Below are 61,441 nucleotides of genomic sequence, written 5' to 3'. Positions count from 1 at the left end.
AGTTCAACTGAACGGTTTAAGTTATAAATAATGCTCTTATTTACAGCGCCATCCCTTGAAATAGAATTAATTAGTGCTACCTCCCTGCTTCAATTAAAACCCGATTGAAAGCGCCCTCGATCCGCGGGGTGTGCGGATCCGCTTTTGACCCTTGAGGTTTGGGAGTCCCACCTAGTTATTACGGTCTAGGAACCGATCAATGACTCTAAACGGATAAAACTAATCTAAAACAAAAAAAACTGAATTCGGGGATCATGTTACGGGATTGGAAGGTGTTAGGCACCAATCCCGCCCGGCCAAAGCCGCTCTACTAAATTCCCAAGTAAATTACATTGCCTAAAACCTAGATAAAAATAGAAAATAATAAAAAAAAATACCTTTCCGATGCAGGACTTTATTCCCTCAGATCTGACAAAAGAGCTCCTTGTACCGTGCTCCCTTGCTTCGTTCTGCTTCCGGATTTGACTTCGGATCTCCGAGGCAAGGTATCTCCTTTTTTTTGAATTTGAACTCTTCAAGTTCGTTGCAGATTTGGAGATGTTTTTAGAAGGCTTTTGGGTGTTTTCTAGACTAAAATTGAAGGAGGGATGTTAGCTAAGGAGTTGGGGCCTCCAAAACTAGGGTTTATGGGGGGCTAGGGGAGCTTCTAGACCTACTTCTCTTAGGGTTTATGATTGATACGAAAATAGGGGTGTGAGCACCTCTATTTATAGATATTTTTTAAGGTTGATTTGGATAGAGTTAGTGTTTAATTAGAGATCTTTTAATTAGAATTGTGTTTTTAGTTAAAATTGTTTTAGGTAGAATTGTGTTTTAATTAGAATTGTTTTAGGTAGAATTGTTTTTTAATTAGAATTGTTTTAGGTAGAATTATTTTTAAGTTAGAACTCTACTAGATAGAGTTATTATTTAATTAGAATTCTATTATGACTTTAGGTCTTATTTGATTGACTTTTAATGTTTTGACTTTGGTCTTAATTGATTGACTTTTAATATCTTGACTTCAGTCTTGCTTAATTGACTTTATTTTGACTTCAGTCTCACTTGATTGACTTTAATACCTTGACTTTAGTCTTGCTTGATTTACTTTTAATTTTTGGAGAACCCCCTTCCATTATTTCTTTAATTCTTTGGACCCCCAAATGGAGGGGTCCTTAAAGAATATCCCACGAACCCTCAACAATTTTGCCTAAGAGTCCGATTAATCGATTTTTTAGGTTCAAAATTTTAAATTAATTTCATTAATATTTAAATTTAATTATTTAATATTTTATTATTAATTTCGAAATTTTTATCATGAAAATTGTGAAATTACCGTTTTAACCCCCCGGAGATGACTTTTCACGTTTTAAGTCGGTTTTTTATGTTCCAGGATGTTTTAGAATCGGTTTTTTCATAAGGAATTCAATGAAAATGTTGGTTTGTGTCATTTATGAAATTTTTATGTGAAATGATTTATTTGGTTCCGATTGTTATTTTATGTGTTCGAGAGAGTTTTCCTAAGCGTAACGTAGGCTCTAGGGTTGTTTTGATGTCAGGGGTATTTTGGTAATTTGATCAATTTTTAGTGATTTTTATCGTGAAGCTTCTTTTTGGTCTGCAAGATGATGATTTCTATGTTTCTGGGGTTGTGTTTTCCTAGCGTAGCGTGGTTTCTAAGGTTTTGTCAGTTCGAGATACCTCATCCGGATTTCTGAAACATATCTGGTAACAAAATAAAGTAACGGAATACACATCCATCATTGGGAATCATTGCGATCGGGTTGACGAGTTGATTAATCAGGCGAGTGCAAAAATGGGGTGTCTACACCGATCAATAGGTCCATCTTCTTCCTCATCTTAATCAATTCATTCGAAATTGAAATCCCAACCAGTCCAGCTGCAAATCCAAACATGTGATTTTTAACACAAGTAGAGAAGATCGAAGGGAGTTTTGGGGATGAAATTGAAATTGAGGAGGTAGGAGCCAAGAGATACATAAGGACGAAATTCAAAATTGCTCCAACAACAAGAGTAGAGAAGACGAAATCGAGCTCGTCGAGTCCGAAATTAGGGCGAGATGCCATGTCAACAAGAACACAAGCACTAAGTCCAATAACTTCCTCCATTAAAACCTTGAAAGGAAACCATGGATTTGCAGAAACCCTAGATCTCCAACCACTCAAGAAAATTCTAATAATTTCAAAACTTGATTGATCTTCAAAATCTCCATCACAGCTGCTATTATGAACTGAACTCCAACCACCACCGTTGTCATATCCTCCGGTACCACAGCCAGATATTCCGTTGTCATATCCTCCGTTTCCTTCATCGATGGAGTTGCAACGAGAGCGAGTATATAGCAGCCGTTCGTGCTCGAGGGTTTCAACAAGAGAGAGAGTGAGGTTCGAGGGTTTCAACAGAGCGAGAGAGAGAGAGAGAGAGAGAGAGAGAGGGTTTCAAAGAGGTGGCGCTCGAGCAAGAGAGAAGGAGAGAGTGAAGGAGAACTCTATGTTTTTTACTTGTGCCAGGGAGGTGGCACTAAATACCGTAAAAACGAGGGATGGCGTTGTAAAAAACCCATAAATCTATAACTTAAACACATATTTTTTAATTGTGCCAGGGAGGTGGTACTAAATACTGTAAAACCGAGGGATGGCATTGTAAAAAGCCCATAAATGTATAACTTAAACGTAGATGCAATTGTGACCATCCAATCGCTATATATCTAACGGTCGAGCTTCTTTTATTAAAACGATTGATAAAAGAGAGGGCGTTGAACGCCGCCCTATACATATATATAATATATATATATATATAATATATATATATATAATATATATATATATATATATATATATATATATATATATATCAAGGGAGGGTTGGGAGAAGATGTAATTCCTTTTTCTCTAGATGATGGTGAGATGGGTCTTCCTATAGAATCTATGGGACGTTGTCAATGGATTCGATGATGTAGTGTTCTTTATTTTTTATGATTTTATAATTGATTGATGGAGAAATCTAAAAAATACCTCAACAATCTTGTTTCTTCATCTATATAATAGATAGAAGAAGAGAAGTAAATCTAAAATTCATTCTTATGTTCAACTCTTATAATCAGGTAATATAATACTCTCTTCAAATTGACATAGAATGAGTGCCAAGTGTCGCACAAAGGTGATTGGGTGTCGGACGGTCCTTAACCTCGAAATAGATGGGACGACCAAAACGAAATTAAACCACTCCTCTGATGTGTTACCACGCATGGCCACCAACCCACACGCGTACGTAAAGGCTCTTCTATGGTGTTGGCTCCATATACAAGGTGGTATGAACCTCAAGAGAAGTCGACCAATCTCTCTAACTGCATTGGAGAAACACCATCTTTCCATCCAAACCTCACCAACACGTACACACCACTTAATCCCACGTGTCATCGTCTCCTGTAATCCCACGTGTCATCATCTCTTGTCGCCATGATTCCTCATGTTGGATTCCTACTGGCATACTTCAAAGCTTAAAGATCAACCCAACCTCCAAACACAACCCCCTCCACTCTTTTTCTCTCTCAACATTGCATGCAGTAGAGCCTGGTGCGTTTCCTCCATTAGAGACGAAGAAAAGGGGAAAAAAAAACAAACAAACAAACTAACCATGATCAACCCCAACACTGTGAACATGTTCTCATCCAAAACTGATCAAATCATGTCGAAGTACAGACCCATTGCACCCAAGCCACAGCTCCCCTTAAACCCTTCACTTCAAACCCAACAATCTCCAATCTTCAAAAACCTCTCAACCCGCATACAAGCAAGGCCTTCAAAAGCTAAAAAGAGGGGCAGATCAGGTACTTCACCTTCTACTTACAAGAAAGCAAAGACCAATCTCTCAGGATTCCTTGGTCTTGCCCAACTCACTCTTCCCCTGCCAAGTTGGGCTAAACTCATGATCTCTGAGTCTAATGGGAGCTTAGAAAATCCTCTAAATTTGTTCCCATTTACTCTTCTTCCATACCCTTCAAAGAACCCATATGCACCGTTCTTTGGTACCCTGAATTCAGATTTGGGCTGCATGAAAGAAAAAATTATAACACCTCAGCCTATAAGACCAATAGGATCAAGCATCAGTGTTAAATGTATAAGTGAGGCTGATCCATGTTCAAATTCCACAACTGCATGTATTTCCAAGAAACCTGAGGAGGTTGAGGCAGAAGTCGAATCCGATGACTTGCCTGCTGTTGTTTCAGATTCAAATAACAAAGTCAGGCTAGCAAATTCCGCTTACAAGGAGATGGTGGGGCAGCCAGAGTGTTTGTGGCTGGATTTGATGACAAACCATGATGGGCAATTGAGGGGTAGTGCATGCAAGAGGATTAGTGGGAAGGTGATGCTAGAACTTTCGGATTCGCCGATGACGGTTTCTTCCAATGGGTTTTCATGCAAAGCAAGGATAGATTGGGCAAAAAATGGGCAGAAGAGTTCAATTAATGCTCCATGTGATGTGATGAGACTCTCATGTGAATCCAAGGATTACCTCTTCACATGGAGGTTTCATACTAGAGAGGCTTATCAGTCTAATAATCTCATAGCTTAAATGTTCTTCTTGCATACATAATATATATGATGCAATACAAATGTACTTATTATATTATAAATGATAGAAAAGAAAAAGAACTTTATCACTTCCATTTTATTAAAGAATTTATGAGAGATGATGTTCCAAAAGAAATTGTCTTGCAATTATTTGTAGATTTATAAGGAGCTTAAGCCTTAAATTGCAATTATATATTATAAAATGAAAAAATGACAAACTTTATCAGTTCCACTTATTAAAGAATTTATGAAAGATGATTTTTCAAAAGAAAATTTTATTGCAAAAGATGGAGATACGGAAACACTAAAATCTTGTTACATCACCTCTGAAACACTAAAATCCCAAAGATTTGAGAAAAATATTCATACTCGCAAGAGATGCTGTCTCAAAATAAATTTTATTTAAATGTATTTGCAGAAGAAGAGATGCACAATAAGAGAGGTCAATCAAGCCTTGTTATAATTGCATCTGAATTGATAGATCTTCTAAAGCACCAACAACCCAAAGATTTGAAATCAATCTTCTTCAGTCTTGGGAGGGCCCTTCCACTTGAAGTTATCTGCATATGCCCTGACCTGCACTCAAAAGAAAATTATATAGAATTACTTATACGTTATGAAAGAATTCACAGAAGCACCTAATTCTTAGACTTATGTGCTACAGTGAAAATACCACATGACATAAGTTCATCATCTGATTTCATCCGATTTGGACAAAATTTGCATCCCAATTCAATTTTGATATAAGTTACCGGATTGGATCCAAAACTGAACCTAAACAGGTCCATTGACAGTCTCATAGGGGAGGAAGGGTCTTCTATTCAGAGTCTCAGAAGGGGAATAAAGCAGGGTGGTGATGGTGGATTGGATCCCAAACCCAATCCATTGACAATCCCGATGAATGCAATTTATATTCAATCCACTGGTGAAGATGCCAGCCTCCACTAATTATTCTCACATCAAAAACAAAATAAAAAATAAAAAATATCCAATCCAGTGGTGGATCAGATCCAAACCTGATGTATTGGCAATCAAAGAGAAAGGATGGTAGTGGGAGTCACTTACCAAAGAAAAGGTCGATTCGATCTGGGTGGTGATCCAAACCTGATGTATTATTCTTTTAAAACATCTCAAAATTTATCTCCAGAGTGAAAAGGGGAGAGCAAGAAGAAGGTATAGGTGGCGATGGTAGTGTGTGTGTGAGAGAGAGAGTGAAAGGGAGAAGGAAAACGAAGGTTGGTGTGGATGACAATGATGGTGGGAATGAAAGAAAATCAGAAAAATAAATAATTTTACTTGTTTACTAACAATGCTTCAAGAAACGGTTATGTCAAAATAGTTTTTGGTAATAATCAATTTGAAAGAAACGACAGTCAAAGCGGACCTTAACTGTAATTATGTTACAAAAAACTGTACAGCGGTCGAAAGTGGAGTGCAAAAGCTAAGTGCATTCAAGATGGAGCAAACAGTTGACACCCAAATGAAAAACAAAAGATTAAAAAAAACATGAACCAAACCCCCCAATGGTTTGATTTGTTGGTATTTTTGCTTGAGAAAAATTCAGAATCGATGGGCTGATGTGGGAAGACCTTTTCTCATTTTTTAGGACACCTTACAGATTTGTTAGTTCAAGAATCAGACAACACATCCATATACCACATGGCACATTGCTATTGGCCACTGACTTCAAAGTTTATAATTTACTGCTATTGGATCTCAGCGTTCTTCAAATAAACAAATTGCAGTAGAGCAGTCTTTATAATAGCTAGTAATGGAACCATGGCATCAGAGAAGACTCCATCTGGAAGCAAGGAAATCTGTTTCTTTGCACATAAGCTTCTAAAGAGTCCAAGAACATAAAAGAAAGTAGCATAGTAGTTAAGATAGGAGTGACATTTTCCTTAATGATTATTGTTTATTTTGCAACAGGGAATGATGCAGAACCACTTAGCTAAGGTGTAGCCATGCACGGCTCCTTCTGTAAAGTAACGCTTTCCTTCAAGAAGATTTTGGGGAGCCAAGTGGAGGAGACAAAAGAATAAGCCAGTCAATTATGCTGCTTATGAGCAGTTGAAGCCGTAGTGCACCAAAATCTATGTTTTTTTGTTTTTTTTATATCTTATAGATGAGATAGATTCAGAGGGAATAAAATAGAGTCACCTCTCATTGATGCCTACTTTTCTTTTTTGATCGGTCTCGCTATATTTAGGATTAACTTCAACAGTTGATAAAGTAAGAAAATGTCCCTTGAGATGGTTTTGATAGAGTGAGAGGAAGCCTGAAAAACATGTGGATTGAAGTAGCGAGAGAATATATGAAAACAATCGAGAGCATATGAATTAGCAGAAGACATATCTTTAGACATAATTGACTGGAGCAATCAAATTGGTAGACCAAATTTTTTTGAGACAAAGCTTTGTTTATGATGACGAGTGATTGGTCTACCAATGCCTTCATGTAAACCATCAAGATGAGACAAGGACCCACTTGATCAGTTCTATATCTAACCATAAGTGGGAAATGTTCCAAGGGATGAGAGTATGATTAAATTTGAGTTTTGATCTTTGTCGGTCAGCTTTCAATACTCATTTAAGAGGTTTTAGGCTGCCATCCTTTACAAAATGAATGAGGGCAATTTTGATTCCCAAACAACTTTCAAGCAGAACCTTTGCCAGGAATTTGACGGCACATATTATGGACACCTTCAATCCTTAATAGGCATATTGATCGACAGATCTCATTGAGCCAATTTTCTTTCTTAGAAGTATTCCATTCGCTCTTTCCAGATATCAGTATCATTAAGGCAAGGCTGAATGACACTCTTATGGCAGCCACTTATGGTACAATTGGTTGTCCAATCAAATCGCCGATCTCCTAATTAAAGCATTGTCCAAGTCCACACCTTCCGCAAGTGTGTTCCAGGCTCTGCATATTTGATAAACATGCTCCCAACTTGATGGGAAAAGTGATATAGTCGGGGCCACAAATAGGTATTTCTACTTTCCAGGATTGGGATGTACAGTATGTTATGGAAATTATTAAATCCTCCAACTTGACAGGAAGTGTAATAAAATTAGGGAAACAGTAGGTAATTCTATTTTCCAGGATTGGGACGTACAATATATGATGCGAAATTCTTATATTTCTTGTTCTTTTAGCCCATTTGCAGCATTTATGTTAATCTCATACTCATAATAATGCCGGGGTTAGAGAAATTATTGTTCCTTATATCTCCCTTTTCTCTTGGTTCTTTTTCTTTGTCTTTCTCTTTGTATATAAGGGGAACAAATGGAAAAAACAAGGGTATTTAACCTTGATTCTACAGAAAGTGTAGTTTGTTAAAGAATTAACCATGCTTCTCCAACCAAAAAGAGTTAAAATACAGTGTTCCCAATCCATTGGAAATACAAAGTGGTGTCGTACAATTATTAAATTTCCATTTCAGTGTCTATTTCGGTCAGCCAAGAAATGAAACTATCTTATAGAAATATTTTCATCAATATCCAAATAATAGAATTTTTGGAAATGATACAAATGGTGAGGAAATTTTCATTGAAACTGTGGGAACTAATAAAATAAGCATTAAAGCAAACTCACTAAGTCATCATGATACAGTAAATAAACATATAAAGTGTGGAAATGAAGATAAAAAAGTTATGCTACACATATGCGCAAGTCTTTAGAGTCTAACAATGAAAACTAATAATACTCTGCATAGAAATGAGAATAACAATGTTACATTAACTACACATTTTAATATACAAAGCGCTTGCTTAAATGGAGAAATTCTTGGGTATTGAATTCACTTGTTATCGTATTTTTAATTTTCGGATATGTATAAATAAATTATTGATGTATCCTATTAATTAAAACATGGATGCTTGCTTGCATAATTACACGAACATACTAATATGCATAGAATACATCAAAATAAGATGATACAAAAACCTAATAAATCATAATTCATTTATATTTATAACTTTTATCAATATTTTTTTTAAATAATATTTTGGTCGAAATTTACTATTCATCGAAACATATTGCATTTTTATACCTAAAATTTGATTATTTTGGTCGAAATTCATTATTCACCAAAATATTTTGCTAAATGAATAGTGATTTCCATTGAAATATATACAAAAAGGTGTAGACTAAATTTATGGTGGATCTTGTTGAGATGGAAATATTTCAGTATATTTCGTGGAAATATAATGAAATTAATACTACAGTGTCTTATTATAGTGATTTCATGTCCTACCCAGTTCTACCTCATCATGATTACATTATCTATGCTAAAATAAATAATAGCATATATGTTGAAAAAAGTACAGTAGGAACATGTTACGATAATAATTATACAAGCAAATAAAGCACAAAATATTTCAGATTACAAGAAATAAGATATTATAAGGATGAAAGGATGAAATGGCATATCTTAAGAGGTAATGTCACCAAAGAATAAATGACATTTGTTATACGGACCAGTTTGTATTGCTGTCTCAATTATATATTAACAATGACATCAATTTGAGTCCAAAATCACAGATCTCATAGAGAGAAGGCAATTCTAATATGATAATAAATTTCTATGGAGAAGAATTAATTGTATCAGTAAGTTGGTGAGAGAAGAATCCGAACCTTCAAAAGAGGTGTATGGTGCTTCTTTACCTGCACAACAGCTCAATCAATCAGGTGAAAGATGTCTAACATGGGAATCAACACTGGAGTATAAATGAAAGATAAAACCACCACAAAATATTCATGTGGCATCAGCACAAGCAAAGTTTGTGCTGCTAATGATAATTATGACTACCAAAAAAATGATAATTAGGGAAAAGGAATTTATGTTTCCAACTTCTTAAGAAAACCCAGTTTTCCAAATTAACCCAACGGGTACATATAATTCAGAAGAATGTGTGAGTAATTCATACACAGCATCTCTTTCTTTTATCAAGGGTTCCACTAATTGATATGTTTCCACAAATAATTGAAATTCAATTTCTTGATCTGTATCTTCAATATTTGGAAACTTGTAATGATAAAATTCAGTGTTGAGGATCATATAGTGTTAACATTTTAGCCAAGACATCTTATAATAAGCTTGATTCCACACTGCTGGAAGTCTTGAACAAAGATGAGGAATTTAATTGGAATTTAGAGGCAATCACATCTAGGATTTAAAAAACAAGTCAAAAATCTTGGTTCTACAAACATAAAATATAACTTTAATACAAAAATTCCAGTAGTTTGACCACAAATTCAGGTACATCACAACAAATATCATAAGCCTTGGGTCTTCAAGATATTTCACCAAAATGTCATATGAGCTTTGTTTAAAAGTAAATTTTGATCAATGTGTTCTCATGCTATGTATTTTTATTGGGAGTTTAAATCCCCCATTTCCAAATACTATCAACAAAACTAGATTTTCCAACCCTTAATGGTCACAATAAGCAGTACTCCGAGTTTGTTGAGTGTATACTTTCCTCTTCGTTAAGCCCTGTGACCCTTTTACGTTCATAGTTCTCTCCTTCTCCAACAGATCGGTCTTTTGGAGTAATTGGTTGGTTAACATGGTATCAGAGCCCTAGGGTCGTATAGATCACATCAATAATCCAATATTAATCAACTCCATGCCCTGGCTAACCGCACGGACATGTTTTGTTGTGGTGGATCGGTACCTTTCTCTTATCTCTTGTTTCCCTACAATCTGTCACGAGCCCTCCAAGCTCAAGAACCATGATATTTATTGTGTGACATGATCGAAACACTTCCCCTTAATGAATGGAGGACATCATCTCCATGACTGAATCTGAAGGCTATGTGTCTACTTCCATACCACCACCATCACCTCCCCTGTCATCATCATCATTTTTACCAGCATTGTCTGCCTTCTCATCAAATATTGAACTTTTCATCTAATTCAATGCCCTCATCTATGACGATGACTCCTTCCTACTCTTTATCGGTTGCACATACTATAATTTTTCTACAATCCACAAATGGACGTCAACCCCTCTCTCTTTGAGGCCAAGTATAAGGCCGTGGAGGACCACCTGACTTAACATCTTTGACGAATCGTACCCAAGAATTATCAAGTCTTCATCTTGTAAATGTGATCAAATCAAACAGATATCAATATTCCCACTTACTATCATCTCATCCAAAATACCTCGCTTTCAATATTAAGTTGTAGTGCACATACACCATTTGTTTTGGCTTCTTTGTTGAGACATGATTTCGAGGTGCTGTGTGGATCAGAGTGAACATACTCCAGTTACACTTACATCCACTTGAGTTCGTTTGTGATAAGTACCTTGACAACGATTTTCATCCAGTTTGGTGCATCCACACCGTATGCTCATTGGTCGATGGGCCTATTAACCAATCATATGTGTGCAAAAGCTATCGAACTCCCTACACTACAGAATTAAAATATATAATGACCAAAGATAGTAAGCAGCTTACCTTTCTCTGTTGGCTTTATTGGTCCATGGAAGCAAGGAATGGAGCCTCTTAGAAGTTTCATTAGTGTTTTTTTCGCATCTTCCTTGGTGGTTAAATAAAAGTTTCTTTGAACAAAGCTGAGATTTGAAAGGCAGTGTTATTGTCCTTCAAATCTCCGCTTTTTGCTGAGATTTGAATCTTGGTGCTTCCTTTTTTCAATGTATCTCACTTTGGATCCTTTGTTCTTGGAGTGTCTATTTCTAATTCTCAAGAATCAAGAAAATAATAATAATAATAATTTTTCAAGAATCTCCTTGGAATTTACATTTACATTCCTCGGAAATATTCATTCCAATTATCGAAATTTCCTGGATGAACCATTCTTTGATGAAACGAAAATTTTGAACCTTAAATAGGTTTATGTGGTTATGATCTCCTCAGGTTATATAAATACTTAGAAGTGTAATTCCAGTTAATTTAAACAATTAACTACTTGTGCCTACATTTACTGAACGTATTGATGGTACTTCCTTACTCCAAATAGTTTTTATTGTAGTTTGATAAGTTATGTTATCTTTTCATGCCCTTTTTCCCCTTCCTAGATGGGTAAAGGTTAGTGTGGTTAGCAAGGTGAAGGAGAGGGGGTTTGAACCTAGGACGTGGGAACAACATGTAAAATAATAGAAAGTGATTTTTTTCACTTGGATGAATTACAATGAGCCCTAATATGGTTTATATAGAAATACTAGAAGCAAATTCTAACAAGAGATAAACTCTTTCTCTTATAATCTAATCGAACCATATTTATCTTAATCCTCATAGGGAATGATTTGGTGCATCGCAGTACACCTTATTACAATACATCATCCAAATACTCTTAACACCCTCCCTCAAAATTATGGTGATCGATGATCAACGCGAGTTTGCCGAAATCAATAGCCTCCAAAAGCACTATCATTGATGAAAAAGCATTCAATCGCCAAAGGAATGTTGCTGAAGAAGACACCCTAATGATAATATGGTTGAGGAGAATAGTGATACCCCAAATCAACTCAAATCAGATAAACAACCCTAAAAATAAGACATGATCAAATAGCCAAAATCTGGCTATGAAAAGAATCAATGTAGGTGCCATCGTGGGCTCAGTCATTAGCCACTGTCTCTTTTGGGTCTTAGATGGTCTCAATGCAGCTCCATCGGGGGTTCAATCATTGATCTAGTTTGGGCATTCATTAACACACAAACCTTTTGTTTTGGGGGCTGTACCAAAGAAATTTGAGATAATTGATTTGGGCATCTATTTTTGGGCTGAATTTGGATCATGTGAGGTTGGGTTCAATGGGTTAGTCTAATGGGCCGAGATGGGTTTGTTTTAGACTTTGGATGGACTGAGGGATCAAACGTGAACCCAATATTTGCAAACAAACACAGACCCAACATAAGGAGGTTTCCTTCTTCAAGAGAAGGTGATACTTGAAAAATGATGTCGTGGTTTCAAAAACCCCTAACTATGATATTTCATTCACTTAAATAAGATGAAATCAATCACGATAACAAACAACCACAAGCAGCAGCAATCCAACTCTCCTTCGACGTGCAAATTTGCAGATCCGGGGAAGAAACTTTCCTCTCTCTCTTGAACTAGACAACAACTTTGAGGGCTTGCACATAATAATGGGCATTGTTTGAATCACAACACAACATTTTTCTGCAACTGTTTTTGCAATGATCCATACAGATCAGGTGAAAATGATGGTAGATCATGGAGGACAATCCATTAGCAAGGGCATGTGATGATGGTGTAGGATAGACGATTGCAGCAGTAACTCTTGATTTTCCCTTCTTTCTTCTTAGTGGTTGCTGGTTCTTGGCACATGAACTGTTTAATAAAGTGTTTAATAGATGGATCAGACTGGAAGGTAGAGGAAGATGTTGGGGCATATGGGATCAATTGATAATAGAAAAATAGATGTTGGTGCATATGGGATTTCAACAAAATTGAATGAGAGAAATGATAAATGGATGTTGAAACCCCATGAATAGGGAGAACCAAAGCAATGGAAAAGGTGGTAATGTTGAACTCATTGATGGTGGATGGTTTGGTGGAACAGAACACTGAAATGAAAGACTGGACGGGCAGTGGCGGTGCCACCCATCGGAGGACACCTAGATCTTAGATATTGATCAGAAGATCAATGGATTGCTCTAATACTATGTAAAATAAGAGAAAGTGATATATTTCTCTTGGACGAATTCAATGAGCCCAAATAGGATTTATACAGAAATACTAGAAACAAATTCTAAAAAGAGATAACTTCTATCTCTTATAATCTAATTGGATCCATATTATCCTAATCCTCATAGGGAACGATTTGGTGTATTGCAGTACACCTTATTACAATACATCATCCTAAAATCTAGCACAACACTCCACATATCTCACCAACTTAGCTAAGTTGGCACTTCATGCCTACTATATTATTCCTTTATTTTAGGTAACACGTAATAAGTAACAATCATTTCCTAAAATTTCAATACATATTTAGACAATATTGTCATTATTTTTCCAATATACCTAAATTAGACAAATAATTCAAAGAATTTTTTTTTTTCATTTCCAGCCTAACTGAAGTTAACTCCAAAATTGAAATATAAAACCTTGATTACAACTTAATGAAACCAGTTTGACCTTATTATTGTCACTAGTTCTTAAATAGCCAAGAAGTTCATTGGTAATTGTTTGGACATGTTGAATGTGTATGTGTGAGTGAAGCAAATTAAAAAGTAATGCTTTGGCACAAAGAAGCACATATTAGAAACATTCAAACGTGACACGACTAATTGTCTTGAACAACAAACTTCCATACAAAATTTTAAATATTAAGAGACACATACCACATAGTCCCACCCATGTTTCTTAGCAAAAGCCTTAGCAGCTTCTTCACTGTCAAAATCAAATCCTGCATCACCAACATTAGCATATGGGTCCCCAGTTGATGTCCAACCCATCAATGGATTTTCCCACCTGCAAATGTGCAAGTCAATGATTCAAAACACTTTTATCACAAGTAATTAATATTCAACAATTGTAGTACAAACCGATCAAACAACAACAAAAGAAAAGCAAAGCTTATAGTTGCTATAAGAAAATAATACTTCTTCGATCAATAGATTGAGATTAATTTACAATTAATGCCATGCATTGAGGCAAATCAAGTGTGACATCCAATCATGCTAAATTATCCCCAAGCCACTAGAACAATGACCCTCTAATAATTTGTAAATATTTTCAAATTCTCAGAAGTTCTCTAAGATTTTCAGAAACAGGTCGAAATCCTGTTTGTTTTTATGAAATTAGTTATCTCACAATTAATTATTTTATCTCCTTTGTAAAGTGAAAACAATGTGAGAGTTCTAAAAGATCTAAAATTTATTTATGACAAACTTTAAGTTTCTAAACTTTTAAATTCATATTTTTCGTTTTAAAATTCCCTAGAAAAACTTAAAAAGCAAAAAAAATAAAAAAATCCAAAACTTTTGAAAATGAGGTTCACAACTCTTTGATGGCATAGTGCGGTTATCTGAATGCGGGATTTCTTAATATTTTTCAACTTAGGTGCTGTTTGTTAAACTGAAAAAAATAAGTGCTGAATAGCATTAAGCGCTAAAACTTATAAGCACTAAATTTAAGTGCTGAAAAAGTTGTTTGTTTAGATGCTGAATCATGTTTGTTGCACATTGTTGAAGCTGGTTTATATGGTCTAAAAATCATCCTCACCAAAAATCAATCCATTTTGAAATTTCTAACTCGTCAAAAATAATTTTCAAAAAAAAAAAAAAAGGGACGATTTATGAATCTTGAACTTGTTTTGATAGGGTTAGAAGTTTCAGGATGTGCTGATTTTTTGTGAGGATGATCTCCTTATTGTAGAGATTATCCTCATCAAAAATCAACTTATTCCAAAACTTTTAACCCATATAAGACAAAATAATGTAGCCATGATGTGGGTTTATTAATTTGTGGGGTGCTTATATACTAATGAGGAGATCATTCTCACCAAAAATCAACTCATTCCAAAACTTTTAACCCATATAAAATAAAATAATTTAGCCATGGTGTAGGTTTATTAATTTGTGGGGTGCTTATATACCTATCCATGGGATATAAGAGGTAATATCCTTTTAAGAATAAGGGCATACTTGTCCATACTCAAAAAAATGAAGGGCATACTTGTCCGTGTCAAAAAAGGCGAAGTGCTTACCGCTTCAGCACTTTTTTTCAGCATCAAAATAGTGCTGAATTTTTTTCACTTATTTTCAGCAATAAGCGCTGAAAATATAGAGTAAACAAACGCGCTATTTTGACAAAAAGTGATGAATTTAATTTTTTTCAGCAATAAGCGCTGAAAATTAGCGCAAACAAACACTGCCTTAGGTTTGATATTTAACCCTTGACTATGATATAAAATAACAGATGCTAATAATATCATAACTCATAAATGGTAGAGATAAAAGTATAACTGTGCTTTTGGAGTGGATATGGCCTTTATGTGAAGGCATGGAGAGTATAAAGGTGAGAAGGATCTGACACCCTGCCTATACTAATAAGATGATCGTAAGGGGGGTAGTATAAGTCAAATGGGACAAAACGAAGGACAATGAGAGATTCCATTGGATAGAGGGAGAGAAAGGATGAGTGAACAAGAGTAGAGGATCCCATGCGAGGGATAAGGTAAGGAATACTAGCCCCCTTCCTTTATTGCCTTAATAACTTATTTATAGGCAAATCAGTATGAAATGTCTAGAATGCCCCTCTCATCCAAAGACGCATAATGCGATGAATTTCTTAGATAAAAGATGCCGAATGTGCAATCACACGGATCACAACAATCTCTTGGCCTCCAACCCAGCCCCCCCAAGCATTGAGTATGTTTTGCCACCTCACTCATGTTCAATCCATGTGGCATACACATGGACCGATTAATTTTGCATCATCTCTAAACAATAAGACAAATAGTATATAATTGTTGTACAAATCAATTAATCTGGTTGCAAATGTGTTAGACGGAGTCAAGTTATGCAGTAATCAATGAATAAAAAACATGTTTAAGATAATAGATACTTTTTCCTAGAAGTATTAATTCATAAACAAAGCTATAAAGGAGCATTGCCGACAAGAGAGAAACCTGTATATCCATCACAAATTCACAATAAGTTCCCATGACACTCAACACCTATATGGAAAATTTGATGGTAATACAAAACCAGAGTTCATGGACTGAGAGGCTCACCCTCTACAACTAATCGAAATAGAAAACAACAAAAGACAGATAACGTAACATACTTCTGGGTTGACATAAAATTGATTTTCCACCTTCCAAGTTTTCCTGAACCTTGTTGGGTTGCAGTTCGGGCAGGTGAGTAAATTACAACCTGACAAATAGGAGAAAATATGGTAAAGAGGGGTTTGTTCACCGGATAATCCAAACACAGTCAAATAATCAAGTGAAGGGGAAAGAGGGAAAAGTAAGTCACTGCAAAGACTTAGTGATAACAGCAAATATAGACTGGGTATAAAATAACTTAGTGTGATTCTAGTGGAAAATAATATCTGAATGACCATAAAAGTTGAAAAAAATATCTGGAATTCTAACATAAAATCAAATGAACTAAGAATGCGTATGTACAGCATAATTTCAAAGATACATGTTAATGAACAATTAAAATGTTTTGGTGCACAAAGGGCAATGACGGTGTCTTGGAAAGCATTGAAGGCTTATGCTTTACAGTCTTCTCACAAGGAGATGCTTTCTCTAAATGCCCGACTGATAATTAAAGGAAAAAAAAAAGTGAAAATGCTTGTGAGCATACACCTCATCCACTAGAGCTTTAGAAAAGGCACCTCAAGCCCTTTATGACTAAGGCCTGGTGTTGAGGACACGTCCCATGAGTGCATCTGCTGCTGGTAGTCATTAAAAACATCCATTTATTTCCTTCTTTTGTTTTTTCTCCAGCATAACTCATAGTTGAACAATAATAATAAAAAATGTTAGTTTAATAACAGCAACAAGAAATATCACTTCGAGACCTCCAGTACCCCCCTCCCCCCAAATATAAAATATATCTGTATTTAAAAAATTACAATATTTTCTTAAATTTCCTATATATCCATTTTATATTCTAGTATAGAGTTCTCTTAGGAAGGTGTAGTCGTGAGACTTACGCCTCATGCTTGAGACCATTGAAGTGTTTCAACCCATGCTTTAATATTTCAAAACATGAAACCATAGTTTATCAAATATGATAGGTAGACAAGTCTTGCACTAATCAATATTCTCGTTTTTCATATTCCAACATAATATTTTCTTATGACATCCATATCATTTTTGGTCTTCCTATTGCTCTTTTCAAAGCCCTCAACTTGTACCAAATCCCTCCTTTTCATTTGGAATGTTACTGGTATTCTTTGGACATGATAAACCACCTCAAAGGGCTTTCTCTAATGCTATCTACTATTGAAACTATTCCTATTTTTCCTTCAATACACTCACTTTTAATTTCTTCTTTCCAAATCTTACCACCCTTGCATAGTTGCATCACAACATCCTCATTTGCAATGTTATTAGTCTTCTTTAAACATGACCAAACCATCTCAAACAGCTTTCTCTTAATTTATCTACTAATTGAACTATTGTTAGTTTTCTGTCCAATATACTCATTTCTAATTGTGTATTTCTAGTATACCATCCTTCCAGATCAACATCCTCATCACTGCTACGCTCATATATGAACACAATTTTTCACAACGCAGCATTCAGCTCCACCAAAACATGCTAGCCCATATTGTTGTGTTCTAAGTTTTCCCTTTAGTTTTATCAGTACATGCCGACGACATAACACTCCACATGAAATCCAGCACTTTATCCACCCAGCATAAATTCTATGTCACACTCTAATAAACATAATCACGGATACTTTTGCTCGTATGATTCCCAACCTTGAAACTTTTCTCATGATATTTTTCGTAAATGCATTGCCTATAAAACTCCTTATCACCAAATTTTGTTTCATTAGAATAGTTTCCTTATTACAAACATTTCCACATGCCTCTCACTCCTATGGCCCTTCCCTCGATGTCATAACCGAATCAAAGGCTCACTAAGTGTATTATCAACCATTATAGGTCTTAGCAACTTGTTCAAGTTAACAACCCGGAGTCCATAAGCCTTCCATCCATAACAGTCAAAGTACACTTCAAAATTTTGGGAACTCCATCTTGCCTTATGTATGGCCACTTGAGTCTAGTTTGAAAAGTGAAATAGAGATATTTTTAAAGTCTAACACAAGTCAAACATTCTCACATTTTTCAATCAAAAGCTTTGGACATTACATGCCTTATATGCCAACTTTAACCACTTTTGCTACTTGGGTTATAATGGTTTTAGCTATTGGAAATAATTTAGTTTATTGATATAGTTATTTTCTAGTCTTTTATTTTATTCTTATTTATAAAGACCTTTCTGTAATTTGACCTTTGTAATTAATATAAATTCCTGCCAAGCTCTCACAAAGAGACTTCACACAATTATTCTCAAATTCTTCTTGGTATCAGAGCCAAGGAATTTTCTCCTTCCTCTCTTTCTTCTCTTTACTCGCTAAACCTTAACCTAGAGTCAATCTCATCCGACCTTCTCCCTTTCGGGGGTTTTTTATTTTTTTATTTTATCACATGCTGCAATAGCCACCATTATCGAATCCTGTGACAACCTGGAACAAGACGAGAAGTTACTATTTCGTTTTTTGGGTCCTGATAACACTACGTCAGCCCTAACACCTTCGTTTCAATTCAGCGACAATTGTAAATACTTCGTTTTGATTCTACGACAGCTCTACAGATCTCATAACTTCGTTGTGGTTCTGCGATAGTAGCAAATGCATCGTTTTTTGGTTCTACGATAGCCATCACTGCTTCGGATTAACTCTGTGACAACCCTAAGAGCTTCTGTTTGGCCCTACGACAACCCTACCACCTTCGGTTTGGCCCTGCGACAGTCACAGCTGCTCTATCTTGGTCCTACGACAGCCCTACAGCCCTCACAACTCTATTTTGGTTCAGTGATACAGATCTGTTGGACCTTGTGGTTCAACAACAGTCATAGCTGAGTCGTTTTTTGGTCCTGCAACAGCCTAGCATCATCGTTTTAGTTCAGCAACAGGTGTAGTTGCTTCGTTTTGGTCATACGAAAGCCCTAGCACCTCCGTTTTGGTCCTACGATAAATCTGTTGTATCTTGTGGAGAAGTACAACAGTAGTTACACACTAGTTGAGCCTCACGTTACATAACTGGTTGTACTAGAGCTCGACAATAGTGTGTAATAGTGTTTGACAGCAGTTTGAACACTTCTCTGCTATTTGAGTTGCTTCGATTTATTGTGTGGGTTGCCAACGTGTAACAGCCATGTACTCTGACACCTAGAGTTTAGGTGTAGCTCGCCCCGGAGTCACCCGGGAGCACCCATGTAATACTATGTAAGGCTCGTTATGAAGCCATGTCAGCCCCCGTACCAGGGCATATCTGTTAGCTTAGGGTACATGTCAGCCCCGTGCCAGGGCATCCTTGTTAGCTTAGTGACATTTTCGTAATAAGGGAGTATGACCGGCCTCCACTTTTGATGTTTCCTTCTGGAAACCTGGGAAAGACTTAGCATACACTTTGTAGGAAGGGTGTCAGTGCTATCCCAATCCCCGGCCTACACCCACGTTGTTTGAAGCCCTTGAAGCCCAGTTCCGTGGAAGTCCCGCGTGTCATAGGATCATCATTTTCTTGTAACGCATCTATTGCTTTTGTAACGCGTTGCACCGTGTAATCAATATTATATCAACAAAGTTGCCTCCGGACTTTGCCTCGTGTTACCTAGTTTACTTGTTTGCTTGCTACGTGTGTGTAGTGTACGATCATTTTACAGGCTTGCAAGTGGATTTGACCCCCTTGCGCCGCACGACCTCGCTTCGAAAGAATAGGGCCGTGACAGTTGGTATCAGAGCTACAGTTGTTTGAGCACAATTGGTTTCCCCCCTAGCTATTCCCCCGAGATTCCATTTAGTTCACGCGAACGATGGCAAGAGGAACTACTAGTACCGCGGACCAACCTGCTCCAAACACACCAGCACCACGTACAAACAAGGAACGCATTGAGGTATTGGAGGAGAAGATAGCCATGCTCTCCAGTATAGTTGATGGTATTACGCGAATAGATGATTGACAGAACACGCTGGAGGAAAGAATCGAGACATTCAGAGTCAGAATGACTGACCTCGAGGAAGATACCTGAGGATCCATAGCCACGTTACAGGAACAGATTACGGAGCTCACTACTAAGGTAGGCCTCCTGGTAAGAGCCGTTGGTAACGAGCGGCCTACCGGTAGTGAAGCTTCTCCCTCGAGCTTGCGAGTCCCCGAGCCACGCGCCTTCAGTAGTGCACACGATGCGAAAGAGCTCTAGAATTTCCTGTTTGATATGGAACAGTATTTCCGTGCAGCTCGTCCGGATTCAGAAGAGGTAAAAGTAACAACTGCTTCTATGTATCCAGGTGACGCTAAGCTATGGTGGCAAACGAAGTACACCGAGATGGAGAGTGGCCAATGCTCCATTGATACATGGGAAGACCTCAAAAGGGAGCTGAAAAATCAGTTCCTACCCGAGAATGTGGAGTTCATTGCCCGCAGAAAGTTGAGGCAACTGCAACATACTGGTACCGTACACGACTATGTCAAGCAGTTTTCCGCCTTGATGCTTGATATCCGTGATATGTCAGAGAAAGACAAGCTGTTCTCGTTTACAGAAGGGTTTAAGCCTTGGGTTCAGACAGAACTACAGAGGCAACGTGTGCAAGACCTCACGACTGCTATCGCCGCAGCTGAGCGGTTGACAGACTATTCTCCCGTGGATGGGAATAGAAAGAAGGTATCCAATCAGTTGAAAGGGCACTCTTCACAGAGTGAACGTACCCATGGGTCTTCCAAAGGTAAAAATGGAGGATCTAGACACAGTCCAAGCAGGAGATCCCACCGGGATTCCTCCCCTTCGAAGAACACAGGTACCCAGTCCAACAATCACCGCAACAAGATTCAGTGTTACTTGTGTGGTGGTCCTCATAAGACGTTCAATTGCCCGCAAAGAAGCAAGTTGAACGCATTGTTAGCTTCCCAGAGTGACCCTAGTCATGAGAGTTCAAGTGAGAAAGATGAGGATGAATCTTCTCATATGGGAGCTATGCATCTGTTGAATGCAATGAAACAGACCTCTGAGACTAAGACGATCCGTCAGCGTAAGGGTCTCATGTATGTTGATGTGGAGATTGGTGGTAAGACCACCCAGGCAATGGTTGATACGGGAGCTACACATAGCTTCATTGCCCCTGCTGAGGCGAAACGCCTCAATATCCGGCTCGAAAAGGATTCAAGCTGTATGAAAGCTGTTAACTCCGAGGCCACTCCTATACAAGGGTCGGCCAAGTCCGTGGCCTTCAAGATAGGTCCATGGAAGGGTAAGGTAGATCTTCTCGCAGTTCTACTCGATGAGTTCCGAGTTATCATTGGGATGGACTTTCTGCGACAGAACAGGGCCATTCCGATGCCATTTGCCAACACTTTGGGCTTGCTAGGTGAAAGTCCAAGCTTCATTCCTCTCTCTACAGGTAAAGAAAAGGGAAAGATAATCTCAGCCGTTCAGCTGAAGAAAGGGTTGAAGAAAGGTGAGCAAACGTTTCTTGCTACCTTGCGAGTTGAACCTGATGATCAGGACCATAGTTCAACCCCCATTGGTAAAACAGGTTTTGACTGAATTTGATGATGTTATGCCGGAAGAGCTTCCGAAGACCCTACCGCCACGTAGGCCGATTGATCATCAAATCGAACTAATACCTGGTGCCAAGCCCCCTGCAAAGGGGCCATACAGGATGAGTCCTCCGGAACTAGTTGAGCTACGCAAGCAACTTGATGGACTTCTGGAGTCTGGATTTATCAGACCTTCGAAGGTACCTTATGGGGCGCCTGTTTTATTCCAAAAGAAGCATGATGGGTCATTACGACTTTGTGTAGACTACCGAGCGCTAAACAAGGTTACCGTCAAGAATAAGTATCCGATTCCACTGATTGCCGATTTGTTTGATCAACTTGGGGCAGCCAAGTACTTTTCCAAGTTGGATTTGAGATCAGGGTACTATCAAGTACGGGTTGCAGATGGAGATGAGCCGAAAACTACCTGTTCTACCAGGTATGGTGCTTATGAGTTCTTAGTCATGCCCTTCGGCCTTACGAACGCACCTGCGACATTCTGCACCTTGATGAACGACCTCTTCAGACCGTACCTCGACAAGTTTGTTGTGGTATATCTTGATGATATCGTAGTATACAGTTCTACCCTCGAAGAGCACGTTCAACATTTACGCAAGGTATTCCAAGTGCTTCGCGACAATCAATTGTATGTTAAGCTAGAGAAGTGTTCATTCGCTCAAGAGCAGATTATGTTTCTTGGCCACGTAGTGGGTAATGGACAGATCCGGATGGACATGGAGAAAGTGCGAGTTATTGATGAATGGAAAATCCCTTCTACTATCACAGAACTCAGGTCATTCCTCGGTCTTGTGAACTATTATAGACGTTTCGTCCAAGGTTATTCCAAAAGAGCCGCACCTCTCACAGACCTGTTGAAGAAAGATCACACTTGGTCCTGGTCGGACAAGTGTCATGAGGCGTTTGAAGACCTCAAGCTTGCTGTTATGCAAGACCCAGTCTTAGCTCTACCCGACATCACAAAGCCGTTTGAAGTTCAGACAGATGCATCTGACTTTGCTATTGGAAGAGTGTTGTTACAGGATGGGCATCCGCTTGCTTATGAAAGTCGGAAACTCAATGATGCTGAGAGACGCTATACCGCACAGGAGAAAGAGTTGTTAGCTGTCGTCCACTGTTTGAGAGTTTGGAGACATTATCTGTTGGGGTCACAAGTTCATGTGAAGACTGATAGTGTGGCAGTGAGCCATTTCCTAACTCAGAAGAAGTTGACACCGAAACAGGGTCGTTGGCAAGAATTCCTCGCAGAGTTTGACTTGGCCTTGGATTACAAGCCAGGAAAGAACAACAGCGTGGCCGATGCCTTGAGTCGCAAAGCAGAGATAACAGCACTTCAGCGACAAGTTTCTCAGGTTACCAGTACTTTACAACAGAGAATTATGATGGTTTGAACAGTGATCCCCAAGCAAAGGCCATATTGGATATGGTACAGAAGGGGAAAGCACGCCGTTTTTGGATTCGTGATGGGTTGTTATACACCACCAAGAGCCGCATGTTTGTTCCACGTGCGGACGGGCTAAGACGAGAACTAATGAGAGAGTGTCATGACACTCCATGGGCTGGCCATCTGGGCTGGCGCCGCACATTAGCTCTCTTGGAGCGAGGATACTACTGGCCGAACATCCATGATAATGTGTTAGACTATGTGAGGACCTGCCTCATTTGCCAGCAAGACAAGATCGAGCGCGACAAACCTATCGGGCTACTGGAACCGCTTCCAGTCCCCCAAAGGCCTTGGGAAAGTGTTTCTATGGACTTTGTTTCAAGTTTGCCGAAGGTTGCAGAGTATGGGTCCATCCTTGTGGTTGTGGACCGTTTCTCCAAATATGCTACATTTATACCGACCTCGACATATTGCTCAGCAGAAGAAACAGCACACTTGTTCCTCAAGCATGTCATCAAGTATTGGGGTGTGCCCAAGAACATTGTCAGCGACAGAGATTCAAGATTTACAGGGAAGTTCTGGACCGAATTGTTCAGATTACTGGGGTCTCAGCTTGACTTTTCGACCAGCGAACATCCTCAAACAGATGGGCAGACTGAAAGATTTAATGCTATGTTGGAGGAGTATCTCAGGCATTTTGTCACTGCCAACCAAAAGGATTGGGCGAATCTACTTGATGTCACACAGTTCTGTTTCAACTTTCAGAAGAGCTCTTCCTCCAACAAGAGTCCTTTTGAACTTATTACTGGCCAACAACCTTTAACTCCTCATACTATTGTTTCAGGATATTAGGGACAGTGTCTAAGGGCGTACAGGTTTGCTAAGTTTTGGCAAGACAACAATGAAATTGCCAAATCTTACCTTGAAAAAGCGTCGAAGCGGATGAAGAAATGGGCTGATGAACATCGTCGACCAAATCGTTTCAAAGTTGGTGACTTAGTTCTACTCAAGACAGATCAGTTGAGAAGGTTCAACCGAGTACAGCAAGCACACAGGGGACTACTACAGCGTTATGAAGGTCCAATGCTCATCCTCTCTCGAGTTGGCAAGGTCTCCTACAAGCTGAAGTTACCGCACTGGTTACGCAACATCCACCCTGTCTTCCATGCCAGCTGTCTCAAGCCATTCCATGCAGATCCAGCACGCAGCATTCCAACACGTTCACCTTCTCGTTCAACAATCCAGCCGGAACGTGTTGTCGACCAAGTTCTCGCCGAGCGTCAAGTCAGCAGCAGTTCAAGCAAGCAGTAGCACATGGAGTACTTTGTCACATGGAAAAACTTGCCAGAATGTGAAGCCACCTGGGAAAGAGCAGAGAACCTACAACCATTCAAGCAGAAGATTGAAGAGTTCGTCAGGGACAATGTGACGAGGACGTCTGCAGAATAGGTGGGGGAGACTGTAACGGCCATGTACTCTGACACCTAGAGTTTAGGTGTAGCTCGCCCCGGAGTCACCTGGGAGCACCCATGTAATACTATGTAAGGCTCGTTATGAAGCCATGTCAGCTCCCGTACCAGGGCATATCTGTTAGCTTAGGGTACATGTCAGCCCCGTGCCAGGGCATCCTTGTTAGCTTAGTGACATTTTCGTAATAAGGGAGTATGACCGGCCTCCACTTTTGATGTTTCCTTCTGGAAACCTAGGAAAGACTTAGCATACACTTTGTAGGAAGGGTGTCAGTGCCATCCCAATCCCCGGCCTACACCCACGTTGTTGAAGCCCTTGAAGCCCAGCTCCGTGGAAGTCCCGCGTGTCATAGGATCATCATTTGCTTGTAACGCATCTATTGCTTTTGTAACGCGTTGCACCATGTAATCAAATATTATATCAACAAAGTTGCCTCCGGGCTTTGCCTCTTTTACTTGTTTGCTTGCTACGTGTGTATGGTGTACGATCATTTTACAGGCTTGCAAGTGGATTTGACCCCCTTGCGCCGCACGACCTCGCTTCGAAAGAATAGGACCGTGACACAACAGCAGTAGGACTGTTATCTGTACTTTGCGATTGCATTGAGGGTACCAATTTCTTCAGATCTCCCTTCAAACCAAATAATGTCTTTGGAATAAGGAATTACAACTTCCACTTCAGTCCGTGGGTCTACCTCTTCCGCTCAACGTATTACTATTGCTCTTCTTGATGGTCGAAACTTCTAGTCATGGTCTCGATCTGTACGGCTCTTTCTCGAAAGTAGAGGAAAATCTGGTTTGCTCTCTAAGACTGTTACTAAATCACCCCTAACTGATCCTAAATTTGAATCATGAGAGATCGACAATTGCACTATCCTTGGGTGGCTGTTTAATTCCATGGAGCAGCGCATTTATACCATGTTCATGTACCATGAAACAGTTTCATCTTTATGGTCAGCGCTTACTCGGACATATGCACATTCTTGGAATGACTCGAGGATTTATGAACTTTATCGAGACATTGCCTAGGCTACTCAAGGGACTCAGAGTGTAGCTGATTACTTTGGATACCTTCAGTCACGTTGGGAAGAACTTTCTCACTATGAGTCTATGGCTGAATTGTCTTCCAAGACAGCCGATTATGTTGTCAAGCGGATTGCTCAACATCAAACCTATCAATTTTTTATGGGTCTCCGTCCAGAATTTGAGGCACTTCGCACACAAATCCTCAACACTACTCCTTTAACGTCTTTGTTTGAGATATTTGCAACCATTGACAGTGATGAGTGTCGCCGTTGTATTCCTCCTCCTCAGGCCCCTGGCATTCTTTCTGCTCCAGCTACAGATCAGATGGCCTTAGTTGCCAACTCAAGTTTCTCTAACCACCGTACCCCTGGATCAGGGAATGGTGGCCGTGGTAGCCGTGGTCGTGGTAAGGGGAGTGGCCTTACTTGTAGTCATTATGGGAAGACTGGTCATGAAAAGGCTCGTTGCTTTCAGCTTTATCCTCATCTGATACTACGATCTTCCTCCACTTCATCTTTGGGACAGATTACTCCTCGTGCTGCTACAGTGGAGTCCTCATCTACTGATCCATCTTCACTTAGTACGATTGACTTGCAACAACTACAGACTTAGATTGTCACTATTGTCCGGGATCAGCTTCAAGCTCACACTAAACCCTCTTCGACTGGACCTCAGGTATTACGCCTCCAAGTACATCATTTGCATTCAATGTCACTCAGTCTAGCTCTGCTCCTCTGACATGAGTTATTGATTCTGGTGCCTCTGATCACATAACCGGTGCGTCTAGCCACTTTACTTCTTCTACTTTTTCCACCACCCATAGGGAAGTTTGCCTTGCTGATGGATCTCTTACACCTATCTACAGTAAGGGTACTATCTCTTTATCCTCTGGGCTTTCCCTTGATTCTGTGTTTCATGTCCTTCACCTATCTCTTAATCTTTTGTCTGTTAACAGTATTACTAAATCTCATAATTGCTCAGTTATCTTTTTTCCTACTCATTGCATTTTTCAGGACCTGACTTCGAAGAGGATTTTTGGCAAAGGGTATGAGAGGGATGGGTTGTACGTGATTGGATCTCAGCCTAGTGCTGCTCCGGCTTCCATGCTTCCATCATCTGGCAGTCACATTTTTACATCACATACTCTAAATTCATGGTATGCTAGCTTAGGACATGCCAATTTTCAACATTTATGTTCCTTATTTCCTGCTTTAAAAACTACTTGTAGTGGACATAAATTTCAATGTTCTGTGTGTGAACTTTCTAAACACACACATACTTCTTATATTCCACGTATGCATCGATTTAATGCAATATTTGATTTAGTTCATTATGATATGTGAGGACCTTCCCCTGTTACTGCTTTTAATGGTCATCACTATTATATTACATTTATAGATGACTCTCTCATTGCACTTGGGTTTATCTGATGCGTGCACGATCTGAGGTACTCTCAATTTTTGTTAACTTTCTTAAAATGATTCAAACTCAGTACAATATCACTATTAAATCCCTTAGGTCTGATAATTGGGGGGGGGGGGAATATATATCTGATGGTATTCGTTCCCATCTTCATGAGAATGGTATGCTTCACCAGTTGACTTGTCCTTATACTCCTGAACAGAACGGGGTGGCGGAACGCAAAAATCGCCACCTCATGAACATTGTCCGTTGTCTTATTCGCAGAATGCATGTTCCAAAGTCATTTTGGAATATGGCAGTCCTTACTGAGACTTTTCTTCTTAATCGTGTTCCAAGTCGCACCTTGGGGAAGCAAGTGCCCCTTCATGTCCTTCAACCTAATAGCATTCTTTTCCCTATTCCACCTCGTGTCTTTGGGTGCACGTGTTTTGTTCAGAACAAAACCCCCAATCGTACAAAATTGGATGACAAAGCCATTCAATTCACTTTTTTGGGTTATTCTTCTATGTCAAAGGGGTATCGGTGTTATGATCCAGTTTCTCGCCATATCTTCCACACTCTTTGATGTTACCTTCTTTGAAAATGTTCCATTCTATCATGCTACTTCTATTTTGTAGGACTCTTCTCTTATTGTACTACCTTCCCCAGTTTTTCCTCTGCCTTCGCTGCCGTTTCAAGTCTACACTCGCCACACTCACCCCTCTACACCCTTGCCAACCTCTTCCTTGGATTCAGGTATACCCTCTTCTACCTCCACACATATACTTGTTCTTATTCCGTCTATTTCTGACTCTCACTTACCTATTGCCCTACGCAAAGGTAAGCGGAAGTGTGTTACTGATCATCCTATTGCCCAATTTGTTTTCTATCAGGGTCTTTCTTCCTCTTATCAGGCTTACCTTACCGCAATTGATTCTATTTGGATTCCTTGGTTTGTCTCAGAGGCATTAAGAGACCCACAGTGGACAAAAGCTATGACTGCGGAAATGGATGCTTTGCAAACCAATAATACCTAGGAACTTGTTTCTCTTCCGTCTGGGGCATGAACTGTTGGTTGTAAATGGATTTTCACAGTGAAATATCTCGCAGATGGTACGGTTGATCGGTATAAGGCACAACTTGTTACTAAGGGATTTACACAGACCCCAGGAAAAGATTTTGGTACCACGTTTGCTCCTGTCACCAAACTCTCCACTATTCGCCTTCTTATCTCCTTCGTTGCCTGTAACTCCTAGTCACTTCACCAACTTGATGTAAAAAATGTCTTTCCGAATGGTGATTTGACTAAGGTTATTTATATGGACCCTCCTCCAGGGTTTCGTCTCCAGGGAGAGTATTCTGGGAAGGTATGCCGCCTTCTTAAGTCTTTGTATGGCCTAAAGCAGTCCCCGCGAGCCTGGTTTCAGCATTTTTCTGAGGTTATTCTTTCTATGGAGTTTTCTAGATGTCACTCAAATCATACTTACTTTGTTCGTCGAGGAGTAGATGGTCGTTGCACCATTGTTTTGGTCTATGTAGATGATATCATTGTAACTGAAAATGATGTAAAGTGGATTGACAAGGTTAAGACGCTATTAGGTCATGTTTTTGAGATTAAAGACTTAGATCCACTCAAGTACTTCTTAGGGATAGAAGTGGCTCATTCTAGTCGTGGTATATCGTTGTCTCAGCGTAAATACACATTAGATCTTCTTCAAGACACTGGGATGTTTGGCAGTCGTCCTGCTTCCTCTCCTATGGATCAGAATCATCATCTTCGTGCTGATTCTGGTGATCTTTTATCAGATCCCTCCTCTTATCAGAGACTTGTAGGTCGCCTGATTTATCTAACTAACACTAGACCGGATTTATCCTTTGCAATCAGTGTGGTCAGTCAGTTCATGCATACTCTGTGTACATCTCATCTTGATGCAATTTATCGCATTCTTCGCTACTTGAAGTCACATCCTGGTCTTGGCCTTTTCTACTCTTCCACTGTTCAGCCGCATTTGTCTTATTTTACAGATGCTAATTATGCTGGCTCTCTTACAGATAAGAGATCTACCTCTGATTTTTGTACCTTTTATGGTAATAATCTTATCTCATGGAAAAGTAAGAAACAGAATGTGGTATCTCATTCTTCTGCTAAAGCTAGTATCGTGATATGGCCCTTGATACATGTGAAATAACTTGGCTTCGGTCTTTACTGACAGAGTTGGGCTTTCCTGTTTCTAGTCCTTCTACTCTGCTATGTGACAACAAGTCTGCTATTATGCTTGCTTCTAACTCTGTTCTTCATGAAAGAACTAAGCACATTGAGGTTGATATTCACTTTCTCAGGGAGAAAGTTCGATCTGGTGACCTTTAGACAGTTTTCGTTCCTTCTTTAGATCAACTTGCCGATATGCTTATGAAGTCTATTTGTCCGTCTATCACTAATTCTCACCTTGTCAAGCTGGGTTTAGTTGATATATTCTCCCCAGCTTGAGGGGGAGTATTGGAAATAATTTAGTTTGTTGATATAGTTATTTTCTAGTCTTTTATTTAATTCTTATTTATAAGGACCTTTCTGTAATTTGACCTTCGTAATTAATATAAATTCCTGCCAAGCTCTCACAAAGAGACTTGACATAATTATTCTCAAATTCTTCTTTAGCAACTTGTTCAAGTCAACAACATGGACTCCATAAGCCTTCCATCCAACAGTCGACTTACCCTTTAAAATCTTGACAGCTCCATCTAGCCTTATGTGTAACCACTTGAGTCTAGTTTGGAAAGTGAAATAGCACACAAGTCAAACATTTTAATCTAAGGCTTTGAACATTCTAGACCATATATGCTAACTTTAACCATTTTTGCTACTTGAGTGATAACCCAACAAAATTGAACAACACATGACTCATTTGAGCTACAAAGATCAAAGCAGTCACATGTGATAAGTAGCACCCCCATCGAGAGTCTAATTTTCCCAACTGTGAGATTGCATAATGGCTCCATTCTTAGCTTTAGTAGCTTGTGTTTCATCTCATATATATACACGCACATATGGGATGGGGTTATATGGACCCAAGGACTACCTATCTACATGGACCATATGTCCATGTGGCACCCAAAAATATGATCAGGTGCCACACGAATGTTGAATCTAAATTTTATAAGATTCCAAAAAAAATGAAAAGGGAATTGGCAGAATTGACTCTCAAGCTTGACCAGACAACAATGGGCATATTTTGGAATTCTAAGATTTGATTTTGGAGGTGTTAGGGTTCTTATTCTTTTGGAGCAAATTGGATTCGGACTTCAAAGGGGTGTTTTTTAATGAGTTAGTATTTAAGTGGGAGTCCTTATGTTCTAATTAATTCCGTTACTAGCTTTTTAGTTGTAACCTAACTCTTGTATGTTGGCTGGTTATCTCAACCAGTCTGTTTCTCTCTTTTTAATATAATTCAGTTTTCTTATAAAAAAATGAAAAAAAAAAAAGACATTTCTTTTTCAACATTGGATTTAATCTTTAACTTGGGAGTTCAGTAGCTGTCCATTTTCAAAGGCAAGATCTGGTCCCAAAAAAGATTTGTTTGGTTTTTTTTTTTTTGTTTTTTCAAACCTCTAGACCATAGAATCTATATGGCTGAAGTGTCACTTAGACTATGTGGCAATCCACAAGGGCCAAATGAGGAGCTCAGCCCAAGCTCTAAATGTTCTTTTAGTCCATGCATCCTTTCCCCATACATATAGGGATCAAGTTGAACCTGGATCACACCAATGAAGATATGCCACATAGATGCAAGTTAACCAGAGATGGAATCAGGGTTGATGAAATGAAGGTTTTTGGGTTCAGAACGTATTTTGTTTGATCGCATGTCAATCTCTTTATAACTTAAGAAAAGAAGGAGAACAAGAAACCCTAAAAATGAAATCGAAAAGAGAAAATGTGGAGAAGAAGGTGATTTCTTTCCAATATCTTTTTGCTTTTTTTGATAAGGATGGATTTTTTTCGTTTGGATAGGTTTCTTCTCCCATCACCAGATCTAAGGTGAGTGGTTATCTCCCCACTCTTTTCTTTTCTTCATTTCTCCTTTTTGAATAAAATCATAATTTTTCTCTTCAATATCATTCCTGGGGTTTTTTCCCTCAAGTTACAAAGAAACAAAATCAAATGATATCAAGCTTTGTACCAGGATTATGTAACCCTAATTCGCTATCTACTTAACTAGAACCACGTGCCATCTCTTTATTGATATGGTTCAAGCTCAGCAACCTTTTCCCATATATATGCCTCTTTGTTTTCATCTTTGTAAGTGTAACATGAGAAAATAAGCTTTACTCACAACATATAAGTATTTCAAATATATCAGTATGGGGTAGAAGAGGTATGTGAGATTGTTTTTTATTTTTTGGAGTTAGGATTCATTACGAGCTCTCTTTTTCTTTCTAGAAGAACCCAGAGGTGCACAATGATTAGCTTTCCATCTAGTTATTGATTAGTTCAGTGATAATGAAGTTGAATGTGTAGTTGCATGTTGTAGCTTAACCTTGATGGAGATTTTGGTAGATTTGGGTAAGTGATTTCGGTTTTTCACATCAGATTGAGGGAGATCAGCTCTTAATCTTCTAATTTCTATCTTATTGGATTGATTGTCGTTTTAGTTCATTTGGCAGTATGTTGCTTGTGTGTGTGATTTTCCTTATTTCTCCATATTTCCTTCACTTTGATTTGAACACGATCCTTACCTTAGGTTCTCCTATTGCTTATAGGAAACAATTATTTGAAGCCAGAACACATGGTACCAAAGCTTCCTGTTTTTGGGTCCAAGGTGTTCGTTAAATTGCTCATTTGAGAGATTGAGGGAAGAATTTTAAACTTTGGACGTTCAAGGTTCATTACTAGTTAGTAAGACATCTATCTATAAACATGTTTCCTTGTTAGCCCAACATTTCAACATCAAAAAGTACCATTGGAGCAACACAAATTTGTCAGATTGAAGATGATTATAACAAGAACTTCGGATGGAAAATTCTTAATTCAATTAAATAAACCAATTTTCTAATCGAAAGTCTTATCCCCATGGCTCTGAAACAAAAAGCTCAGAATATTAACCACTAAATGAGAAAATGAGATACAATTTGGGGAAAATTTATTAGCAAGGAAGAAGAATATACCCTTCTTCGGAGATGTTCTTCTGGAATTCCCGAAACGATCCCGATCTCTCCAGGTTTGATCTCCACCAATGCATCTGAAGAGAACAATCTCGAAGAAGAGAGGAATGTTGATCGAAGAAGACGAGCAGAGCTTAAGCTCCGTTGCAGAAAGATTGCCATCTTGAAGTTGAACTCTAAAAGCTTCCCCCGACGGAATCCTTTAAAAATAACCCCTCTAATGTTACTGGAACGGAAAAGAGCACTCCATTTCCAATTCTATATAGAGTTTCTATTGCCACACCAACTTTTGCTAACGCCACCCCAATATGTCTGCAATACTTCAATGATTTACATGGGGTGAATCTCCATTTTGTGTGCTGAATACGAACAAATTTCGCATTTCAGTATAATTTTGATTCTCAAAACATGCATTCAAAATTTTTTTAACCTATCAACTCATGAGTTCATCACTTTTAATATTTATGAATTCGTAAATTCATTGATTATAAAAGTGAAGAATTCACTTGAAATGCATGTTTTGGGTATTAAAATGAATAGTATACCGAACATGGAATTTGGACAAAAGTTGCGCACGCTTTGGGAAAAATCTCTTTTACATGAATTGAGGTGGGGTTAGGAAAAGTTTGTGTGGCAATAAAATCTCTCTTTCTATATAGTAAGCCTTTGTGCACAATACGCACCCCAACACCACTCAATGGATACATACTATTTTTCCCCAATGAAATTGTAGATGTAATTTCTTGCACTACCTCAATATCTTCACTTGATGCTTCGGATCTGGGACTTTTGAGCTCTTAGGTGTGCCTGCAACAAAACCTCTTTGATACCCTAATCAGATTGAGTACAAAAATTGATAAAGTTTTTGTGTATTAGAAAAAACATACCTTTTAACGTCCCTTCCTTTTGTATTTATAGAGGTAAAATCCTAATCATTTTCATTGCCCTGTTGATGTTGTCTTCCTTCTAATTTAGTATTAGAGTCTAAATTAGAATGCATCTACTTTGGAATTATATCCCTATTCATCCAATATGTTTAATAGTGAACTCCCTTTATCTTGGATGATCCATGATTTATCGAATATTTAGCAGATTGTATCTTAGTCATATCCCTAGTATTTTGAGATGTGGATTCTATGTTGTATTTGACCCATTCTCTGATTCTGAGCTCCAAGATGAGGTTGTTTCCGTTCCCCTTCCTCGGACTCAAAGTACTCATTTCTTTAGCCTTTGGGTTGGGCATATTAATTTTTTTGTCAATCGGAGTATGATACTGCGTCAGACTTGAAATATTATCGTTCCACGTCGGACTTGAATTACTATAATGTCATGTGTCTCAATCTAGTGCGTTTACAAAAATAATCATTCACAACTACCCCCTTTCAGGGGGTTCGAATTTTATTCAAATCCCCGAGACCTGAGTCTAGCACTAGTGACATGTGGCATTCTCCCATTCACACATGCTTGTTAACTGTCATATTTAAGTGTTCTCGAAACTCTAAAACGACACAATGATGACTCTTAAACTTGTTGAAATTGGGACTGCACCATTCGTAGAACCCAAGAATGACGCACTCATTAAGTTCGCCACGCATTCATTCCTTATTGGTCCCTGACGCATGCGTGTTCATACCAATCATTTCAATCAGTGTGTCCCATTAATGCTGCGATAGCCATTATTATCTCGTTTCTCCATGAAATCTTTGTTGTTGATTTTGAAACACGGATCTCGAGGGTTATTGTCCTATATATACCCCCTAACTCTTCTCGTTCATTTTTTATGAATCATTCTTCTTTTTCTTCTTCTTCTTCTTCTCTCTCTTTGCCTTTCTCTGGTTTTTACATTCTTCACACCCATTCTTCGTCGTCTTTGTGTGCTTCAAGGAGTTCGTGTTATACTCATGCTCTTTGGTGAAAGTAAGTGGTTCTTGGGGTTCAATTTCAAGTTTTTTAATCTTCTCCTTTATTTTTTCCTTCATTTTCTTTTTGGTTCCTCCATGGTCAAGAGGAAGTCATACACCCCCTCTCTCCCTTTGTAGACACCCCATTTTTGCTACCACTTGATCCAACAACTTGTCATCCTATTATCGTGGATCCCTAATGATGAACGCATAAAATATGTGAATAATCGAAAGCTTATGAGAGAACCTCTCTGATCCCTTCCTAATCCTACCATTTTCTTTTTTAGTTTCTTCTTTATTCTCTCTCTTCTCAAAACACGCAACTTAGAAATTACGCACGCTTATAAATGTCGTATATTTATACTCAACTTAGCAAGTACATATGTCTAGGATCGTTACACTTTTCAATGACCAAGAAACCTCGCATTGCGACATTTAAACTAATAAATAATCACATTGTGACCAAACGAAATTTCGTCAAAATTCAAAAAATTGATAAAATAGCAAAAATACCCCTCGTGGGTTCCACACCTCTGGAATATCTCAATAGTAGTGTCATTGCTCTTAAAATATGATTTTGAGTCTAACAAGACCGAAATCGATTAATTGGAAAATTTTAGGAATACTTAGAAAAATGACCAATGTACCACTTAATGTTTGATGTTTACTTAGAAAACCTCGATTTCTAGAAAAATGCGACTAAAGATAAACTTCTGTAACATTCACGCACAAAAAAAAATCTATAAATCTCGTGCTTAGGAAGATCAAAAAATTTTACGTGAAATGACAATTTTTCACATGAAATGATGAATTTTCGCACATGAAATGACAAATTTTCCACGGGAAACACTAATCCTTAAACACGTAAAATGATGAAAATATAGTCACAATCGATCAAGTCAAATCTTTTAATACCCACCAATCGAAAACCAAAAATTAAAATAAATCAAACCAATTATTGATTTCAATCTAACTCAAATTTAATAAAATATCGAGCGCCAACTTAAAATCTGAATAATTGAACCAAATATGAAGAAGAAAAAAAAGGACTAAAATGTCAGGAACATCTAAACTAATTAAGGAATCAACAAATGAGATTTAAAATATCTCAAACAAGTTAACCAATAGAAAAATAGGAAGGAGAGTATTATAATCATATTAATATTAACATGTCTTTGTTATGTATCGTATTAACATGCCTTTGTTATGTATCGTATTAACATGCCATGCCCATGCCTTATAGTTATATTTTTTTTGGCATGTCCTTGTTTGTTTCCGTCATGCATCTCGTTCTGATAATCATATTAATTACATCCATGTATATTATTCCCCTATACTTATTGGTATATATCTTGTATCAACATTGGGTTGATTACGTCCTTTGTCAAATACTAACAAAAGGAGGAAAAATGTAGTTTTCACCCGTGCGTACTATTCCAATTGTATTTTACAGGTAAATCATTTAGGGGGAGTAGTACTTACGGGGAAGCAAAGCAGTTAAAATCTTTGAACATTTTTGTAAGATTTTAATCGAGTGTAAGTTGTGTTGGTCATTCTGTGAATGTTTTCTACTTCATTTAGTCTAGCTTAGGTTTTTTATCTTGTAATTGACAAAGGGGGAGATTGTTAGTTCTATTATTTGTCAATCCCGAGACATATGTTGAATGTCGGATCGATTTACCATTGAAGACATATGAAGACTCTGGTAAAGTTATTTAATCGCATACGTCTTGACAAAAAGATCAAATGTGTGTACACAAAGCCTAAAAGGTAATAAGACTACATAAAACCATTCCTCAACATTTAGATGATTAATAAGTTGATCCGTTCACTCATCGGATTTTTTAGGAATAAAAAATAGTCATATAGGGAACATTAGAGATTTGACCACCCTAAGACCATCCTCTATCTTTGCTAACTTTTTTGGAGACATTATATAGGTAAAATCAATCACACATTTGAATCATTTCATCATTAGACTTCACGAAAGCTTATTTTGATCAAAATGGCAAAAATGGTATTTTTATCATTTCACCCACTTTTACCATGGTTCATTCCTTGGTGGTAGTTTAGGGATGTTATACATAAAACGACATGTGAAATGGAGCTATTGTTTAAAAATTATGGTCCAAATACCTTTCAATGACATTTTTGTAATTTCTAATGGTGCCACCTTTGTGATTTATAACGTCGTCGACAACAAGTGCTCAACGGTCCTATTTTTGACTGTTGAGAGACGAATTCATTCCTTTCTCTTTTAAACTAACTCATGTTCATTTTTGTTAGTTGGTTCAACTACTAGAAAAGCAACTCTCTAATCTCCAACCCTTTCTAAAGATCTCTCTAGACATGGAAGTCATATACTTAGTTGAAAAAATATTTAATTCAAGCATTTACCATTATTAAATCACTTTATCCAACACCTTGCTTGCACACATATTGGTGTATCTCATGGAGCTTGGAGCATCTTCTTGAAGCAAAGAGCACTTTGGAATAAAGATGACAATCTCAAGGACATGAAAAACTTGAGCAATACATTGGCAAATCAATCAAGTTAGGTTAGATCCTTGTGAGTATTTTTGTTATTTTTCTTTTTTTAACAAAAATGATTCTTGATTCCTAGTCAAAGCCTAGCTCTTGAGAAGAGTTGAGGACTCTACTCAAGTGTACAAGGTTGTGAATTTCCTAAGGAAAAAATCCACAAGTTTGAAAAAGAAGTGTTATTCTCAAACCATATGTTAGATTTAACCTAGAGAAAAATTTATGTTGTAAGGTTTTGAGGTAAACCTTAAAATTTATATGATAGTGGAACCCAAGACCCCTAGAGTAGGATACTTGGTAGTAGATGTAGGCAACTTGCCGAATCATTATAAATTGATTGTCTCCTTTTATGATTATGTATGGCGCTTTACTTTGAATGAATGACAAGAATGTCATGACTTGCATATCAAGTATTTGATAAAATGCCTCGTTTATATTTTGTTGTTGTATGCAATGTCATGAATCAATTAAGATCAACTTTATGCATATCTATGTATTGAATCATACTAGCATAATCAAGAAAACTAAATTAACTTTGCGTGTTGAATTTAAAATAGAATTTAACCCTTTTTAGGTTTAGACACGATGCAAAGTCTGGAATTTTATGTTGGCTTTAGAATTCTGCAATCTCGTGCCATGAATCTCATTTGAGATTTTGAATTTGATTAAAAGTTTGATAAATTTTGTAACTCTAGTGGTTTTGATCATGTTTTATCAAATTAAAATTGAATGTAAGACAAAAATGATTTTTTGAAATTTTAGATTTTTTTATATTTTTTTAAACGAAATACATTCAAATAATAAAAACTTTTTAGAGGAACTAAGGGGTTGTGATTATCCTTTAATAGGTCTACACAGAAGAAATTTTCAAACTCACCATAACACTCTTTGATTGCAAAGGTTGGAAAATAAAAGAAAACATGATTCTTCCAAACTTTAAGTCTAACAGGTATGAAATATGTTATAGATAAGATAGTCTCCCAGGCAAGGAGTCTAATAGGGATTGAATCGACTATGAAAATGGAGATGAGATTTGCAATATAAGTATATTTCAACGAGAATGATTTGACGTCTTTTCTTTAAACGATGAATTTGTGAAATCTAAAAGAAATCAAATTCTTTTTTCCTCCATTTTTTTGTTTACTTTTACAAATTAAGAATATCATGTAGTTTATACTAATGCGACAATGAACAACATTTAGTTTAGGCTTTTAATGATAAACAAGATATAATTTAGCCTCATACTAGTAACCAAAATGCTATTTAGACTCTTATTGAGGAGTAATATGTAGTTTAAGCTCTTAATAAGGAGCATTATGGAGTTTAGGCCCGTACTGGGGAGCAAAATTAGTTTAGTCTCTTATTGAGGAGCAAGAAGTATTTTAGGCTCTTGTTAGGAAATAACGTACAGTTTAGACTCGTATTAGAAAGTATCATACGTACTTTGAGTTCTTACTAAGGAACAAATATAGTTTAAGCTCTTACAAAGGAGCAATACGGAATTTAGGCTTTTTATGAGGAACATCATATAGTTTAGACTCTTGTTGATGAGTAAAATGTAGTTTAAGCTCGTACTAAAAAGCGACATATAGTTTAGGCTCATATTGATGAGCGAAATGCTAAGAAAGTATTTATGCAAAATAGTTTTAATAATTATTGATATTGGAAAATTGAATATTTATTTTTAAGGAATAAAATAAATTTTTCATCATAGTCCAAAATATTAGTTTGCATGATACATGCAGAAAATTATTTGTTATTTTATTTCTAAATCATCTTTTTAGTATGACCAAATTAACTAAATCAAGAAGTTGATATTGTTGAATACTAATTAGAGTGTGACTGTCAAATAGATGATAGTTTTCCTCAATTCTCTTTAAGGTCCTTTAGGGTCATCTTTATTATTTGATATCAACAAAAGGATATAAAATTATTTGATAGTGTTTGATAATGAGATAAAGGATTTTGTGATGATTGATAATTAGTTGTAGACTTTAGAATCTTTACGAGATATTGATAGATCTATAAATATTTAGACTTCAAACTTTGTTGAGCTAGAAAGTGAATGGTGGATAAATATGATACTTTTTTTGTTTATTTTTATTTTTTGCCATTCATACCCCAAGTACTAATTATGATTTTCACCAAGTCCGGCTCCATAATGTTTTGTGCGTTGATGCCCTTTGAGGTTTTGATCATGCCTATGATATTTGATTTTGTCATAATTTGAATAATTTACTAAAACACCTTGTAAGTTTTTACTGTGCCATTTCAAATCACGATACACTTTTTTTAAACTTCTTATAGATAGTTATTCCTTCATTGCAAATGAACATTTGTAGTGAAACTTTTCTTTTCAAATTATTTCTTGATCAGAGAGGACTTAATTTTATGATGTAACGTGGATAGCGTTGAGGTTTGTAAAGAAATGATATAGGCTTTAATTTGAAATTTGATATAATAGATAAGTTAATTGGAGGTTTGCTTTTTTTTTTTTTCCTTTGTGAAAATGAAACTACATCTCATTTTGCATGAGTTAAAAATAACTCTTTTACGTACGTTTGAGAGCATCAAGTGGGATGGTGGATTTAGAAAATGACTACCCAAGCATGGGATCTGACAAGATTTAATTTTATTGAATTATTTGATTTCGTGACATGGAACTCGTTTGAAATCTTGGATTTAATGAAATTTGATGGTTTATGGAAAGTGGTTACCTAAGCACGGGAATTGATAAATGTTACCTTATTAGTTCCTTGATTTCTTTGAGTTACTTTGAATGGAATCCTCTTTTCTTCCTTTTTTTTTTGTCTTTTTTGAAATGATATTTTTATTTATTTTTTATTTTTTTAAATTGCCTCAATGTAGGATGACATACCTTAGTTCTAGGTAATTAAAGGATAATGAAGGCTCAAACTTGGGTGAGTTGACTCGCAGTAAATATGTTTAGGTAGTAGAAGGAAAGTGTCTCTTCATTTCAATATTTGATTTTTTTTAAAACATCTTTTGATGTCATTTAATGCTTATAGGCTAAAGAGAGAACTTTTGTAGATTTGAATCCTTGACAGTGACTAGTCCTTCGTCACTAGACTAGACTATACTTTTGCGGTTAAATCATTTTATCGAACTTTTGTTATTCTACTCTTCTTTTTGATATTTTTTCGATACTCTTCTTCATTTGATGATTATTTTCAATATGCTTTCCAAGAATCCCTATGATTGTTCGTTTAGGCTTGTCCCTAAATTAACACATATTTTTCATTCACTTCTTCGATAAGTCTTGCAAGAAAAAAAAACTTCAAAGAAGAAGAAATCAATACATTATTGACATGAATTATTTTTCAAGTTGCAAATTTCATTTGAGAATTATATACATTGAAGTAGAAGTGGTTGGTTGAAATCCAATTTCATACTTTTAAAATAAAGACTTTCGGTGGATGAATGAGATTTTTTATTGTCTTTAGACTAAGGAATATGAGAAATACCCCAATTCAAGAAAAAAGATTTTTATTGTTTTGTCGTTCACAGTTTATACTCATGTAGGCCAAGAGTAATCAAAAGGAGTTGAAAAGAATATGACGATAATATTTAGGTTTTTTCAGTCATCTTTATTCCTCTAATTGAATCGAGTCTAACTCTTCAAAATTTGATAAGACACTTATATCATTCATTAATTCCAAATTTTTTTTGTAGTTATGAAGTTCATAATTGAAAGATATTTTTAAAATATTTTGATTTTTCTATTTTTGAATATATATATTAAGATGGATGATAATTATTTTTTTATTTTTTTTAAATGGACTTTCTAAATTAATACCCTTTCCAAGGACAAATGTCCGATAAATATTCTTAGGAAGGGAATGTTTTTTTTTTTTGAAATTTTCAAAAATTTTGATTTTTGTGTGTGTATGTGTGTTTTTTTTTTTTTAAGATAGACATTCTAAATTAATACCCTCCTCGAGGAAGAATATCTAATAAATATTCCTAGGAATGGATTGCATCGATAATAAACTAAAAAAATATTTGAAAAAGAATAAATTCATTAGTACGGAGCTGGAAAACTTAGAAATATAAATAATTTTGTGAAATGATCATTACTATGGGATTGACATCAACACGGAGCTGAAATTCTTGAAAAAAAGAAGATAACCTTATCAGCATGGAGCTAACATCAACACAGAGCTAGAAGTTTATCAACATGGAGCTGGAAATGTGTTGAAAGAATATTTTGTAGAATGGTTCATTAGCACGGAGCTAACATCAACGTTAAAAAAAGAAAGTTATCAGCATAGAGTTGAAAAAGTTTTGAAAAAGAAACGAGTCTATTAGCATGAAGCTGAAGGTTTAATTAGCACAGGCCTAAAAAATCTTGTAAGGGAGAAGATTTTGTAAAAGTTCATCAGTACCAAGTTGACATTAACACGGAGCTAGCATCAGCGTAGAGCTAACATCAATACGGAATTGGAAAAGTTAGAAAATAGAAAAAAGTTTATCAGAATGAAGCTAAAGGATGAGGTATTTGGATTTGTGACCCATACTAGTAGTTCTTCGATTTTTTTTAAAAAATTTATAGAAAAAAATATTATTAGGAATGGTGAGTCTAATTGGGGTTGATGAATAATAATGGAGTTGATTAATATTAATCAAATAATGGTGGACATGATTGAGGTCAATCATGATTAGTTGACTCGATTAAGGATAAATAAAAAATATTTGACCTCATTGGGGTCCATTTAAGAATAATTGACCTTGTTAAAGTCGATCGAAAGATAATGAACCAGATTATAATCAATCATGTATAGTGGATTCGATCAGGATTGATGAAGGATAGTGGTCCATTTGGGGTCGCTTGAAGGATAGTTGACCTCATTTAGGTCAATTGAACGATTATAGACTCAGTTGGGATTGATCGTGATTTGATAAAAGGTGGAAGACTCGATTGGAGTAGACTGATGATAGTAGACCTGATGAGGGTCAACTTGAAGGGTGGTAGATCCAATTAAAGTCGATCTTAAAGATAGTGAATTCGATTTGAATTGATCTTGGAGATAGTAGACTTGATTAGGATCTATCAGATGATTGTTAGCCTTGTTAGGCTCAGTCATGGATAGTTGACTCCATTTGGTTGATTGTAAATAGTAAACCCGATCAGGATCAATCGGATGATCGTTGACCTGATTTTGATCGATAGTGGATAGTAAACCAAGTTAATGTCGATTGAAGAATAATTGATTCAATTAGGGTAGATCAAATGATGGTTGACCACATTAGAGTCTATTGTGAATAGTGGTTTCAATTTAGATCAATGAATGATGGATAATGGACCCAATTAAAGTTAATCGTGGATAGTGGACCAGTTCGGGTCGATTCTTGAATTGTGGACACAGATCAGGTTGATTTTTGGATTGTATAATCGGTTAAGATTGAATGTAGATTGTAGACCTGATTTGAGTTGAATATGGATAGTGAACTCAGTTCGGGTCCAATATGGATAGTTGGCTCGATTCGGATGGAATTTGGATCGTTGACCTAGGTCGAATATAGACAATTAAACCCAATTTGGGTCAATTCTTGAATTGTGTACCCGGTTCGTGTCGATCTCAAGTTTATTGAACACACAAAAATGGGGAATGTACGCCTTTCCACTCGAACTATTACATTTTTGTCCTAAGAAAATCTGAATTAAGGATGTCTAATGTATGGCTTGACTTTTATTTCTCTAGGCTTAAGCTGTCCATGCCTTCAAACCTCATCGATCCATTATTGGCTCAAGTCTTTGTTGGTGGCTTGTGTTGGGACTTTTTACCTATCCCTTAGATGATAAAACATCTAGAGCTTTGATTTTGAATCCATCTTATAAGTTTCTGGGTAAACCTAGTTAGGATGTGAAATGTACATGAATGATATGAGTGCATGGTACTTGTGACTTAATTGATTTTAGACTCATTTGATACATTTACTCAAACAAAGTGTTTATGCTCAACAATTCAATGATCATTTAAATTACGGGCTCCTAAAGAAAATATTTAGATATACAAGAAAATATATACCAAGATAAATTTTTTTATTTTTTTGCTTTTAAATTTTTTTTAAGCAAGGAAAATCATAAATTGGTGGACTTGAATAATCAAAAATTTCTCATTTTAATGTATCTAAAACTAAAATGTCAAAACCCAAGAGCAATGTTGGAGGCATAATTTTTTGCGCAATATTTTTAAAACGGTCAGAACTTTATGATCCGATGTTAGATTTTAGCAAATGTGTGCTCATTTCGTACAAAGAGATTTACAAGTTTCATTAAGAAATTAATATCAGAGAATGTCATTTTGGATGAGAGTTTTCAACCAAAAGAAATATCAAATTTTAACTAAAAATTTAGATTTTTGTATTTGAAATATTAATCTAATTTTTTTTCTCTTTGGTTTTTTAGTACATTTGTTACATTTTTAGTACACTGTTACTATTTTTCTTTAACAAATTTTTTTTTTAAAACATGGAGGGTGATTGTGTTATAAAATATGAAACGCATGTGCACGTGCACATGCAAATGCAAGTGTTTACAACTTAAATACAACAAAATAATAGCATGAAAATAACTACTATAACCATTCATACCACCAATTTGAGTAAAATGAAAAAGAAACATAAAAACATTATGAGATAGTAAAAAATACAAACTGATGACAATACAGTTTTTTTGAAAAATGACCACGTTGAAGAAGGGTTGGACCAAATATTTTCTTCAATGGAATTACCAAGTTGTAGATATTGCGATTTTCATTTTCGAAAATCTCTATTACTTGGATTTTCAAAAAATAGTTTTAAAATGTCATTTTTATTTGTAATGACTCTCGTACGGATAATGGACATTAATCGACTTAAGATCTAAATAAGGGGTCCATGTTAAGGGATAAGAAGGTATTAGATTCTAAGAGGGGTTTTGAAAATTGATTACTCGAAAAATAGTTTAAAAAAATGGTAATTTTTTACTTTTATAAATTCTAAAAAAGAAAATCGATAGAGAAGGAAAGTTCGTATACTCAAACTTAGAGGGATTTTATTTTTGACCTAAATCATGGGGGTCACCTCATTATGAGAGGGACCCTAGTGTATCTACGCCTACAAAACTTACATTTTAATGGAAATGGATTTTCAAAATCCAAAATAAAAAAGTGATGAGGAGAGATAGGAGAAAGAGATGAAGATGAGAGAAATAGGAGAATTATATGGTCCTACTACATCCTACCTTGACGTTTGTATTCTTCATTCTTGAGTTCTTGGTAGAATTATTTTTTATGATGTATTTTTGTTAGACTTTTTGAGAATTGAGTAAGAGGGTTTTAGGAAGGTTGAGAGAGTTCAAACTTGATAGGGGGTTCAAATATTTGAGGTGAAAGTATTGAGGTTTGAGAGAAGGTTCAAGTCTTGGGGGGAATTGTATAGAGAATGAGGGGTTTTATAAGATTTTGAAAGTGACTTTTAGGGGTAGAATGAGATGAAATAGTGAAAATATGTAAAATAATATTAGGTTTATAAATAAGGTATGAAATTTAGGATTGAGATAAGGGTATTTGTGGAAGAAGGTGCAAGTATGTTACTTTTGATCCAAATGATTTGGATCTTTTAACCTATTTGGGTTGAGTGTTAAGTAAGTTGAAATGAATGAGTTTTGATTAGAATAATAGTGGTGTTAGGAATTAGGTGGTTAGATTTTAGGAGGTTGGAGAAGGTGGTGACATGTGCTTAATGGTATAAGGTGAGTTGGTTAGGTGATTTGATTAAGAAGAAGAGGTATGGGGGTATAGAGATGACTTGTGGAGTGTTTTGACGAGAATGTAATGGGCTTAGGTGGTGGCATGTGGTATAATGTGAGAATAGTAATGGGGTGATGAGAATGATTTCTTTTGAGAAGTTCGTTGTGAGGTAACATGTGTCTGTTTTTTGTAGTGATTGATTAAGATTTTATATATGAGTATGGTTTTGAGTTTGAGTAGGGGCTTGGGCTTAAGACTGAGTAATGATTGAGGTTGGTTTGCATTTAAGATTGATTTAGGTCCATTGGATTTTGGGGTTGGGTTGGATTTGATTAAGTTAAGGTTAGAATGATGATATATTGAGAAGATGATATGGTGATGGCTTAAGGGATAAAGGTTTATGATGGGAAATTGTCCACTTTTAGCCCATGGACCAAGGAAAAAGGCCTTAGGCTATTATTTGAAATAAAATAAGTATTTTTTTGAAAATTTGGGTTCTTAAACCTCATTTAAGATTTTTTTTTATTAAAAACACTTTTTTTTACCTTTTCTTTTAGTGGGGTCCATTCAAATTGGGGTGTCTATAGCTATTCTTCTTTGTAGGAGTTATTTGCAAATAACTGTAAAGAATATATTAGACCCCTTTTTGTATAGGCTCAAAAGTTTTGTTGAAAATACAATTTTTAAATATCAAATAAATTAATGATTTGTGAAAAGTGGCTATCTAAGCATGAGGTCTGACATGGTTGGCCTTAGAATTCCTCGATCTCATGTTATAGAGCTTGTCTGAAGTCTCAGATTTGATGAAAATTTGATGAATTTTGCAATTCTAGTGTTTTTTGTCGTGTTTTGACAAATTAAAATTGAATGTAATTGAAAAAGGATTTTTTGAAATTCCTGAATTTTTTTTTTAACGAAATACATTCAAATAATATATTTTTTTTAAGGAACTAAGAGGCTTGTGATTATCCTTTAATAGGTTTACACAAAAGAGTCTTTCAAACTCACCATAACATTCTCTAATTTAATGGTTGGAAAAATAAAAGAAAACACGATCCTCCTAAGCTTTAAGTTTGACAATGATGGAATCTATTATAAATAAGACGATCTCCTAGGTTAGGAGTCTAACAGGGATTGAACCGATTATGAAAAATGGAGATGAGATTTACAATATAAGTGTGTTTCAACGATTACGATTTGATGTCTTTGCTTTAAACAACAAACTCGTGAAATCTAAAAGAGATCAAATTCTTTTTTAATCGATTTTTTTTATTTATTTTTATAAATTGAGAATATTGTGTAGGTTATACTCATGTTACAAAAAAAATTTAGTTTGGGCTCTTATGAAAAGCAATATATAGTTTATGTTCATACTAGAGAGAAAAATGCAGTTTAGGCTCTTATTGAGGAGTAATATGAAGTTTAGGCTCTTAATAAGGAGCAATATGAAGTTTAGGCTATTGTTGGGGAGTAACGCACAGTTTAGACTCGAACTGGAGAGCATGATACGCATTTTAGGCTTTTATTAAGAAACAAATATAGTTTAAGCTCTTACAAAGGAGCAATATGCAGTCTAGGTTTTTACTGAGCAACATTATACAATTTAGATTCTTGTTGAGGAGTAAAATGTAGTTTAGGTTCGTACTATGGAGCAACATGTAGTTTAGGCTTTTATTGAGAAACGAAATGCTAAGAACATACTTATGCAAAATAGTTTTGATAATTATTGGCCTCAAGTAATAGGCTTTTAAGGAATAAATTGAATTTTTTGTCATAAGCCCCAAAATATTAGTTTGCATGATGTATGCAGAAAATTATTTGTTATTTGTTCGTATAATAGTTATGAATCAATAGAAAATAATAATAGAATAAAAATTAAATAAACCTTGGTAAGTAAGGATCGATCCACAGAGACAATGTTATTCACTTATTCTTTTTAACTCAAATTAACTAAGGATTTTGGGTAGTCAATTAAAAATTAATTTGAAAATATTTATCAATCAAACTAATACAAAAGAAAGATTAAAACTATAAGATAAAAGTTTAGATTAATCAAATCCACTTTAGCAAATATAATAAATAACACAAGTTTGAATCTTTTTATCTCAATTTACTCAGATGAAGCTAATACTTGTACATCAAAAAGTAAATCTGGTTTAGCGCATATAATAATTAAAATGTATGATTCTCTTTTTAAATAAACAAATAACAAAATCAAAATCAAACTACTAGAATTAAGCATGATTTAACTTGACCTTATCTAAGATTAAACCATCAGAACTCTCGATAATTTAAAATAGATTTTTAAAACTTATGAATAAAAAGTAAATCACTAAAAACATTAAACAAGATAGATTCAAAACAAGTTCATTCATTATATGTTACTTTGGCTTATTGACCTTTTTAACAAAGGTTTAGCCTAGAAACATTGAAAGAACAATAACAGTAAAAAAAAAAAAAAAAAAAGATAGATGAGAAAAGAAAACTTATCTTTATTGATCTTGGAAACGAATCTGATAGAGTTTTCCTTATAAAAATCAAAACTAAGAAATAAATAATAGAAAATATGAAAAACCTAATTCTCTAAATCTAATTTTGATGATCTAAATATATTTCTACTATCTTCTTTAAGTTCTGATCTAGTTTCCTATTTATAGAGATCAGACTAGGGTTTCAGATAACATTCTAAATTCATACGACTTTAAAAGTTAACTTCAATCAGAACTCTTTTCAACTACCATCACACTATACAAATTTTGAGACAATCCATTCTCTATTCACCACACCGTCGTACCCAACCTTGGTACCGTGCTCCATGTGAGCCCAATTAGTCTGGGTTTTGGTCAGTAGATTTTGTTCAGATCTTAGATCGTAATAAATCTTCAGATTTTTTAATTTATTTTTGAAAATTTGTGACTTTTTCCTATTATACAAAAATTACTGTAATTAGTTTAAAAATACATAATTTTATTGAAATCAATAATAATTATGGACTAATAATGAATTATATCTAATTAGATGGTTTAGTATATAATTTACTCATAAAATTTATGAAATTAGGATTTTAAAAATCACCTTCTAGACCCTGATCATTATTTTTTAAATAATTCTTTTAGTATGAGTAAAATGACCAAATTAAGAATTCGGTATTATTGAATACTGATCATGGTATGCCTATCAAATAAATAAAAGTTTTCCTCAATTCTTTTTAATGTCCTTTAAAGTCATTCCCATCATCGGAGATCAACAAAATGATAGAAAATGACTGGATGATATTTGATAATAAGATAAATGATTGTATGATGATTGATGATTATTTATAGACTTTATAATTTATACGATATATTGATAGACCAATTATTATTCAGACTTCAAATCTTCTCGAATTAGATAGTGATTGGTGGATAAAGATGATATTTTTTAGTAGGAGGAGATACATGAGAAAGAGACGAAGATGGGAGAGAGGGGGGAATTACATGGTCCTACTACATCCTATTTTGAAGTTTTTATTCTTCATTATTGTTCTTATTTTTAAGTTCTTGGTGGAATTATTTTTGATGATATATTTTTTTAAGACTTTTAGAGAGTTCAAAAGGAGTTTAAGAGGATTTTAGGGAGGTTGAGAGAGTTGAAAGAGTTGAAGCTTGATAAGGGGTTTAAGCATTTGATGTGAGAGTGTTGAGGTTTGAGAGAGGCTTCAAGTCTTGGGGGAATTGTGTTGAGAATGTGGGGTTTTCTAAGATTTTAAATGTGACTTTTAGGGGTAGATGAAAGTGCCATCGATCCGCGGGGTGAACGGATCCGCTTTTGACCTTTGAGGTTTGGGAGTCGCCACCTAGTTATTACGGTCTAGGAACCGAATTTTGACTCTAAAAAGTAAAAATAAACTAATCTACGAAAGAAAAATACGGGTCTGGGGATCACGTTACGGGGTTGGAAGGTTAGCACCAACTCCGTCTGGCAAACGCCGATCTCTACTAATTCCCAAATAAAACTACATTGCTAAAAATACTCACATTTTCTGAATGCAACGATTTTATCCCTTCAGATTTGATAGAATAGCTTCTCGTATAGTATTCCTCGCTTTGTTCTGTCTCCGGATCTGATCTCTGAGCTCCGAGGCAAGGTATCTCTTTCTTCGATCTGGATTCTTTGAATTTGTTATGGATTTTGGAATGTTTTTGAAGGGTTTCTAAGTGTTTTTCAAACTAAAATTGAAGTATGGGTGTTAGGTAAGGAGTTGGGGTTTCAAAATTAGGGTTTATGGGAGGCTAGGGAAACTTTTTCACCTACTTCTCTTAGAGTTTATTATTTGATACGAAAATAGAGTGTGGAGGCTCCTATTTATAAAGCTTTTTAGAAGAATTAGGATTTGATTAGGGTTTTGACTTTAGTTTTATGAGATTGACTTAGTCTTTAGGGTTTTAATTTAGGGTTTTGACTTTAGTTTTATGAAATTGACTTGATTAGTTTAGATTAGGGTTTTGACTTTAGTCTTATGAGATTAACTTGATTATATTAGGATTTTGACTTTAGTCTTATGAGATTGACTTGATTAGTTTAGATTAGGGTTTTGATTTTAGTCGTATGAGATTGACTTTAATACTTTGACTTTAGTCTTTCTTGGTTGACTTTTAGTCTTACTTGATTGACTTTAAGATTGACTTTAGTCTTACTTGATTGACTTTAATTTTTGGAGAACCCCCTTTTATTATATCTTTAATTCTTTGGGCCCCTAGATGGAGGGGTCCTTGAATAAATATCTTGGCAACCATCAACAATTTTGCCTGAAAACCTGATTGATCGATTTTTTGGTTCAAAATTTTAAATTAATTTTATTAATATTTCACTTTACATTATTTAATATTTATTTATTAATTTCGAAATTTTTTATTATTAAAATTGTGAAATTACCATTTTGCCCTCGGAGAGGACTTTTTGTATTTTAAGTCATTTTTTAATGTTCCAGGATGTTTTGGAATCAGTTTTTTGTAAGAAATTAAATGGAAATATTGGTTTTTATCATTTATGAAATTTTTTGTGCAAAATGATTGTGAACTTTATGAGGGGCATTTTTGTAATTTTATCAAATTTTGTGAAAATTGGCGAAATAATTTATTTAGTTTCGATTTGTTGTTTTTGTGTTTGAAAGGATTTTCCTATGCGTAACGTAGGCTCTAGGAATATTTTGAGGTTTAGGGGTATTTTCGTGATTTGGTCATTTTTTAGTGATTTTTATCGTAAAACTTTTTTTTGTCTGCAAGATGATGATTTCTATGTTTCTGGGGTTATATTTTCCTAGTGTAGCGTGGTTTCTACAAATTTTTTCAGTTCAAGATACCTCATTTGGATTTCTGAAACACATCTGGTAACAAAATAAAGTAATGAAATAAACATCCATCATTGGGAATCGTTGCGATTGGGTTGACGAGTTGATTAATCAGGCGAATGCAAAAATGGGGTGTCTACAGATGCCCCTCTTTAGCAGAGGGTTGAAGTAAACTAGATAGCAAATCTATTTTGGTAGATAGTGCGATATCCGAATGCCAAAGCTAGTGACAGTTCATTTTACAGCCTGATTTGGCAATTCGTCAGGGTGTTCGGATCCTTGAGCGTAAAACTCTCCTTGAACTAAAAGGTTGTTAGGTCATCGAGTGAAAACTCTCACTGATAGTGTCAGATCCTTGAATTTTAAAAAATTCTCTTTGACTAATGTGACAACTGTGCAAGTGTGTGCACTTGAAATCTGAGATAAATCTCAGAGGGCTTGAGTAAAATCTGAGTATAAACTGAACATAACTGAGTATAATCTGAACAAAATCTAAACATAAAAAAGTTGAATGTCTTACTTTACCTACCCTGGGTGAAAGAGTAATGAACAATTTTTTTTTTAGGGAGTTCTAGTCTACCTACTCGGGGTGAAAGAGTAATGAACTAAGCTTTTTGGGAGTCCTACTCTACCTGTCCAAAGTGAAAGAGTAATGAACTATTTTTTTTGGAAAGTTTTACTCTACCTACTCAAGGTGAAAGAGTAATTAACTATTTTTTCTAAGAGTCCTACTCTACATACTTGGGGTGAAAGAGTAATGGACTTATTTTCTAGGAGTTCTACTTTACCTACTCGGGGTGAAAGAGTAATGAACTATTTTTTCTAGGAGTCCTACTCTACCTACTCGGGGTGAAAGAGTAATGAACTTTTTTCGGGAGTTCTACTCTACCTACTTGGGGTGAAAGAGTAATGAACTGTCTGAGTAAAATCTGATAAAACCCTCGGTGGTATCTGACTAAGCATAATCTGAGAAAGCCCTCGGTGGCAACTGGCTGAGCATAATCCAAGAAAACCCTTGGCAGCAACTGGCTGAGCATAATCCGAGTAAACCCTCGGCGGCATCTGACTGAGCATAATCCGAGCAAACCCTCGGCGGAAACTGAGCAAAATCCAAGATAACCCTTGGCGGCATCTGAGCAAAATCCAAGTTAACCCTTGGCGGCAACTGAGCAAAATCCAAGATAACCCTTGGCGGCAACTGAGCAAAATCCAAGTTAACCCTTGGCGGCAACTGAGCAAAATCCAAGATAACCCTTGATGGCAACTGAGCAAAATTCAAGTTAACCCTTGGCGACAACTGAGCAAAATCCAAGATAACCCTTGGCGGCATCTGAGCAAAATCCAAGATAACCCTTAACGACATCTGAGAAAAATCCAAGTCAAGATAACCCTTGGCGGCAACTGAGAAAAATCCAAGATAACCCTTGGCGGTAACTGAGTAAAATCCAAGATAACCATTGACGGCAACTGCGCAAAACTGGTTGAGGAATGAATGAATTTTGAGAAAGAAAGAATAAATCTAGAGAAGAACGATTAAAATAAATCTGGATAAGATTGAAAATGAATTTGGAGAATAATGATTAATTCGGATAACGAATGAATAAGTCTGGAAGATAATGAATCTGGAAGAGAATGATCGAATTTAAGAATGAATGGATCTGAAAAAGAATCTGGGAATAAAATAATGTCATATCTCCTACTCTAGGTAAATAAGTTATTCTCTGGGCAAAAATCAAAATATGAGATCAAGAACGCTTTTGTTTGACCCTCAAGGGTTTTATTAAAAAGTTTTATGAATTTAAAACCTGAGTTTTTATTTCTTTTGAACTTCAAGGGTTTTAAGAAAAACTGTTATCAAGAGGGTAACCTTAAGTTTGGAGTTCCCATTATCTTTTAGGATTAACATTGCTCCAAAACAAAATGCCCCTAGTTTGACAATAAACATGGCATTGGAGATAATTGAACACATCGTGCAAAAAAATGCCCCTAGTATAAGGGGGCAAACTACATATTTAGAGGAAAAAGAAAATGTCCCTTGTATGAAGGTTTGAAATATTTGATTACCACAAGCGCAATAAAGATCCAAGTTTTAATTTTGATTATTTTATTGAAGGTTTTGAGTCAGGCTCAAGAGAACAAAATATTTCCTTTTGGGACTCGTCATAGAATTCACCCTTCTCTCCCTTGGTTCATTTGGGGAAGTAAAAATTTTCAGATCGATCGTAGACAAGATACTTGTGGCTTCTGAGTCTGTGCCTTGTTTAAGCTAAGTATTGAACTTGATTATTCAGACTTCTGATGTTTCGGCTCGGACCACCTTTTCAGCTTCTCAACTCAACATAGATTTTCTTTTATTTTTTTGTTACTCTAAGTTTTGTCTAGATTGTCTTTTCAGGTTTTCAATCTAGCGAGCATGCTCTAACTTTTGCCTAGATCACCTTTTTAGATTTTCGATCTAGCAAGCTTACAATTTTTTCTCTTTTCTTTGCTCTGATTGTTGCCAAAGTTGTCCTTTCGGATTTTCAACCTTGTGAGCTTGCCTTAATTTTTGCCTAAGTCGCCCTTTTCGGGTTTTCAACCTAGCAGGATTTTTTTTCTTTTCTTCCTTATGGAATTGCTGTCTGATCATGCTTTGCTATCTTCCTTGACTTTTCGCGCAGTACATAGGAGGACTTTTATGGCTAGGCTTAGGACTGGGCATAAAAAGAAAGGAATTTTGAGGCTCAAAGACCCAAATGCCCCTTATGTCGCATTTCCTTTTAAATTGTTTTCTTTTTCCTTGAATTTTCTTCTCCATTTTGGCTGATATTTTTTTCATTTTTTTTTTCAAATTTTTTCTTTTTTAGATTTTTTCTTTGTCTGGGAATATACTTTTTTATTGATGTGGTTAAGCTTGAGGTAACTTCTCAGGTTGCCTACGTACCCCAGAATTTTGGGATCAGACCAAAACGTAGTTCGGATTTTTCCCTCCCCTAGGTTAGGTGATCGGGCTGAGAAAGAAGAATGTATATATATTTTTTTATTTTTTTTTGAAAAAGATTGCAAAGGGCTGAGAAAGGAGATATTAAAATGGATAGCAGGAAAATTGATTTGGCCAAAGATGACCTCCTTAAATGTAGTACAGCTTGATCTAGTCAAGGTTGGTTGACTCTGGTAGTTCAATTCTATCATGATCTTGAAGTCTAACAGCTTTTCCCAGTAATATTTCTTTGATGATGAACGGACCTTCCCAATTTGGTTTGAACTTCCTTCTAGGGTCAAAGATAGGTGTCCGATTCTCTTTGAGTACTAAATCCCCGACTTGCAAGTAACGGGCCTTGATCTTTTTGTCAAACGCACGAGCGACTCTTCTTTGATAAGCTTGCACATGGTACAAAGCTCTTAATCATTTTTCTTCGATCAAATTTAATTCTTCATACCATTGACGAATCCAATCTGCTTCTGACAACTGACTTTCCAACAAGACCTTGAGAGACAGGATTTCTATTTTAACTAGCAAGACTACTTCCATATCATATATTAGAGAGTAGAGAATAGCTCCAGTGGAAGACTGCATTGAAGCATGATGTGCCCCTAGTGTGAATGAAAGCTTCTCTGACCATTCCCGGTGCAATCGACACATTTTCACGATAATTATTTTGAGACTCTTATTAGCTATTTACTTCAACCACTCCATTAATCTGAGGACGGTAGGGAGATGATGCCGGATCTTGAACTTTGAACACAAAGTAATCCTTGACTTTGAAGTGTGACCCGTTATCAGATATCAATCCCAAAGGTACCCTGTATTGACTTATGATAGCTATAGTGAGGACAACATTGAAATATTTTGTAACATCGTCTTTGATCTCATTGGTGTTTTCATTTCATCGAGCGAGTATCTATTCCATGTCGGACAACACCCAAGCTAGCACCTAACATATCCTCACCAAACCACGTGAACAAGTCTTTCGAAATTTCTGAGTAAATTCATTATCCCTTCGTGTTCCTCTAGGGATAGGATGGTTTCTACTTGAATCTCTTTAGGAATTATTTTCTGTTCTGAGGTCAATAACCTTTGCTTTCTTGATTGAAAGTTGTTGAGTCCGACCTTTATTTTCTTGTTTAGGAGAAAAATATATCCTTAAAACCAGATTATTAGTTAATTCGTTAATACGCTCGAGGTATTCAAATTTTTTTTTTATCCAATCAAATTCAGAAGGGGCGACAGACACCTTTATGACTCGACAAACTAACTCGACTTAACAGAAAAAAGAGTTGACTCAATCTAAAGAAAACATGACTTTGCTGGATGGATTCGAGTTAATCCAAATGACTCATGAAAACTCAAGACAAGTAACAACAACGGGCTTGCTTATGGACTGAGGACTCGAGACATTGCTTATAATCGGCAAGATTGTGAAAATGCCCTCGATCCGCAGGGTGCGCGGATCCGCTTTTGACCCTTGAGGTTTGGGAGACGCCACCTAGTTATTACGGTATAGGAACCAAATACTGACTCTAAGCGGATAAATAACTAATCTACTAAAGAAAAATTGAATCCAGAGATCACATTACAAGGTTGGAAGGTGTTAGGCACCAATCCCGCCCTGCCAATGCCGGTCTCTACTTATCCCAAATAAGATTACATTGCTGTAGACACCCCATTTTTGCACTCGCCTGATTAATCAACTCGTCAATCCGATTGCAATGATTCCCAATGATGGATGTGTATTCCGTTGCTTTATTTTGTTACCAGATGTGTTTCAGAAATCCAGATGAGGTATCTCGAATTGACAAAACCTTAGAAACCACGCTACGCTTGGAAAATACGACCCCAGAAACATAGAAATCATCATCTTGCAGACCAAAAAGAAACTTTACGATAAAAATCACTAACAAATTACCAAATTACCAAAATACCCCTAACCTCAAAACAACCCTAGAGCCTACGTTACGCTTAGGAAAACTCTTTCGAACACGTAAAATAACAAATCGGAACCAAATAAATCATTTCACCAATTTTAACAGAATTTGACAAAATTACGAAAATGCCCCTCATAAAGTTCACAATCATTTCACATAAAAATTTTCATAAATGACACAAACCAACATTCTCATTAATTCCTAATGAAAAATCGATTCTAAAACATCTTAGAACATTAAAAACCGACTTGAAACGTGAAAAGTCCTCTCCGGGGGTAAAACGGTAATTTCACAATCATTTCATAAAAAAATTTGAAATTAATAAATAAAATATTAAATAATTAAAGTGAAATATTGATGACATTAATTTAAAATTTTGAACCTAAAAATCGATCAATCGGACTTTCGGGTAAAATTGTTGAGGGTTCGTGGGATATTTCTTTAAGGACCCCTCCATTTGGGGGTCCAAAGAATTAAAGAAATAATGGAAGGGGGTTCTCCAAAATTTAAAGTCAATCAAGCAAGACTGTAGTCAAAGTATTAAAGTCAATCAAGTGAGACTAAAGTCAATTAAGCAAGACTGAAGTCAAAATATTAAAAGTCAATCAATTAAGACTAAAGTCAAAACATTAAAAGTCAATCAAATAAGACCAAAAGTCATAATAGAATTCTAATTAAATAATAACTCTATCTAATAGAGTTCTAACTTAAAAATAATTCTACCTAAAACAATTCTAATTAAAACACAATTCTACCTAAAACAATTTTAACTAAAACACAACTCTAATTAAAAGATCTCTAATTAAACACTAACTCTATCCAAATCAACCTTAAAAAAATTCTATAAATAGAAATGCTCACACCCTATTTTCGTATAAAATCATAAACCTTAAGAGAAGTAGGTCTAGAAGCTCCCCTAGCCCCCCATAAACCCTAGTTTTGGAGTCCCAACTCCTTACCTAACATCCCTCCTTCAATTTTAGTCTAGAAAACACCTAAAATCCCTCCAAAAATACCCTCAAATCCGCAACAAACTTGAAGAGTTCAGATCCAAAAACAAGGAGATACCTTGATCTAGGAGATCCGAAGTCAAATCCGGAGACAGAACGAAGCAAGGGAGTACAGTACAAGGAGCTCTTTTTGTCAGATCTGAGGGAACAAAATCCTTGCTATCGGAAAGGTATGTAATTTTTTTATTTTTATCTAGGTTTTTAGCAATGTGATGATATTTTGGAAGTTAGTAGATACCGGCTTTGGCCGGGCGGGGTTGGTGCCTAACACCTTCCAACCCCGTAACATGATCCCCGAATTCATATTTTTTGTGGTAGATTAGTTCTTTTTATCCATGTTAGAGTCAGTTTGGTTCCTAGACCACAATAACTAGGTGGCGACTCCCAAATCTCAAGGGTCAAAAGCGGATCCGCGCACCCCGCGGATCGAGGGCGCTTTCAGTGGCGACTCCGCTGGGGACTATTGAGGATCAAACTTGAAAAACCCCAAGTATGGGAGTATTGCCAAGATGACCTAGATTTTTTTATTATTTAGTTGGATTTATTTTATTTATTTTTTCTGTTTATTTATTTTTTATCTTGATTGTAGATGATTTTGGGTATTGCATTTTTTTTTCCAATTAAGGATCACTTTTTGATGACCCCTAAATAATGAAAGATTCAAATTGACCTATGAAAATGATGGAATAATGAAGGTTGGACAGAAATATTAAAACGTTTTTAGAGAATATTCTAATGAGAATTAAGTCTGGGAGCCTCTTAATAAAACATAGATCTCGTCGAGTAGATTAATTTAGAATCTGAGTTCACTCAATTTCGTTATCGGAAGCCTTAGATATCATCGATGCAAGTTCAATCTGTACATCTGGAATTATTTCTGAATGAAAGTTGGGACAGCAATGTTAAAACTTTTTTAGAGAATATTCTAGTAAGAATTAAGTCTAGGAGCCTCTTAATAAAACATAGATCTCGTCGATTAGATTAATTTAGAATCTGATTTCACTCAATTTCGTTATCGGAAGCCTTAGATATCATCGATGCAAGTTCAATCTGTAAATCTGGAATTATTTCTGAATGAAAGTTGGGATAGCAACGTTAAAATATTTTTACAGAACATTCTGGTGAGAACTAAGTCTGGACACCTATTAATAAAATGTAGATCTCATCGAGCAGATTAATTTAGAACTTGATTTCACTCGATTTCGTTATCGAGAGCCTTAGATATCATCGATGCAAGTTCAGATTGTATTTTCCTAATTCACAGAAAATCTGAATTTATCTAATGTTGGTACAATTAATGTTCTTGAGAGTGAGCTCATCTCAACCATTGTCATTCTATAATCAATGTAACACCTATTGGAATCTCAATTTATTTTGAATCACCCAAAAGTGATCATTGATTGGACCTTAAAAATTATAAAAATTATGCCTATTGCAATGTTTGTTTGATCATTATCATATGCCATATTTATTGATTAATTTACCATGATCTTGCTTGAAATACATGATTGATGTTGATCGTAATGTTAATGTGCTTATGTGATGGGAATAATGTGATCTTAATTGAATATTCATATGATTTGAATGATTTTGGTTTTGATTAAATGTATGATTGGTTTGATTGGATCCATGGGCCCATTTGTTTGAAAAAGGTCCCGGGCACACCCCACCCTGTTTTGCACACACCACATGCACGTTTACTGTTTTACTCACTTACACGTCCCATTTAGCCAACGTGGCACTAGTGCATGGCCCGGTCTCTTCGGAGATGCGACGTCATTCATGAAACCCACAACTCCAGTCACGTACCTTAGGGTATATCAAACTGGGGGCATCAATACCATCTGATCAAGTGATTCTGAGAAGTATGTTGATGCACCCAGGCTGAAGCGACCTGAGCCTTTGACCTATTATAAGCCACACAGTCACATGTCCCGATTGCCAACGTAGTACTAGTACATGGTCGGTCCCCTCGTGGGATGCCAAACCATTTATGAAAGCTACAACTCTTGACTCGTACCCGTAGGTATAAAAGATAGTCTAAGTATATCAATTGCACTTCTTGGTCAAAATCGGTGCCTAAGCAAGATCTTGCCCCGCTGTAGCCTACTGTACGAGGGGGATAGACTACGTCTATTCTAGACGAGAGGTATTTAAGTAGGCCCTTGCTCAGTATTGTGCGCCACCTCTCAACTGGAGATCAAACTGGCTGTTTTTGGCTTCAGAGAAGTGAATTGAGGTTTTAGATTATCACCTATACGGTATATCAACCAAGTCACCACGTATCGAAAGGTATATAGGTGTGCTTGGGCAAGGGTGGCCAGATAAAAATGCATTGCACGTAGTAAGCTTAGAGTCTAGAAACTTTCTAGTAGGTCACGACTCGAACTTATCGTGGGTGTTCCCGGGTTGTTTATTGAATGAATGCATGTGATTGATGAATTATGTGAGTGATGTGAATGATGAGATCAAGAATGTATGGTTGTCCTCAAGGATAAAAAATTTTCTTTTTGAAAATTAAAATGGGTGCACCGACCCAATAAAGAATCCATTTTTTGCAATAATTTATAATGACCTAGTCCATCTCAATCCAATAATCATGATGGGTCGGGCCATTTAGATCAAAATGCAAATCAAATTCTTTTCTAAATTCGGATTTCAACCCATTTTTAAAGAAGAGAAATGGTTTACAAAAGGAAAGTATTTTCTAGAAGAAATGTTCTCTAAAAAATATATATATTTTTTCCAGAAAAAGTGTTTTCCATAAGAACAAGATTTTTCAAAAAAAAAATGTTTTCTAGAAGAAAAGAGAATGAAGGAAAAATGATTTACAAATGATATATTCAATAAAATCTCAGGATTCTTAAAAATGTTATCAAGGGGTTAATACCGAAATTGACTAAATCTACCTTTGATGGGGTCATATAGGATTATCATTGCACCCAAACTCAAGCGTCCACCTCCTAGTTGGAGTCGTAAGTCCAGTCGGTTAGAAAGAACCACAGTACCAAGTCAACAAGCAGAGATGGCTTCAGAATCTGAGCTCACAGAGATCCGTAAGATCTTGGCAGCCTTTGCCAATGATATCAGCAATATAAAAGGCAAAGTGGAAATGTTAGAACAGACCTCGGAATCAACGGGAACTCCCCTAGATGACCTAAAGGGGAAAAATGTTGAAGAGAAATGTCCACGTGAAGTCTTCGAGCTTGACGGAGATGAAGAGTATGTTGATGAGAATCCGGCATTATCTAATAGAATGTCTCAATTGGAGTCAGCGATGAAAAGTATAAAGGGTATTGATGAAATTGCAGCAGGCATTGAAGCTTTAAATCGCATCCCTAGAATCCATTTGCCAGAGAAGTTTGTGATGCCTGAAATGGACAAGTTCAGTGGGACAGGGTGTGCAAAAACACATCTTAAGGTGTATGTTACCAACATGCGCACTATGGGGCTCAGCGACGAACAAATGACATTGTTGTTCCAAAGAACTCTATCGGGATCAGCACTACGTTGGTTAATGTCTCAAGATCCAGTTACTGTGGGTATATGGAAAAACATGTCAAAGGCCTTCTGGCATCAGTATAAATACAGTACTGAGATTGAGACCTCAAGAAGGGATTTGGAAGCAACTAAACAGAAAAATGGGGAGACATTCACTGATTTCATTGGTCGTTGGAGGGCCAAGGCTGCACAAATGTGGGATAGACCTTCAGAGAAAGAACAAGTGGCTATTATCTTAAAAAACCTCTCGCAAGGGTATGCCCGACATCTAGTTTCCCAATACCTTCATACATTCGAGTTTCTATTGCAAGCTGGTAGCCAATTGGAAGATGCTTTCGCTTCCGGAATCCTTTCCAATTTTTCTAACAACAAGTTCAAAAAGCCTTTTACCAATTCTAAGTCTAGTACTGATCACGCCTATGTAGCCAATACGTCTACTACACCCGTCCAATCTACTATCTTGCCTAGTAACCAAGTTAACCCTAATCAACCTCGACCACGTAGGAAATTCACCAATCTTGGGATGCCTTTGAGCATTGTCCTTCAAAAACTATTAAGTAAAGGGCTCATTGCACCTCTCCAACCTCGACCTTTACCAAATCCACTCCCCACTTCTCACAATCCCAACCTATTTTGTGAGTTTCACCAAAATCCCGGTCATCTTACTGATCGTTGTGTCGCTCTTCATCATACAGTTCAAGACCTCATCGACGCCAAAAAAATTACTGTCCCTGCCCCTGAGCAACCGAATGTTACTACCAACCCTCTACCCAGTTACCAACCTCCTCAGACTTTGAACATGGTATCCAATACTCAACTCTTGTTTGACCCAATCCTTCTCATCCGATCAGTCAATCATAAACCTCCTATCCCTCCTTTTACCAAAGTGACGGTCCCTAATGAGGTTTTCACCACCAAATGCAGTCTTGGCCAAGAGAGAAGAAGTAAGTCTGAATAATGCAAAGAATCTGAAGGAGAAAACTCAGTCTAACTGCTTGGAAATAGTTTCTCGAATTCTCAGTCTGTAATCAAGCCCGTTGTGGGTAATTGTTTTTAGTTGTTTATGAGTCTTAAGTCCGGTTCTTTCTATCAAGTTAGTAATCAAATCTGTCTTTTTATTTATTATTTTGTTCTAGTCAAGTTAGTTTGTTGAGTCTGCAATGGTGTCAGTTGTCCCATCTAAATTTAATTGAATAAAGAAAATTTTTGAATACCTTGAGCGCATTAACGAGTTAACTAATAACTGGCTTCAAAGAGAAATTCCTCTAATAAGGAACCCCCTCTTGAATGAGAAGATAAATGTCTTGCTCGAGGAACTAAAGGTCATTGACCTCGGAACAAAAATAATTCCCAAGAAATTCATATTGGAGCTAACTTATCCCCAGAGGATCACAAAGAGATGATGAATTTATTCAGAAAATTCAAAAGACTTGCTTACATGGTCCTTGAGAGCCTGATTGATCGATTTTTTTAATTTAAAATTTTAAATTAATTTTTCTAATGTTTCACTTTAATTATTTAATATTTTATTTATTAATTTCTAAATTTTTAATTATGAAAATTGTGAAATTACCGTTTTACCCCCAGAGAGGACTTTTCGCGTTTCAAGTCAGTTTTTTATGTTCTAGGATGTTTTAGAATCGGTTTTTCGTAAGGAATTCAATGGAAATATTGGTTTGTGTCATTTATAAAAAAATTTGTGTGAAATGGTCGTGAACTTTATAAGGGGCATTTTCGTAATTTTATCAAATTCTATGAAAATTGACGAAATGATTTATTTGATTTCGATTTGTTGTTTTATGTGTTCGAAAGGATTTTTCTAAGCGTAATATAGGCTCTAGGGATATTTTAAAGTTAGGGGTATTTTGGTAATTTGGTCATTTTTTAGTGATTTTTATCGTGAAGCTTCTTTTTGTTTGAAAAATGATGATTTCTATGTTTCTGGGATCATATTTTCCTAGCGTAGCGTGGTTTCTACAGTTTTGTCAGTTCGAAATACCTCATCCGGATTTCTGAAACATATCTGGTAATAAAATAAAGCAATGGAATAAACATCCATCATTGGGAATCATTGCGATCGGGTTGACGAGTTGATTAATCAGGTGAGTGCAAAAATGGGGTGTCTACAGATTGAAACACTATGATCTTCAGGGAATAACTGTATAATTTTGAGAAATTTTGAGATCA

General features: G+C 36.1%; 2 protein-coding genes across 2 annotated transcripts; one reads left to right on the top strand and one right to left on the bottom strand.

Annotated features, from left to right (window-relative positions):
- The first annotated feature begins 3,636 nt into the window (after positions 1-3,636).
- On the top strand, positions 3,637-4,575 carry LOC147404599 (uncharacterized). Its single transcript, XM_086437867.1, has one exon. The coding sequence runs from the start codon at positions 3,637-3,639 to the stop codon at positions 4,573-4,575; it is 939 nt and encodes a 312-aa protein (XP_086293993.1).
- Positions 4,576-4,833: 258 nt separating this feature from the next.
- Positions 4,834-32,545, bottom strand: LOC147404598 (NADH dehydrogenase [ubiquinone] iron-sulfur protein 4, mitochondrial-like). Its single transcript, XM_086440628.1, has 5 exons — positions 32,317-32,545; positions 16,366-16,454; positions 13,917-14,046; positions 9,213-9,242; positions 4,834-5,150 (listed from the first exon to the last, which is right to left on the bottom strand). Exons 1-5 carry the CDS (start codon positions 32,473-32,475, stop codon positions 5,091-5,093), a joined length of 468 nt encoding a protein of 155 aa, XP_086296754.1. The 5' UTR covers positions 32,476-32,545; the 3' UTR covers positions 4,834-5,090.
- Positions 32,546-61,441: the final 28,896 nt, after the last annotated feature.

This window comes from Akebia trifoliata, chromosome 4 (assembly GCF_017979445.1).
Source record: "Akebia trifoliata isolate Shusen 1 chromosome 4, ASM1797944v1, whole genome shotgun sequence".
NCBI classification, from domain to species: Eukaryota; Viridiplantae; Streptophyta; class Magnoliopsida; order Ranunculales; family Lardizabalaceae; genus Akebia; species Akebia trifoliata.
This window is presented reverse-complemented; position numbering and strand designations above follow the sequence as displayed.

What these genes read in the sequence shown, in the direction of transcription:
- LOC147404598 (XM_086440628.1), bottom strand. Translation starts at nt 32,475, where the DNA reads ATGGCAATCTTTCTGCAACGGAGCTTAAGCTCTGCTCGTCTTCTTCGA. An exon ending in AAGAACATCTCCGAAGAAGG is followed by an intron (nt 16,455 to 32,316) that starts GTATATTCTTCT and finishes CCTATTTGTCAG; the next exon opens with GTTGTAATTTACTCACCTGC. An exon ending in ACCATACACCTCTTTTGAAG is followed by an intron (nt 5,151 to 9,212) that starts GTTCGGATTCTT and finishes TTTTGAGTGCAG; the next exon opens with GTCAGGGCATATGCAGATAA.
- LOC147404599 (XM_086437867.1), top strand. Translation starts at nt 3,637, where the DNA reads ATGATCAACCCCAACACTGTGAACATGTTCTCATCCAAAACTGATCAA.